Source organism: Felis catus, chromosome F1 (assembly GCF_018350175.1).
Source record: "Felis catus isolate Fca126 chromosome F1, F.catus_Fca126_mat1.0, whole genome shotgun sequence".
Taxonomy (NCBI): Eukaryota; Metazoa; Chordata; class Mammalia; order Carnivora; family Felidae; genus Felis; species Felis catus.
This window is the reverse complement of record NC_058384.1, coordinates 39,895,222-39,965,514: the sequence shown is the minus strand read 5'-3', so window position 1 is coordinate 39,965,514 and position 70,293 is coordinate 39,895,222. Positions and strand designations below refer to the sequence as shown.

At 52.8% G+C, this 70,293-nt stretch overlaps 1 protein-coding gene across 1 annotated transcript; it reads right to left on the bottom strand.

The window, feature by feature from the left end:
- Nucleotides 1–13,215: 13,215 nt before the first annotated feature.
- PKP1 (plakophilin 1) lies at nt 13,216–64,560 on the bottom strand. The gene is made up of 14 exons (XM_019821959.3): nt 64,259–64,560; nt 53,640–53,746; nt 32,767–33,161; nt 29,934–30,078; nt 28,755–28,962; nt 27,800–27,977; nt 26,273–26,387; nt 24,189–24,344; nt 23,155–23,331; nt 21,709–21,862; nt 21,168–21,354; nt 20,481–20,565; nt 17,334–17,440; nt 13,216–16,171 (listed from the first exon to the last, which is right to left on the bottom strand). The coding sequence occupies exons 1-13, from the start codon at nt 64,458–64,460 to the stop codon at nt 17,366–17,368; spliced, it is 2,184 nt and encodes a 727-aa protein (XP_019677518.2). The 5' UTR covers nt 64,461–64,560; the 3' UTR covers nt 13,216–16,171; nt 17,334–17,365.
- Nucleotides 64,561–70,293: the final 5,733 nt, after the last annotated feature.

The window sequence follows — 70,293 nt, the reverse complement described above, 5'->3', positions numbered from 1 at the left end:
CACAAATTTATTGAGTACACATCCTGGCAGGCGCCCTCCTGGAACATGGTAAGTGGCAAACCAGATGGGCGTGGCCTGGGAGAGACCCTCCCGGATGGTTCTGTTAGTCCCCCTTCTGGGTCCTTCTGAGTTAACAGACAACGGGGCAGAAGAGCTGAAGCCTCGACACAGGGCGATGGTGTGACGCCCATGGGAACCCAATACGAATAGGCTCCTTCCCTTTCCTTGGCCCCACCCCAGAGTGACAGGGATCCGTGTGGAAAGGGGTGTGTGAGAGAGCACAGCCCAGCCCTGCTCCCCCACATCTGGTCTGTGCTGGGCAGGCGGGGGATGGGCGGGGATGGGGATGGGGATGTGAACTGGATGTGAGGTTGGGATTTGAAGTGGATGGGGATGAAGGCTTAGTAACTACACAGGGCTGTTGAAAGAAACAAAAGTGGCTGGTAAGTTTTGGAATCTTTTTTTTTTTAATTAAAAAAATTTTTTAAAAATATTTATTTTTGAGAGACAGAGTGAGACAAAGTGAGAGTGGGGGAGGGGCAGAGAGAGAGGGAGACACAGGATCGGAAGCAGGCTCCAGGCTCTGAGCTGTCAGCACAGAGCCCGACGCGGGGCTCGAACCCACAGACCGTGAGATCATGAGCTGAGCCGAAGTCGGACGCTCAACCGACTGAGCCACCCAGGCGCCCCAAGTTTTGGAATCTTTACTGGAACCCACCCTCCAGCGGAAAGGGGCTTCCCTAGAGCACAGGTGGTAGCAGTTATTGAAAGAAAAATGATATTTCATAATCAAAACTCCCTTCCTGTAGGTCTTTACTCGTCCTCTGCAGAGGGGCCATCCCTGGCCATTAGAGCAAACTTTGTCGCAACCTCCCTTCCACCCTGCGCTTCTGGCCCCTTTTCCCCTTATCTTGTTTTTGGTCTGTCTCTTTCCTGTAAGCTCTGGGAAGACCTGCAGTTTGTTTTTTGTTCATTGCTGAATCCTCACCACCAAGGGTATGACTGGAATGTGGGGACACTCCATAACTGCTGAAAGAGTGAATGCATGACCATTTATCCCCAAGGAGTCAAGACTGACTCACAAAGGCCAGGTAACATACACGCGGTGTCCTAAAAAGGCCAGAGATAATCTTGCTGATTGGAAAGGTCAACAGAGAGATTTGGGGGTTCTGGGGCAGGGACATTTGGATATTTGACCCTGAAGAAATTGACACTCTGAAAAGTCACAGAAGTTTCAGCCGCTGGAGATGAAGAGTCCAGACTGTAGCGCCCTGAATGAATGAGTGGGGAAACCACCAGTTGGAAAGGAGTTTTCTTGAGAAAGATCTTAGGCTGCCTTCCACGCCTGAGTGGTACCGGTGTCCTGGCCATCAACAACCCATTCTGCATCTTTCTTGGCCAGAGGGTGGGGTGGGGGATGGTGGAGAGCAAGGAGAGGGAGGGAGAGGTCACAGGTGCCCTAGAACCTGTTGTCTTCTGGAAGGTGTGTAAAGGGCACAAACTCTGAAGCCAGACTCCCTGGATTACGTCCCCATTCTACCATGGACTCACGGTGTGACCCTGGCCAAGTCACTCTCTCAGTTTTTTTACCTGTAAAGTGCGGATGATATTGGCAACTGTCTCATTGGATTTTGGAGGATGAAATGGGCTTATATAAATATAAGAGCTCAGAATAGTGCTTATCACTTCGGCTTATCACAAGCCTGTGAGTGTTTGCTGTTGTCCCCGGGATATTGTGGAGACCTAAAGGCTCTCTTTTCCCCCAGTGCATCTCCCTGGTCTCTCCTGTCCCTGTGGTGTCCACCCCCCCTACTCCTTCCCCTCAGGTTCCCCGACTTTAGGTCCCTGGTCCCGAGGGTTAGGACAGGCCTTGGCCAACCCCTCTTTCCTGCCTTCTCCTTCCTTAAGCCGAGTCTGGGACCCACGGGTCATGGGAAGATGGGCCTGGCTGGGTGAGTCAGCCCATCCTGCCTCGCCTGCAGCCACCAGTGACGGGAGGCCAAGGGAAGGTGCTGATAACACTCCCATCTCCTGCCAGGACCTCAGAGGTCTCTTCTGTAGAGTGGGGAGACACGGAACCCATGTGGTCACGCTCCTCTTCTGACAAATTATCATGCTCACCCTGTGGTCCCTAGGCCCTGCACCAGAATTATTGTCAACCCCACTTGTGTGGCCCCAGGGGTGGGGGATGGGGGGAACTCGCTAGCTGCTCTACCTTGGTGTCTATCCTCCAACCCTGACGGTGCCTCTTGCCCCACACCGAACGTTGAAACCTGAGCCCCAGACTCCACTGGCTTCCTTTTCCCACCATCCTGTTCCGCTTTCAGCTTCTTCCCACTTTCTTAGTGCTCTTCAGCCCCAGCTCTGCTCTCTGGTAACTGTTCCCTTGAGTCTCCCCTCTCTTGTAGGGTCTACCCTTCCAGAAAGCCTTCCTGCCCTGGCTAGGACCTTGCTACTTACTCAAAGTGCGGTCCACAGACCAGAAACAACAGCATCCACCAGAATTTCAGAATCTGCGTTTTAACGGGATCCTTAGGGATCCGCATGCGCATTACTGTTTGAGAGTTACTGAGCTAGGTGCCCTTCTAACCCCTGGAAATATGGAGACTCTGGGAATCTGGGTCAGCTGGTATCAGGCTGGTTGGAGACAGGAGAGAGCATTTCATTCTGTAAATGATGACACAGGCCCTGCTCTCCTCTTCCATCCGGAATCCTATTTTTCTTTAAAAAAATTATTTTTAATGATTATTTATTTTTGAGAGCCAGAGAGAGCCAGAGAATGAGCAGGGGAGGGGTAGAGAGAGAGGGAGACACAGAATCCGAAGCAGGTTCCAGGCTCTGAGCTGCCAGCACAGAGCCCGATGCGGGGCTTGAACCCGTGAACTGTGAGATCGTGACCTGAGCTGAAGCTGGACGCTTAACCCACTGAGCCACCCAGGCGCCCCTGAATCCTACTTTTCTCATGATCTTCCCTCCAGCCTCTCCACTGGCTGAAGGCCAGCCATGGCAGAGTTACCCCTGGCCCTTGGCCGGCTGACACAGAGGTCTCTCCCAGGCCGTGTCCATCTGATTTGCCATTTACCACGCTCAAGACGGACCTCTGTCTGGGACTCCAGAATCTCCCTTCCAGAGTGAGCTTCGTCAGTCTGGGGTGTCACTCAGACTGGCTGTCCGGAACACAGGTGTTCTGTCCAGAAGTGTTTCTTCCATGAAACAAGTTTGGGAGGGGCTTCATGTCACCCCCACTTCCTCTCTTTGTCCTCTCTCTGCTGTGACACACATTAGCACATTGAAGCTTTGGGGAAATCTGTTTAGCTTCATGTAGCCCGGAGTTTCCGAAACTTAGACTTCTTTTGTCACTGAGCACCTACGAACATCCTGCGGGAAAGGAATCCCTTTGGGAAGTGCTAACCTAATTCCTTTCCACACACCTCACCCCCCCCCCCCCGAAGTTTTAACGTGAGGCTCTCTGGTGCTAAGGAGTCCTTTGCCCCCATTTTCTGAGGTGAGAAGCTGAGTCTGGTGGTCCCGTGGAGCTTCCTGCAGGGGGGTCGGGTGGAGCTCCTCTCTTAACGGCCCTCTGGGCAGTGGCCAAGTGGGTGTCACCTCACCCAGAGTCTATGTGGACAAGTTGTTCCCACCAGCTTTTGTTTTGAGTCTCAAATGTTAGTATTCTCCCCAGTCCACCAGCCTAGTCTGGAGCTGGTGTCCTGTCCCCGCCAGCAGGGAGAAGGCTGTTCCCACAGACCTGCTGGCCATTATAAAAGAAGGCGTGACTGCCACCTGAGGGAGAGAAGGGGCGGGAAGGGCTTTTGCAAATCCAGCAGCTGGCCTGGGCTTCTGCAAGAAAGCTCTATGCCTTGCCCACCTGGAGAATGTGTGACAGCAGCTGGAAGAGGTTTCTAGCCAAACCCTGGCCTGGGCTTTTGCTGACACTGTGATTCGATGGAACGTAGAACAGGCAGGGCCAGTTCTGACAGCCTGACTCACCAGCTTCGTGGGCCTCCTGCCTCCTGCCACCGGCACGGTGTGGCTGAGGAGGCTGAGGCGGGGAGGGTGTGGGAATCCGTGTAGGAATGCCAGAGTGTGGGCTCCCGTGCTCCCACCAGAAAGCTGGGGAAGGCAGGGGCCATGGTCTGGAGTTCATGGAGACCCTGGGGAACAGGGGACAAGGGGAAAGGAGTCTTGGAGAGCACTGATGCTCTGGGAGTCGCCACATATCAGCACAGGGTGGCAGAACTGCATGGGGCCCTGGACACCTCATTTTAGCAGAAAGGAAACGGGTGAGGAGGCTTTCCCAAGGCCATCCATTGGCTCCGTGTCGGAGCCGAGATTTCCTGACAGTTATACTGAGACATCACTTTCTGTGGCTTCTGACCACTTCTCCACCTAGAACTAAATGACCAAATTTGATACCAAATAAATTGATTGGGAATACATTGATACCAAAGCTGGATCTACCCACACTGGAGAATTCCATTTCCAAATACCAACAGGCGCACGCCCAGTGTTCTTGCTCCTTATGAGATCTAGATCCCTGGGGAAGCTCAGAGTAGGATCCACCACCAGCCTGGGTTCCCTGAAGTCAAAAAAGACCTCTGCATGAGTTTTCAAGGAATGGGGGATCAGAGAGGCCAGGAACCCAGTGATTTCCGGGCTGGATGGCAGAGTAGACTAGACACGTATGCCCCAAATTGGAGACGTCCCGATCCACTGGCCTCGATCCCACTCAGGCCACATTTGATGTCCTAGGTCCCATTCAGAGCCCCAGTTCTTAAGTGGGATGATGACAACCTGAGATATGTTCAAAGAAGGGTGAACGAGACAGCGAGGGGGATGCTAAATCACGCCCTAGAAGGAAAGTCTGAAGAATCCGAGAAGGGTTAGCCTGGATATGAGACAACTCAGATGCACAAGATGACTGCATTCAGATGTTGAGAGAACTGTCTCGAGGAAGAGAGATGGGATCCCTTCTCCATGGCCCCAGTGGGTGAAGACAAGGGCCGGTGAGCAGAAGCCAAGGGAGAGGTGCATCTAACAGCCAGGACAGCTTCCAGTGGTCTTTCCCTGGAGGTGCTCAGGGAGTGCTTGGTCATTTTGGAGGCTGAGGTTATGGACTTTAAGATCAGATAGTGGGAGGGAGGCCTGGGAGGCTACTAAGATCAGTACAACACAAGAGGAACCCATGTCCACGCATGCTGGAGCAAATGCTTTCTGCTGGGAGCTGTGCTCGGTCTTGAGAAAGGGCACAAAAACGAGTAAGTCGCTGTCCCTGCCCACAAGGAACTCCACGTTCCACAGAGGGTGAAAACAGAGCCGCGCAGAAGTCAAGACCCGATCGGGGCCTCCACGCAGGTGCAAACATGCAGGTCCCATGGAGAGAAGGCCATGAGAGTTGGGCCTCAAAGGATAAACAGGGTTTTGACGGGCAGAGCTAGGGGCAGGGCACACTGGGCAGAAGAAACAGCACAAAGACAGTGGGATTAAACAGGCACGTCATGTTTGGGGAGATGTCTCGCTTGGGTGGAGTACAGGGCGTAAGTGAATGGGAAGGAGCCAGAGACACACAGGGTGGGTTGGGGCCAGGTGGAGAAAGCCTTGGGTGACAGCCTAAGACTTCTAGCTGCAGAAAATTGGGAGCCGGCAGACGTTTTGACACAGGGGAAGGATTTCGTCAGCATCACTTCGGTGGTTGCGCTGGTGACGGCACACTCTGGTGGCTGGGAGGCAGGTGGGGGGAGCGAGAGGCGGAGAGGCCAGTTGGAGGCACTGGCATCTCGAAACGCTCAGGGCCAGGCTTGAAGGTGGCCCCGTTTAAGGCACAGGTAGTGGGTATGGAGATGAGGTGACATCTCAGAGCTGTCAGGACTTGGTGTCTGAATGAGAAAGGAAGTATTAGACACGTGGCCAGAGTTTCTTGCCTGGGTGGCTAGGTAGGTGGTGATTTCATTAACCTTTGTCCAAAGCAGGCAACCCAAAATATGTGTGGCTCAGGTTGGTTTTAAACTTTGTGGAGCTCGGAGCAGAGACGGCAAGGCCCAGGGAGGTGCTGGGAAGCTCTCAGGGCAGCCACAAGAGGTCTGAGGTTTGCTATGTGGGCTCTCCCCTCTTGGTGCCTCAGTTTCCTCTGAATGAGCAGCAGAGGCAGACACAATGTCCCCGCTTTATAGCCTTTATTTCAGTTTAGTTAAACCTGCCATATCGTGCAACTACTGCCGTGCAATGTTGCAGTCACCTAGAGACCCCCAGGCCATTCCCCTCATTTCCCTGAAGACTCTGGCTCCAGTCCGCCATCACTTCCTCAATATGAGTTCTGTGTTTTTTTTTTAAGTTGTATGTATATATTTTTATTTAGAGAGAGAGCAAGGGAGAGGGGGAGAGGGAGAGAGAGACAGACTCTTAAGCAGGCTCCATACTCAGCATGGAACCTGACGCGGGGTTCAATCCCATGACCTGATCATGACCTGAGCCAAAACAGAGAGTCAGATGCTCAACCCACTGGGCCACCCAGGTGCCCAGGATCACTATCCTTTAGATCAATGAAATAAGCAAGAGTAGAAAATTAGAAAATAAAAAGAAAATAGCTAGAAACGCCCAAATATTTGAAATTAAGGAACACATGGGTCAAAGAAATTTGCAAGAGAGTTTGGAAAATGTTTTTAATTAATGGATAATGAATCTACGGAACGTCAGAATTTACAGGATACGGGCTAAGAAGTTCTTAGAGGGCATTTTATTTTATTTTATTTTATTTTATTTATTTATTTTTTTTACCAATATATGAAATTTATTGTCAAATTGGTTTCCATACAACACCCAGTGCTCATCCCAAAAGGTGCCCTCCTCAATACCCATCCGCCACCCTCCCCTCCCTCCCACCCCCCATCAACCCTCAGTTTGTTCTCAGTTTTTAACAGTCTTAGAGGGCATTTTAAATGCTTGAAATGTCTAACATCAGTGACCTAAGGTTCCACTCTATGAATCTAGAAAAGTAAAGCAAACTAAATTCAAAGTAAGTGGAAGAAAGGAAACAACAAAGAACAGAAACGGATGAAATAGAAAAATGTTAAAGAAAGTTGAGAAAGTCACATGTTGGTTTTCTGACAAGCTGAACTCCTGGCTAGACGGTTCGAGAATACAAAAGCAGGTTACCAATATCAGAAATGAAAGAGGACAAAACGATTGATCCTACAGACATTAAATTTTTCTAAACAGGCAAAAGCAAACTACCATAACAAAAAGTCTTGGGGTCACCTGGGTGGCTCAGTTGGTTGAACATCCAGCTCTTGATTTTGGCTCAGGTTGTGATTCTTGGGTTGTGGGATTGAGCCCCACATCGGGCTCTGTGCTGCTCTGTGAGAGAGAGATTCTTTCTCTCTCTCTCTTTCTTTCTCTCCTCTCTCTCTCTCAAATTAAAAAAAAAAGTCTCAACAGTGGCTGCCTCTTCGGAGGAAGGGGGATTGCCAGGGAAAATGCGTAAGGAACTTTCTGAGGAGATGGTCATGTTCCATATTTGGTAGTGGTTGGGGCTGCACAGGTGGGCGTATTCGTCCAAATGGATGGAATGATACACTTAAGATCTGTGCATTGCACTGTATCTGAATTTCACCTAAAGGTGGGAGGGGGAGAAAAGAGAGGAAGGGGAGGGCAGGATGTGGAGGAGCTGGAGGAAGAGGAGGAGAAGAAGGTGAAAGAGAAGAAGGAACAGAAGGAAATAAAAGAACACAAAGCCAGGGTCTCATTCCTCATCTCTTGTGGCTCGTCAGCATCTTTTCACCCAGCTGGTCCCTCCCTGCATCCAGTCACACTCCCTTCACTCGGCTTCCAGACACCCCAGTCCCCTGGTTTGCCTCCCACCTCCCTGGCCGTTCTTTCTCTTTGGCTGATTTTCCACGGTCCTCGCACCTCTCCTCTTTTCTGTGTGTGCACTCACTCCCTTGGTCATCTCATCTAGCCTGACAGTTTAAAAGCTCGCACATCTTTGCTCAAAGACGTCTGGCGTCTGGCTCCAATTATTCTCGATCCTCTTTAGGACATGGGGCACTCGGCATCAATTCGTCCCCTGCCGAGTCCTGGCCACCAACGCTGGGGCTATGAGAAAGGTCCTACTTAATCACACCGTCGCGCTAACACTTACCAAAGACTCTGCTCTGTGCCCACATGGTGCCAGGTGCGGTCACAGATCCTTCGGGCAGCCATGTGGCCGTGTGTGCTCGTGAACGCGTGTGTAGGGTATCGAGCCTCTGCTCTGTGCCGGGTACTGAGGGGATCCCTGCCCTCCAGGAGCTCACAGTCTAGTGGGGGAAGAGAGGACGGACTACAACAATTACCCAGGACGGTGAGGGTTACGCTAGACTCCAGCAGAGCACTGTGGGAGCACCAGAAGGCAGACCTGGTCCAGGGGGGAGGTGAGGGCCGTGCAGGCCTGGACTGCAGTTCAAGAGAGCCGAGCTCTAGACCTAGTTCTGTACTGGAGCTGCTTTGTGACCCTGCCTGGGTCTCAGTTTCCTCACCTGCAAAGCAAGGGGGCTGGACTAGACCAGAGATTGTCCAACAGCTTCTCGGAGCCTGGGGTTCCGAGGACCCCCTCTCCCCCCAGGAATAAAGGGGGTGGGCGGTCGGAGGTCCTGCCCTCAACCTCTTTCACCCGGGCTGCGTTGATCTTACCTGTTTGGTGTTTCGACCTCCCACGTTAGATGTCTTTCACCTAAAGGATTCTGTGGCTGAAAACTGTGTGAAAATCACTTCAGGGAAACCCTGCAGACCCTTCCAGCTCTGACAGCCTGAGTCCCTGGTAGGGGCCAGTTCTAAAGGGTGGGTTCCGGATGCTGGATGGTGAGTCCAGGGTGCCGCCTCAGTCCCGCTCCCTGACAACCTGCCTCCCAGGGGGCCACGGCTTCCCCTCTCCGGTCCTGCCAGGTTTTCTAACCACCAATGAGCTCTGGTTTGTTGAGGTCAAGAATCAAGTCTCTGCCCCCAGGAGGGCCCCAACTCAGGCAGGCACGGGGGCCGGCCGTGGGCTGGCAAAAGAAAAAGAGAAGGAGGGTCTGGGCAAGAATCAGATTCAGAACGGGCCAGTTGTCTGGGAAATGGCTTTTATCAGCTTGAAGGAACTGGCAGGGAGGGGGCGGTTGTCTCCTAGTTTTGTCTTGAGAACCTTTTTGGAAGGCAAGACTTTTTTTTTAACCTAGATGTTTCTCGAATTAAAAAAAAGGGGGGGGGTTGGTGAGCAGTATGTGTCCAGGGCACAGGTGCTTGTTCCAGACGCAGACCCGGGTTACAGAAGGTTCAGAGGGGGCGCTATGGTCAAAGGATGGTCACTAGAGGGCAGTTGAGAAGTCAACCTAACTGTCGGAACGGGGGTCTATATGCAGTTATAGCGAAGGGGGAAGAGCAGGAGTCCCCGCCTCAGACTTGGTTCAAATTCCGAATCCATCACTTACTAGCTGTATGACCTTGAATGCATAACTGAGCCTCTCTGAACCATAGTTTCATGATCTGTTAAGTGCAAATGGTTAAACACGCTTTGTGGCATCGATATGATTAAACGTAATTAACACGTGGTCACTTCTCTCTAGGTCTGTACCTGTGCCCTATAGCCCAGCTGTCCTCCAGGAAAACTTGGGGCCCCAGAATGCAGGAATGTGAGCCTGGGAGGATCCAGAACTACACACATGGGTTCAAGTGTGGGCCCCATTGGCCTTGGATGTCTGATTGAAGCTTCCTTTCTCTTTCTCTCTCTTTTTTTTTTAACTTTTGTATTTTATTTTTTATTTTTTAAAAATACATTTATTTATTTTGAAAGAGACAGAGAGAGTGCTTGCGCGTGGGGGAGGGGCAGAGAGGAAGAGAGAAAATCCTCAGCAGGCTCTGTACTGTCAGCACAGAGCCAGATGTAGGGCTTGATCCCAGGAATTGTGAAATCATGACCCGAGCCGAGATCAAGAGTCAGACGCTTAATCAACGGAGCCACCCAGGCGTCCCTTGAAGCTTCCTTTCTGAGTGAGGTGTAGAGAGCAGGATTTAATGGCTTTGTGTAGAGGGGGTGTAAATGCAGCCCAGAGATTTAGAACCACTTGCTAAATACGGAAATTGTTTGAATTAATTCATCAGTCATGACACTTCTTAATGGTTGACTAATGGTTCTAGAACATGAAGTCCTTTCTTATATGGAATGTCTCTGCTGATCTGCCACTAGGGAGGCTCATCAGCTTTGACATGCTCCCCCAAGAGGGCTGACATGCTTCCCAGTGACTTGTACTCTGCTGAAGGAGGGGCAGGTGCCTGCAGGATGCCCAGTTGGGGTGGGGCATGCCTGTTGGGGTCATTGAGGCATTTGGGGGGTCATTAGCCTCATATTCTAACCCACCAAACCAGCTAGCTCCAGACTAGATGATCCTCACAATGGTTCCCGGTATCCAATAGTCCACAAATCAGAACTTTGTATTTATCAGCCTGTCTACACAGCCACCCCCCGCTCGTGAGAGGTGTCATCTTATCATGCCTCAAGGCAACGTCAGCTTCTGTGTCACTGGGTTGAATTGTGCACAGTATCACCTTTGTATCAGGGCTGTCTTATCACATTCTAAGGCCCGGACAGCTGAGAAGGTTCACCTGAGTCGACCAGAGTATACACGTGGGCGGGGACAGACACTAGGGTCTCAGCTGTGGTTCTGCACACACTCGTTGAGTGACTCCGGGACAGACATTTTCTCTCTCAATCTACACATTGGAATGTAACACCCTGAGTTCTGCTTGTCTCACTAGATCGAGGTAAAGTTCAGCACAGAAGATGGATACTCTAAGGCTTTGAAAGGTAACGAGGTTATTTGCGAACTCCTCAAGTAAAAAGACTATGGTTAGTACTCACAACTTCTGTTCACCCTTTCTCCAACTGTGCTGGACAACGCAGAACACCTGCATTGTCAGACGTGATGCGCAGAGACTGCTTTGTCCCTGGAGTAACTTGGGCTACTGGGGGGATCCGGGCCCTGGGCCAGGCCAACTGCAAAGGGACAGGAGAAAATGACTTCAAGGCTCAGGGACAGATAGATGGTGCAGCCTGGCTCCGCCCCCAAGACCCTCGGGGCGTTTCCCTCGGCACCAGCTGGGCTTCCAGCTTCTCCTGGTGTCTCCCAGGGTGGTCCTGCCCTCTGCTCCTGGACCCCCAAGGACTTCCCATTCTCACAGGCTAGTCCTCTGAGGGGCCAGAAAGGCCTGTCCCCCTCTTGTCCAGGGATCGCTGACCGAAGACCTTTGTAGCCCTTTGCCACTCCCACACATTAGATGCACCCACATCCCACATCAAGTCAATTTTCTTTGCCGTTATTTTTTAAATGTTCATTTTATTTTTGAGAAAGAGAGAAACAGAGTGCAAGCAGGGGAGGGGCAGGGAGAGAGGGAGACACGGGATCCGAAGCAGGCTCCAGGCTCTGAGCTGCCAGCACAGAGCCCGATGCGGGGCTCGAACCCACGAACCGCGGGATCATGACCTGAGCCGAAGTCAGAGGCTTAACTGACGGAGCTCCCCAGGCACCCCTCTTCACTGTTAGCTATGATTTCCCAGTGATCACACCACATGTGGGAACTTTCGGGAAGTGTGAAGGCTAATCCACACATTGCTTCCAAATGTTGATAACTCCTAGATGCAACCATGATGGTGATGTCATACTCCATTTTGCGCGGCAGCACTGTCCCGCGCTGGCCTACCACACAGCAGGGAACACGTTGCACAGTAGTAACGCATGAACCTCCTGTGCACGAGCTAGAGAAGCCGGACACAACGAGGGGCGTCCTGACTCCATTTGCACCAACTGCAAGACAGGCAAAATTACTGTATGGTGGTAAAAGTCGGGATGGGGGCGCCTGGGTGGCTCGGTTGGTTAAGCATCCGACCTTGGCTCAGGTCGTGATCTCACGGTTGGTGAGTTTGAGCCCCGCTTCGAGTAAGCATGAGCCCCGCTTCGGGTGAGCCCTGCTTCTCTCTCTCTAACCCTCCCCTCTCTCTCTCTCCGCCCCTTCCCTCTGCCCCTCCCTCACTTGTGCCCTCTCTTTCTCAAAAAATAAAAAAAAATAAATAAAAGTTAAGGGAGTGATTACCCTTGGGGAGTGGGATAGTTACAGGCAGGGGCCTGAGGGGCACTTGGGGTGCTGGTAACTGTCAGTTCTTGAGCTGGGTGCTGGTTGCATGGGGTGTTCAGGCCTGATGTGGGGCTTGAACTCACGAGCTGTGAGATCATGACCTGAGCTGACGTCAGAGGCTTAACTGACTGAGCCACCCAGGCACCCCCGTTGTGTGCCTTTCTGCATGTTTGCTCTACCGTAGTGAAAGCTGAACAATCAGACATTTCTTGACTTTGAACTTATAATCTGAGTTCACATTTTGGAGCCAACACATGTTTTTCAGGATTCAAGACATTTGCAGAGGCCCCAGACCTAGTATATTAACACCCTGGACCACAGACAGGCCACCTTCCTCCCCCTGGGCTGAGGCACAGCGTCTCCTCCCTGGCTGCCCTGACCATTTCCAAACTGAAAGATGACCCGGAAAGTCAGGGCCGTGGCTCTATAGAGAGGCCCCGCCAGTCACCACCCCCCCGAGGTGGGAACGAGGTCCTCTCCAGCACTTTCCTTCAGCTTTCCCAACCTTCTCCACCCAGACGGCCCTGACCCTCAGTGACGGGCCACGGCGGTTATGTCCGGACCACCACTTGGAATTTACCACCTGTGAACGTCCCGGGTGCTCATCTTGTCCCTTATGACCCTCTTGTGGCTGGGGCCCACCACATCCTCTGCTTTTGTGATGCTCCGAGCATCTCATACAGGACGCAGGTGGAATACACGTTCAGTAAACACGAGTTTCTCTTACATCCTTGAAGTTTGTTTTCCTACAGGTGCTCTGTCTGGGGGTGTTCACGGGTGGGGTGCCTTTCCCCTCTGTCAGCTCTGTGACATTGGGCATATTCGCTCCCTCCCTAAAGCCTCACTTTACTTATTCGCCAGATTACTGTAGCCATACTGGCGTCACGGAGCTCCTGTGAGGCTCAAATGCACCGACCTGGAGCAGGTGCCCACGAGTGGTGGCACCCATCACCCCTCCCGTGGTGCTCTCAGTCCTAGCCTGGCACAGGGTCAGTTAAGAGGAGACCCTGGAAGGGAGGGCGTGCCGCTTCCTGCCTCAACGGCACCCCCAAATGATCCACTGTTCAAAGAAGGTCAAAGAAATGCCAGCAATTTATTGATTTCCTATATTTCCAAAAAAGCAAACACATAGTGCACACACAGAGACACTGGGCTTGGCCAGCACAAGGTTCTTATACAAACATGGAGCAAAGGGAGACACGGGCTCCAGAGGGGTTCCAGGATACCTCCCAGAACGTCCCCTGGGCTTCCCTCTGCTCGTCAACCCCTGCCCATCCCCTTGTCCCAAGCTCCTCATCTTAGCCATCCCCCCCTCCCAGTCAGGCTCTGCGGTGGATGAGAGAGAACGTCACTGTCTCCACATGGCTGGAGAAAACCCTCCACGGCCTCACTAGGGGAAGCACGGGGGTCTGCGTTGCTGGTCTGGCCCCCGCTGGACAGGCTGTTGGTGGCCAATGACTGGATCTTAAGCACAAGAGATCCTGGGGTCAGGACAGGGACAGGGAGAGACTGGGTGGCCTATGTCCTCCCTCATTGCCCTCAAATTGGAATGTCTTGTTTGGGGCGTCAACCCTGATAGCATGAGGCCAACGTGGGCTTGAGCTACTGAGCCATGCCTGGGCCAACCCCTTACTCCTGTCTTTAGGAAATGCATCCTCAGGACCCTCTCGGTTTTGCCTCTTCCAAAGTGACAGGCATGGGTCAGAGGCCCAGGTCACAGGGCCAGCTGGCCGGCCTGAGAAAGCCCAAATCAGGCCTGGCCTAACTGTCCACCTCAGCCCACCATTCCCCAAGGCAGAGGGCTGGGCCCACCTGGATCTACCGCGCAGCTGGTGACAGAAAACCAGCAGCGGAATGGCAGGAGGTCAGGACACCGCTAAGGGAAGGGCCGTCTCCTAGAGGGCTGTCACAGACTCCCTGGTAGTGGGCTATTTCCTTCTTGTCCTGACTGTTCCGGACAGTCCTCTCACACGGGGGGATCCCCCAAGCCAAGAGCCCCGTGTCTCCTCCTTCCTCCCGGAGAATGTAAGGTACATGAGGACAGGGCTTGGTCTCTTTTGTTCGCCGATGCATCCCGAGTGCTCAGAACACGGCCTGGCACATACTGGTGCGCCATCCATATTTTTTTTAAGAAATGAATTCCTCTGAGCCCTGATGACTGGCAGAGGAGTCATCCTGGAACCTACACCCAGGACTGTCTGGTGGGACCGGGCTCCCTCGTGGCTCCTGAGAGAGAGGGGTGAGCCTGGAGGAGGCCTTCCATCATGAGCAAAAAAGAGGGAGGGCATCACGGACCTGGTTAAATGGCCTGTCATCAGACGTCTGGCCCCAGTCTCAGTTGTCACACCTCTTAATAGGCACATCCTTAGTTCGGAAAGGTACTTTTCAACTCTGACTGCTGGGGTAAGAAGTGGGGTTGGATTGGGGTGTAGTTCAGGGTGGGGGGGTCAGGCAGGGGACCTGGGAGGAGGAGGAGGAGGAGGAGGAGGAATGAAAGGTGAGGAGCACCTTCTATTCTTCTAGAGAAGGATATGAACCAGGCGGTTAATTCCTGTCGGACACCAACAGTTAGTATGGGTGGTGAAGGCAGAAATCAGGGAAGCCTTGGGAACCCTATGTTCTCTCTATCTTACAGTATATACTAAGGGTTATTTACAGCAAGCTTTTCCATGGGGCCCTCAGGGGGTCCTTCTACTACTTCTCATCTGAAATGCTCAAGAGTCTGGGGTCTTGAGTGTGGCCAGTGCCCCTGACAAGCCCCTTTTATCACATCCTCTGTGGTTTTCCCAAAGACAGAGTGAGGACCAGGATGCCCGGGGTTCAGGGGAAGGTGGGGACGGCTGCTGCTGGGTCTTGGGCTGGCTGGTGCCCTGATTCGACAGTTCTCCTTCCTGGTCGACCCAAATTCCTGTCTTCCAAGTCTTCTGGGACCCAAAACATTCTCTCACTTGAGTCTTATCAGGCACGCAGGGAAGTGTCCTCCTGGTTAGTTTCCAAATAGCCGCTGTCCCACCGGAGCCCGGAGCAGGTCCCTGTCCAACCCCAGCCTGTCCCCCTCACTGTTGGGAATACGAAGACCAAACAGCCATGTCCTGAACGGTTCTTTGGCTTTGGGCACCATTTTGCCTTCTTTCTCCTGAAACAGGTAGATGACAAGCCTCTGAAGGCAGGGGCTTTATAGGCTGAGCCTCCTTTGACCGGTACACAGCCCAGGAGAATGGCCAGCCCCATCTCTCTGGCTCCTACTCCCCCAGAACAGACTTCAGGCAGCAAAGCAAGTGTGGCTGTCCTCGCCTGTCCTCTAGAGCCCCAACCCTGTCCAGCCCCAGGCCTCGTGGCCAGTCCCTGTGGCCTTGCAGGAAGGGCAGCATTATCAGCCAACTAGATTTTCCCATGAGATACACTGAACTTCACAGCCCAGCCAGCCTCCCTTCCTGCAAAGCTGCCTCTTAAGGAGGGAGGTGGCCCCCGGGCCCAGGTACTCTCCCCCCCTTCCCCCTTACCTCCCCCCACTCCACGGTTCCCTCGCAAGACTTCTCATGGACGTGACCCCGGTGCGGGCCCCCTGTCCTGGCACGGCACAGTTTGGGAACTATGGGGAGCTAAACAAAAAGCACGGAAGTCCCTGCCTACGAGTAAGAAACTTTTCACCACCTCACGAGCTGCAGTAACAGCTTCGCTGTTTGCACTTTGTGGTCATACTCGCACACACACACACACTTACATTATACATACATATATATATGTGTATATGTAGATATAGATCTATATATACACCATTTCTCAGAGAAAGAAGTATTGACATGAAACATAAGCCCCTTTAACTCAAGAAAAGCCCCCCCCCACCCTTCCCAACCCTCCCTGCCTGCCAGTTCCCCCAAGGAAAAAAAAAAATCTAAAAATATTTCCATCATCCACAGCCTTCAGGTTTGCTTTCAATTGCATTTGAACCTTTCTAAACAATGCACAGGGTGGACAGAGTCACCCCTCCAGCAAGGCCTGAGTTCTTCTCAGCTGGGTCACATCATTTCTGGAAAAGGAGAAGTCGTCCAGTTAGCATTTACAGGAGACAGACCCACGTCATAGGTCTGGCCAATACTGCCACCCCTTTCTACCCACGTCGGCACGGACGTGTCCCCTGGCCCGAGGGGGGACTCAGAGTCGCCCTGACACATTGATAGGTTGTTCTTGTTGAGTGAGAAGCTTATGAGATTTGTGCCTCCACTGCCACGCCCACCCCGTTCTGCCCAGACTCAGCGCGTGCTGAGTGCCCAGACTTCGCTCATTAAGAATCTAGTGAATTTTGTCTTCTCTCTTTTTTCCATCCTCATGTTGTGGACGCTCACCTGCCAGGAGAAGGTATTGGATGTCTTATTTATTTTCATCTGGACCAAACTTACAGCCGTCTCCCCCACCAGGACCCTCCTGAGGTGTTGGGGTGCTGGCAGATAGCCAGGCTGCTAAGAAGTCGCCTTCAGTTCAGGAGACCCTGTCCTCATCCCTGGCTCTTTGCAGATGGCTCTGTACCAAGGCCATCTCTAGTGACCTTCTAGAGAAAGTTGATGATGTCATTTGCATCAGAAACACCTCGGATGCTTGTTTAATGATGCATTTTCCACTCCAGAGTTACTGAGTCAGAAGTGCTGGGTTTGAGACCAGGAGCGTGTGTTTTAGGAAGAACCTTAAGTGGTTCTAATGAAAGCTAAGGCTTGTATGCCTTTGTTATAGATACCGGTTCTGAGTTTTTGGTCTCTGGAGTCATCAGCTGGAAATAACCTTATCCACATTAGGCATGTGCAGACTGGGAAGTGAATTATAAAAAGGATAAGAAAGTGAGCTGTAGGTGTACAAACCCAGATGACATATTGTACAGCTGCATTCACACCATAGCCCATGTAAATGGCATCACCTAGGTTGTGCAGTGCACAGCCTACACAGCTGTATCTAGAAGCTCTGCTCAGACATTGCACATGCCTAATGTCCTGTGGTGGGAGAGCCCATGGCACCCTGCCCAAACAACCTATACAACTGTCTTCATAGCCCTTGTGTCAGCTACAGTTACGCTGTCTGCCAGATCAAAGGATGCTTCTGTGTCCCTGGGGAACACAGGCCTGGCCTTTCCCTCTGAGACTGGCTAAGGTTGCTGCAGGGGTCCTAGAGATGCCTCTGCCCAGGGGGGAGCCAATTCTTACCTGCGATCTGTACTTGCTTGAGCAGCCCCTTCTTAGAATCGGGAGGTGAAGTTCCTGAAGCTGTTTGGCCCAGTTAAGGATCCCAGCATGTTCCTATCCAAACCTTGCTGTAGAGGGGGCGAGAAACAGCATGAAACCGTATGAAACACCCTAGGCTGAAATAGAGTGGGACTTCCCACGGGGTCAGAAACTACCCTCCCAGAGTGTCCTTGGGCTTGAACCATAGCCCTCTGGGCTCATTATATATGTGTGTCAGGGCTAAAGCTGGCCTCATTTTTCAAAAGTGTATTTATTTATTTTGAGAGACAGAGAGAGAGAGAGAGAGAGAGAGACAACAAGCAGGGGAGGGACAGAGAGAGAGGGAGAGAGAGAATCCCAGGCAGGCTCTGTGTTGTCAGCACAGAGCCCAATGTGGGGCTCGAACTCATGAACCGTGAGATCACAACCTGAGCCGAAACCAAGAGTCGGACGCTTAACAGACTGAGCCACCCAGGCGTCCCAAAGCTAACCTCATTAGTGCAACCAAACATAAGGCCATTAATATCCACAAGTTAGTAAAATGTGTCTGGACTTCCACCAGCGCTTGTGAATTTCCTACGTGGATTTGCAGAAATCTGTATTAAGGCACAAGGACTTACGCTCATATTCATTACTCTTTAAATAAAACAACAACCAACATCAAATTAGAAAAGCTGTTTGTTGTTCTTCCTTCTGACTGTCCCTGTCTTTTTCTTTCTTTCTTCTCTGTTTTGTTTTTTTTTTTAATTTTGGCATGAGCTCTCTGCAGGGTGGGGGGGGGGGGACACATCCAGTGTTTCTCACACATACAGCAGGTGGTCAATAAATGCTCTGGAGTGAATGAAGATGGCAGAAGGGGCCCCTGGTGCCAGCCTTGAGCTCTGAGAACTTTGTCAGCTCTCACTGGCCTGTGGGAATGAGGGATCCAGACACCAGGTGGTTCAAAGCCCCAGGCCTACCTGGTCTGGGCACGAATCACATGATGCTGGGTTTTCCCCTGCGGATTTGCTTGCTTGCTCCTGTTGAACCTGGCTGGATTTGGTGGAAGGAGCCCAGGAGTGAGAATTCCTGGGTCTCAGCCCTGCCCCTGCCACGACTCACTGAATCAAGACAAACTCCTATTCTGCAGGATGGACATAAGCCACACGGCCTGCCTCTCTGTGGTGGTAACAACCTAACGAATGGGGGATGTGCAGATGCTTTGGGGGACAGAAGCACCGAGCTAGTCACATCAAAGCTGTTGACAACCACAGCTAGAGGGAGCAGTGGGGACCGCATGGCGAAGCTGGTTCCCATTGGGACTGTACAGAAGAATGTTAACAAGAAGAGTCGCCGTGTGCCTCAGGCTGGGCATGGCCTCAGTATTTCTGGGTGAGTTGAACCCTCTGGACCACGATCGAACAGCTTCAGGAAGGTCTCACCCCGTCCTCACCCACCTCCCTTCCACTGGGTCTCCCCGGCAGCTGCCATGTGGCCAAGCCTGCCCACGTTGCAGTGCTGTTGGGAAAGAGCACTGGATGGTCCAGCAGAGGACAGGGGCCACCGCCGGCCATGGCCTTCAGGCTTCCCAGCCGTCTCTGACTACAGTAGTTCATGGGCCTCCCTCCAGTCTCCCTGCTGCGCTGGAGGAGGAACTGTTTCTCCTTCTGCCCCAGGGCGGTTGTCTTCCAGTCTCCTCTTCTACACAGTCAGGCCCCTCCTGACCTTCCGCTCCCACCTGTTCCACAGTCTTCCTCAGCCTCCCACCCCCTCACTGTCCCTTGCTCTGCCACCAACTCCTCATCTCATGACAGAGACGCTCGGGTCCCCTCTGTCATTAAACAGAGACCTTTTTACCCCTCCCTCGGTCTCCCTCCTTTCTGGGCCAAACTGAGGGGAGCAGTTCTCCTCTCTGCCCCACTCCGTCCCTCCCCAGCCCGGCTCCCCTGGCTTTGCCGGAAGTGCTCTTGGAGGTGCCCTGGGACTCCTGAGTCACCACATCCAGGGTCCTCCCTGGCACCTCTGTGGCCCTGGGAACCGCTGCCTACCCTCTCCCGTGCTCTCCCCTCCCACTCGGGCTTTGGCCCCTCCTGGCCACCTTGCGCGGCTCCTCCTGGCTCCCCGGCCCTTCGCACTCCTCGGCCCCCAAGTCAGCGCCTTCCCCTTGCTTCTGCCCTTATTTTCCAAGACTCCTCCCCACACCTGTGCCCCGTGATGGTCCTGCCTGCTCTCATGGCTTCCACCTGCACAACGCTCCTATCTGTGTGGCAGCCTGGCCTCGCTCCTTGGGTCCCCCACCTGCAACCCAATCCAATTCCTTCAGACTCGACCTCTTCAAATCAGGACTGCCCTCGCTGTCCCCGCAAAGATTACTTGGCCTCTCCCCAACCGATCTGTTTGTGTTAACGCGGCCACAGTGTCTCCAGGCTACAACTCGAGCGTGGTCAGCCTGACCATTCCGTCTCTGTCCTTCTTCCGGCCTCACCGCTGTCTACATCTGGGTCTAAAGCATGGCAGCCGCAGGAGCGAGAAAGGTCAGTGTGAAGAGATTTTGGTAAAATAAGACCCCAGGTAGGACTTTGTGTTTGATGAGGTTGGGAGGTGTTGAGGACAGGGAGGAGCCAGGGTCACCACTGGACAAATACAGCCGCCCCAGCATCTCTCAGTCCCCTCTGCCCTGCCCCTGGGGAGGAGGGAGGCTGCCAAGTGTTGCTTTAATCACTCAAAACCCCTAGTGGCTCCCCTCTGCCAAGGGCAAACTCTCAAAGAAATTAGAGGGGTCTGTGCTGTAGCCCAAACCTTCCTTTCCAGCCACAGTGCACATCACGCCCTCGAGTGAATTCCTGGTTTTCAGTTTGCTCTTAGAAGATCCCGCCCCAGGCGTCTCACACATTTCCTTGATTTCCTCTCCCCTCCGTGCACTCAGCACCTCCCCCCGAGTCCGAGTCTAGAGATTTGTTCAGAGTGTGATCACTTTCACCATCATGCACATTTGTCTCTACTCCTTCCGTCCGTCTGTCTGTCTGCAGTGCGGCTCAGTCACGCCCACTGGGCAGGGCGGGCCATTCTGCTTCTCTTCTTGGCCCTCAGCGCTGCAAGGGGAGCTGCAAGACAGCCTCACTGGCCGGGGGTGACAGGGCGGGCCCTTACCTGTCTGAGGACACCCTGCAGCTCCTTGCTGGACCACATGTCAGACAGGAGGAGGCGGGCAGCTTCTGCGGCCTTGGGCGAGGTGCTGGGCAGGCAGGAAGTTCATTTGTGGGATGAGACTCGGGGAGGCATGAGAATGATCACCCTGCTCCCTCCCACCCTCACCTCCAGGTCTTAGCGATGTGGGGAGGCCCCAGGGGTGCATGAGAAAAGAGCCTTGTTGGGCTGGTCCCGCCGCACAGTGGGCACAACCTGGCACCCCTGCCCACTTAGAAGTAGCCTGGGATTCTCCTCGGGGGCTGTGGGGGGAAGTTCTCTCCCATTCTGGTTCCCCAGCCCTTGTCCTGGGAGGAGAAAGCCCCATGGGGCAGAATACAGTTCCCACATGGTGGGGTCTGTGCCTCCATGCCTCCTGTTGGTCCTCTAAGGACTCCGCGTCCCCTGGTGACCCCCAGCTGAGAATGCGCTGCCTCTGTCCCCTTTGTGCAGCCCCGAGGCTTGGCAGCTGGGCTCAGCTCCACAGCGCTCTTGGCTTCTGGAACTTCTCTGCTTTCAAACCTCCCCTGCCCAGGTTCCCGCCCTGCACTGGGTCCTGCTCTCGCTGCACATCTGAGCCTTCTCAGAGGGTTGTGGGGCTGCCTGCTTTGCAGTGTGTGGGGGGTGGAGACCACTGCCCTCCCCGCCCACCTGCTGCGGCACAGGTTGATGATGTTGTTGACCATGCTGCTGGAGAAGTACTGCTTGGCCATCTGCGGCTGGGAGGCCATCAGGTTCCTCACAGTGTAGCAGGCTGAAGACAGGATGTCTTCCGAGTTGCTGGTGTTCCCAGTGTGACTGGTGAGGAGCCTGGTCACCTCTGGGAATACTTGGTTCCCTGAGAGAGAAAGGAGTGGAGGGCGCGGGGTCAGATGACCGGAGGAGAGAGGGGCTGAGGGGCTCCCTCTGGGACCACAGTCCTGCGCTGACCTCAGCCAGGTTTCTAGCAAGGTGGCCCTTGAAGGTTCCATTCTAGCTCCAACTCAGGGCTGAGGACCCGGATGGGATCTCTGCACCCCTGCCCTTTCCTACCTCCAAGCCTCTCTTGGGCCAGCTTCCCCTCTTGGAACGCTCACTCTAGGGAAAGTTCAGAGGGTGACCTTCCAGCAGGCTCTGGAAAGTGAGGGCTCTGCTGAGTCCTAGCTGGAGGGTGGGGGGAGAGGGGTGGTCTGACGCTGTGGTGGGCACTTACCCATCACTCTGTGCAGCACAGGGTGGCGGGACATGTTGCTCAGGAGGGAGGCTCCGGACCGCACCACATCAGAGTTGCCAGATTGCAGGAGGCGAGCAATCTGGGGCAAGCCCTTTTCCTTGAGCCCAATCAACTGGCTCATACCACTGGACATCTGAGAAAGAAGGACGGGGTGAGGACCTAGCCTGTGGTTTCCCGGGCACCATGGTGGAAGAGGGCCATGTAATCCCAAACAAAAAAAACCCTGGAACCTTTTCCCTCTCTTGTTAGAAGCACAGGCAAAGAGGGACACCAATTCGCTCACACACTGGCAACTACAGAGCACCCAGGCAAAAATGTGCCCCCATCTTTCCTGACCTTGCTCTCTTCTCCCAGCTCAGCCTGGAGCCAAGATGGGTGATGGGAGGGACGTCTCAGACCCCTGGCTCATGGAGGCCCCGACTCGACTCCCAGTCTAACAAAACTGTCAGATGCCACTGCTCACCTGTTTGTCTCAGCTCTGTCCCCCCACCACCCCCACATTTCCCAGCAGTATCTGCTCACCCAAAAGCACACGGTCAATGATATTTGTCAATTACCGAGGCACTGACCACCTTCCAACTTCCATACCTCCGTAGAATTCCATACATATTTGTCGAGTACTTTCCCAGGGCAAAAAGGGAGAAGAGAGGGTCTGTGCCCACATGGAGGTACAATCCAGGGCCCCCTGGAGGTGGGTCAGCTCATCTGTGCCTCTAGCCACAAGGCCAGCCCGTCTGTAATCTGGTCCCAGGCTGGTTTGGAGTTCTTGAAGACCCCCAGCCCCATCCTCTCATAGACTTCAATTCGCCCCGGTCCTGCTTTCACCTGATTCTCTTTTGTCCTCAGTAGAGATGAGCGATTGTTGACTGTCTCCCCAACTAAATACTTGTTGGCTGCTACAGGCCTCCTATGGCTCAATGTCATTCCATCATGTCCTCCTAACTCTATGTGGCCTCAAAATCTCTACTGATTCTGCACCGTCTTCCTTTAGATCTGCCCAGCCCCAAACCGTCTATTTTTCCCTCTGTCAGTTCAACACACAGGATACTCCTCCTACCACAAACGTACCCTTCATCCCTGTCCCCCAACCCAGGCAGGGGCCAACACCGAGCCAGGAATCATGAGGCAAAGGGGACTCTGTGGGCACAGACAGAATCCAACGGGAGTGGATTCACCCGCTAGACACCGCCTGGGAGTTCCCAGAAGGCCGGGCCATTTCTACTGCCTCATCGTTTCCCCAGAGGCCTGGCTAGAGCCTAGCATATGACATTCCCTCTGTTTGCTTCTGTAGAGCCAAGCTCTGAGGGCCATATGTGTTTGGCATGACTCAGTGCACACGCCTGTGGGAGAGCAGGGAAGGGAGCAGAAGTTGGAGAAATGGGGTTGGGGATGGGGGTGGGTGCAAGGGCGGACACCGCTCCTCACCAGCCCCTTGCTGGCGGTCAAGTTCTGCAGGGCACCAGCACAGGCCTCCAAGGTGGCGTCTTTCTTGCTCTTGCCCATGAGGTTCAGGTAGGTGCGGATAGCATCCGAGTGGTACAACCAGCTGCTGCCCTTGGGATTGGTCTCTTCCTCCGGAAGGGGGCAGTCGTAGTTGTTGTTCTGAGGACACAGGACGGGTCAGCAGGGAGCCTTGCGAAGGGAGGGAGCCCAGCATTCTGTGTGCCCTCCCCCAACTCTAGGGGCCTGGTTCCTGAGGGAAGGGGCCTAGGAAGCACCTGCCCCGGTGCCCCTTGCCTCACGGCGGCAGCAGCTCCGCAGAATGAGTAAGGCAAGGGGCCACGGTCCTGCGGGCTGGCTCTGAGGGAGGCAGAGAACAATCTAGAGATCGCAGGAAGTGTGCTGCAGGCCAGCCTCTGCCCCAACCTCCCAGCTGCGTCGGGCTGCTTTGGGGTCTCACACCAGGATGCTTCCTCTCCTCCCAGAGTCAGACTCCAAGGCTGACCCACCCTGGGTCAAACAGGGGTGGTCCAGGGGCCCAGCAGCCACAGTCGTGCCCAGTGTGGGGAGCCTGACCCTCCCTCCAGAGCACCCTTCTGCTTCTGGTGGCACCTGGGGGACTCGGGGGTTGGCGGGAACCAGGCCAGAGAGGGCTTAGAGCCCTGGCTGCCCCCAAACCTTCCACAGTAATGGAGAAGATGAGGCAGGGTTTACCAATTACACGGTAAGCGAGAATGAGCTGTGAAAACAGAGGACCGGAGCTTCTGAGCTCGGGGCGGTCTGAGCTCCCACCGTCAAGAACACAGATCCCGTCTGCATGCAAGACAGAATGCCCTCTACTCAGCTCCCAGGGTGCAGCACAATCCTAAGGCCAAGGCTCTGGCATGGGCTTGTCTCCTACGGCTGGTTTCAGGCTTCGGGGGGACGGGGGCAGGGAGGAAGGGGTGGGCCAGGCAGCTGAGCCCAGCGGGGTGCTTGGCGGGCAGCAGGCCCCGGTTCTGTGAACCGACTGTGCTCACCATCATCTTATCGCTCTTGTTGCTGAAGCAGCCGGTGGAGGACTTCTCCGTGTAGGCATTGCGGGCGTTGTACTCCAGCTGGCGGTAGCGGGTGGGCACCTCGGCGTCCAGGCGGTAGGAGAGGTTGTGCAGGATACACATGCAGTTCTCCACAGACTAGGGGCCAAGCAGAAGCAAGGCGCCTGAGCCTGTGCCCTTCCCTGATGGCGTCCTGGGCTCACTCCCTGCCCTAACTAATGGGAGAGAGGCAGGCACCTCAGGCTGCCCCAGGAGAGAGGAACACAGCCACCCACCGCAGTCTGAAAAAAGCTCCCAGTAACGCTCCCCAGAATCTGGATTTGAATCCAGTTCTGTCATTTCCTAGCTGTGTGAAACGTCATGGCTTTCTTCAACTTCTGGGCCCGTTTCCTCAGTGGTAAACGTCGCCTACTTCATCGGGCTATTGGGAAGATTATACATGGAAGTGCCTATCATGGGGCCTAGCACATGGTAGGACACAACAGACAGTGGCTACTATTTCTTTTCTTTAGTTTATTTATTTTGAGAGAGAGAGAGAGCAACTGGGGCAGAGAGAGAGAGAGAGAGAGAGAGAGAGAGAGAATCTCAAGCAGGCTCCGTGCTGTTAGCACAGAGCCTGATGCGGGGCTCGATCTCATAAACCGTGAGATCATGACCTGAGCCGAAATCAAGAGTCAGACGCTTAAGGGACTGAGCCACCCAGGTGCCCCGACAGTGGCTACTGTTTCTCTTGCTACAGCCATTGTGCCAATGGTCAGATTGGGCTATTAAAGAACATGCCCTCTGTCCTGGCACAGACAGGAGCAGCCTTGACATATTTAGGTTCAAAAGCCATTGAGTCCCCATGTCCCTGTTATTCCCTCCTTTCATGGCTAGTCCTCAGCTTCCAATACCAAAGGTGCTGACCCATCCCAAATCTACACGAGCAGTGGGACCTGGGACCCAGTACTTTGCAATGGCAGCTGCTCCTAGGTCTTTGCCATCTGTCCTCAGTGGACAGGCTGGGCTTTGAGACAGAAGACTTACCTTCCTAACGATGTTCGGCCCTGCCAGGGTTTGAGGGAATCAGACTTGCACGGTCTGGGTTCCACAGGTAGAGGGGATGTTGCATCCAGAGTTGAAAAACATGATGTCTACTGGGACCCGGCTGAACATTCGAGTGACTGTCTCTCTCTCTGTCTCTCTGTCTCTCTGTCTCTGTCTCTCTCTCTCTCTCTCTCCTGAGGCCCTGTTGTCACTTCCAGTGGATGAGCAGGAGACAAAATCTCTCCACAGGGAAACTGTGCAAGACCCAGTGGCCGTGATGCCCAGAGAGTCCCCTGGTCATCTAGGGACTCTGGGAACTCACTATTCTCCTGAGTGTCTGTCCTGTCATGGTAGAAATATCTCAGCCTTCAGTTTCTCTTTCCTCTGTGATTTTTCCTTTCTGTCTGTTTGTGCTAGTGTGTCCAAACGTCCAGAGGGGACAAGAGGGTGGCTTTGCCAATGGTCTCTTTGGCAGGTGGTGGGAAACTGTGGTAGAAGGAGCCTTGGTGCAGGCAGGTTCCCTGGGGGCATCAGTGGGGTTCCTTAGGGCTGCAGGCAGGGCTCAGCACTGCCAATGCCAGCGGGGGCAAATGCTCACAGAGAGCTCCCTCTGTGTCCGGCCCTCTTCACGCTTTGCTTATTAACTAATTGAGCCCTTCAACCAGCCCATGACATAGATATGACTGTGATTATCTCCGAATGAGCACAGTGCAAACCGGGAAACAGACATCGTGGAAGCGTCTGCATTCACAAAGCCTATAAGCGAGGAAGAGGGGATTCTGCCCCTGTAGCACTGCCCCAGGCCAGCAGAGCTCTCTGCATCCAGCCATCCCCTTCACTGGCCTTCTGTCCTGTCACCAGACCATGCCTTCAGGGCCCCCCTCAAGTGCAGACCTGCCTCGTGGAGCCTGGGAAAGAAAAATGTCAGGACCTGGAGGCCAAGGAGCTGCCCTCACTGATCCTGGGGAGCTCCTGGGCCTTGGAGCTCCGGACAGAGAGGAGGACTGGGGGCCGGGGCCAGAGCGGGGTGGGACGCTCACCTTGTCATCACAGCGGCTGGCGGCCACGCAGTTCTGGACATAGGCCATGAGGGAATCAATGAGCCCCGTGTAGTTTCGCATGGTCTGGCGGCCTGCATCGGCAGAGCTCAGGTTCCTGAGGGAGAGAACAGAGAGGCTGTGAGGATGCAGGGGAGGAGGGAAGCGGGTAGAGAAGAGTGTGGTTGGGGGGCACGCGGGGGAGAGAGCAGGTGGGGGAAGTAGGGGCAGAGGAGATGGGGATGAGTTTGGAGGTGTGGCAGGAGGAGAACAAGGCAAAAAAAAAAAACCCCAAAAAAACAAGGAAGAAGGAAAGAAAGAAAAACCATTAAGCGGATTCTGCCCGGTCCTGGTTGAGGTTGGATGGGGTCTCCTTGAACTCAGTTCTTTTCACCCTTCCTTCTGCCCCCCTGGGCTCCAGGCCTGTAACTTTCACGACTGTCCATGGCTCTAGTGCAGCTGGCAGGCCGAGGCACGCTCCCTACCACTACTGGGCACCTGTTGAACAGGGGCTGGAAGCTTCTACCTGCCCAGTTTATTTCTGTGGAGGAGGAGAAGCTCTGTAGGGTGCTGGGGCCAAGGGCTGGATCTGGGAAAGAAGCCCAGGGGTGCTCCGCTGGGGGCCAGATGCCCCCTCCACAAGGAAGCTGTGTTCTGCCTCAGCAGTGAGCTCCTTTCCAAGCAGTCTGGGCCCATTTTCCTCTGCAGGCGGGTTGTGGCTGCTGTTGCTATTAATAGCCTTGCAGCCCCTTGAAGTCCTTAATACCCTGACTTTGCTCACTGGAGGCCACTAATGGAGGCTGACAGGGAGGAGCATAAGCTGAGAACACAGAAGCACCCCCCAACTGCACCCCTCATTCCGGGGCTCCTAGGAGTTGGGAAAGATGAACCCCATCAGAGCAAGGTGTGACCCTAACGGGGATCTGTTTCACTGTTCCACCTCTACCCTAGCACCCATGACCCCACTTGTAAACCTCTCCTCTGGAATGAGCACACCAAGGTCCCTCCTCCAACAGCCCCCAGGGGCCTTGCCTCACCCTGGTATGAGACTCAGGAGACTCTGGAAAGAGCAGTGCCACCTTTATGCCAATGAATATGGCCGTTGGTCTTAGCACCACAGCTGGGAAGTGACTCATTTAGGAGCCAATCAGCAGACTTTTGTCTAAAAGAACACTCTTCAAGAGAGTACAAGAAATGCATTTTTGGGGGGCGGGAGAGGGGGGAATGGTTGAGCCAGTTTGGATATTCAGATCTGGCATTTCTACTCTTAGATTTCTAACTAAGTCTGCTGAGGTCCCTTACAGGGGGTCATGGAGTCCTGAGCCTTATCCAGATCCAGGGAAGTTAGGGATGCTGGATGTTAGGGATCCAGCATGGAGTTAGGGATGCTCCATTTCTTGGAGTCTGCCCTTGAAGACCAGTGCCAGACTGCACTTTACGTCCCCTGCCCTAGGCTGGCCGAGATGGGGCTGCCTGGAGAAAGGCCCAGGGCTGGGGCAAAAGGACCCCAGGGGCACGCTCTTCTCTCACCTTAAGCAGCCTGTGGCATTGAAGAAGACCTCAGGGTCCACTATTTCCCGGGTCATGTTGCTGTTGCCATCACACCAGCCGGAGAAGGGAATGATGACCCGGTCAGCCAGCACAGGCAGGGCGTCGGCGATGAGTTCCACCTTCAGCTCATCAGTGGAAGACAGGTTCCAGAGCAGCCCTGGAGGTTGGGGATGGTCAACTCAACACATGGCAGGCTCAGGAAGACCCCAGGTGCCGAGGTGCCACCCCCAGCCTGCTCTGGCAAGGGAGCCCGACTGAAACATTGTCTTCCAAGTAGGCCTGGTCTATCAAATCTAGTGTCTGATTATTTCCTGAGCTCATTTTCCAATGTCTCCACAAGACTTCAGGTTCTTTGAGGGCAGGGAGCATCTAGAGTTCTTTATTGAGGTCAAAATTATGAATGTGCAAGGTCATCCAGAAACGTTTGATTGATCAGTAGTTTCTAATATAAATGTTAGCGCTAGAGTCTTCTAATGTTCTCTATTTTCCACCTGAAGGTCATTCCAGAAACACTTATCACGGTTACTCTGTACGTGGGCTCATCTCCCAGTCCAGTCTGAGGGCTTCCTAGTTCCTTCTAACCCTTGCGCCCGGGGCCTGAGTGCTTAGCATATTGTTTGGACACAAGAGGGCGCTTAAGACCTGAAGTTCCAACTTCACGTCCTCCTCCTCATCTGGAAATCCCAGGGTCTGTTGAATATGGATCCTGCCTGGACACCAGCCTTCTACCCCTTGCCTTCTATCTTCAACAAGGTTGACACCTTGTGGGTAGGCACCATGTGGACGCCACTAACCTGGCCACAGTCAGTACCATGGGGCTCCCAAGACATTAGCCAGAGGTCAAATGTGCACCTGTGCTTGGGCCCAGACTGGAGGGAATGCCCTATATAACACCCACCCCCAACCCTAGCTCTCCATGGCTGGGGATCCCTACCAGTCAGTTGTTTCTGGATCTCAGTGCTCCCGGTTCTCCTCAGGAGGTTGACAGCCTCTCGGATCCCATTCTGCCTCCGGGTCTCCAGCTTGTTGGTGATGCTCCGGAACACCAGGTTACGCAGGGCCCCAGCCGCAGCCTGCTGGACGTTCTGGTTGGGGCTCCGGAGGAGGTCCACCAGCTTGCAGATGCCTCCCAACTGATAGACCTGTTGACATACAGGTGTCACATGGGCCAGTCAAGGAGGTGAGGCTGATCTGATGACACTACTCGAAGTGATTTTTCTCAGACCCCAAAGTCTACTGTCAGCTCAGAAATATTCAAGCCAGCCAAAAAAAAAAAAAAAAAAAAAAAAAAAAAAAAAACAGTGTGGAGTAAAAAAACCAAGATGTAATCAGAAAACCAAGATGTAATCAGACCAGAAACCAAGATGGATTCCAATGCCAGCGCCCTCACATCCTTGGCAGGAGACCCTCAGCAAAGCAGTCCTCTGTTCTGAGCCTCACTTTTCTCCTCTGAAATACGGTGGTGAGGACAAGAGGACATGGTTATAAATATACTTCAAAAGTCCTAAAGCAGGACAGACATAAAGGAGACCCTCCCATGGGAACTTTCTCCTGTGACAGGAACTCTGATTCGGATGGATCTAGAATCTCTAGGAAACACATTTCAGGCACCGTTCCCTGGGGCTGAGCTGCAGAACCCTATAGGCATCTTTCCTGCCAGCCAAGCTCAGGGGGGGCATGACCAAGCCCCAGTTTCCAGCACACATGCCTGGGGAGAGAGAGGATCAAGCTCTGGAAAGGGAGAGAGAGATGGAGACAGAGAGGCAAAGAGACAGAGACAGAGAGACAGATAGAGGGAAGCGGGGGGAGGGAGTTGAAGGGTGGAAAGTAGTCATACTCTTTAGTGGAATTTGAGAAAGGGGATTTCTGTTGAACTCACAGCTGTCTCTTTCATGATCAGTGGAGGAAATACCTGACTAATGTCCACTCACCTGGAGGGTTAAGATGCCCAGCTGTGATCTCAGGCAATGCCAAGCACACTGCTCACCCAAGGCAGCTGGGCAGGGTGAGAAGGAGCAAGTGCAGATGTCCCCACCCATGCCTAAATGGGGTCAGGCTGACACACCCAGTCCCTGCCCAGGTCTATAGGGGAGGAGGGTGTGTGGTCAGTTACCTGCTGCTTGGCCGATTCATCCTGGAAGCAGGTGTGCTGGATGTAATAGGCCCCGATGGCCTGGTACTTCTCATCCTGGGAGCTCAGGTACTGCACGGCCTTGGGGATGGTCAGCCCACTGCACTCAATATCCTCACTGCAGATCCTGTGGGCAACAGGCAGTGGGGGGGGGTGGTGGTGGTTACCGGGTAGGCTGGGAGAATTTCCCCTTGTATGCCCAAGCTGCCACAGCCTCATCTGCAATCTGGAAAGCCAGAACAAGGCAGCCCTAGGCCCACTTGGAGAGCATTCCTGTGGAACAGCTCTTCCAGAGGAGGGAAAAGGCTCATCCACGACGAACACTCACTGTGATGAAGTCCAGGTCATGGGTCAATATCCAAACAGGTAAATTACCTCTGCACCAAGACAAAACTCTGCCCTATTCCCAAGAGGAAGCTTCCCACCCCTCTGCCATCTTTCTTGTTTGTGCCTGGTATTGGGAAAATGGAAGAGAATGGCTGTGAGCCTGTCCAACTGTCCATCCATCCATCCATCCATCTTCCTTCCCTCCTGTCTCTATCCATCCATCCATCCATCCATCCACCCATCAATGCAGCCATCTGCCCCTCACTCCCTTTGTTCCAAAGTCCAGCTAATTCTTCTTACAAAGATCCTCATACCTGCTTCTTCTTCCCAACCTCATGGTCACTGCCTTCCTTCTGACCATGATCACTCTCATTGGGACTACAGCAAGAGACCCTCACAACTGGCTCTCTTCTCCAAGCTCCGTCATCCAAAATTTGACTCTCCTTTTCCACACTCACAGTCCTAAAATGTGGTTCACTGTGTTGTTCCCATAGGCAGGTTCAAGTGCAGACTGCTTAGACTAATATCCAAGGGCACATGTTAAGTTGAACCATGTGAAAGGGTTGATAGTCACCCTTTTTGAGCCATTAAACTAAAAATTTCATGTTTTAACCTAATAGCTTGGCTCTCTGCTAAGCCCTCTTGCACACTCTCCAGCCCCTAACAAGGTCTGCTCCAGCCTGACTCTTCTCTTCACTGACCCCTCATCAGGGCTCAGGTGTACCCCTTTCCCTTCCCCTCACGGTGCATGTGACCTGCTGAGGTCCTGCTGCTGTGAACATTCCAGGGGAAGGAAGCCTCTCTCCTAGGAATCCTTCCAGCTTCTGTGATGTTGAGTCTCAGGCTGCCTTTCCACCTGTCTGTGTCCTGGTTGCCAACAGAGATGGAAAGTTCTTGAGGGCAGGGACAGCCCCTTCTATGGCACCCAGCCCTACCCTCCTGGAAATCTCCCCAGCGTTTCTAGAGGAAGCCCTCTTCTCACTTTTACTAGCCTCAGTCTTGCCACAGTAAATGCTCAGTAAGAATTCATAGTTTTAGTGTGGCATCCTAACTCCATTTCTGGAAAAATTGCCCAAGGGGTGAAGCTCTCCTGTCTTGTATCAGCAGCACCCTGGCCCTGCACTGAGAAAATGTCACATCTGCCAGTCAGACATCATCTCTAAATGGCTTGACATTCATCCCCTCCCATGTCTTACCTAGACCTTGACCTCTCAGGGCCTCTGGTTTGGGGCAATAAGCTAGGGCTAGACGCTGCCCTGTTCCCTGCTCCAAGGGAGAGGGTTTCTTAGTCCTTCTCCGAATCATCCTAAATATACCTTATGGCCTTTGAGTAGTTAGGAGAGGTCCAGCTCTACGACGGGATTCAGCTTAGTATTAAAACAGTGGTGAGTGGGGGAGAGTGTGGGAATGTTTTAGCAGCTGTGTAGCCTTGGGCAAGCATCTCTGTGCCTTGTTTCCTCCTCGGGAATTCTAGCACCTGCCTAGAGGGGCTATGAGGACTCGAGGTCAAGAATGCAAGCTCCTGGGGCTCTGGGAAAAGCAGTTTATCAGTTAATTGTGTAGCTCTGGGACAGCTCTAGGCCGCTCTGTTCCTAGCTGTGTCCCTACACTTACCACACTTCCCCAGCACAGGAGATGCTTAGTGAATGTTTGTCAAATAAATGAATAAACGATCATTAAGCGGTGATAAGGAACAGTTTGGAGGTTCATGGGGCTCTGAGCCCTGGAGGGCAGGCTCAGTGTCCCCGGAGACACTGTGGCCGTCCGCAAGCCCCCCTGTGCCCGTGGCTCTTGACGGGACACCCGCCTTCGTTTCCTTCATTCTCACTGGGTGACGGGCCTTCAGTGTTGAGGGACAAGGGTTGTACTCTGTTCCTCAGCACTAGCTCCGGTTCCTCAACTTTTATGTCTGTTTGTCCTGGCCGTCTTTTGTCCTATAAGGTGGAACAGGGCCCCCTTTCCCACCGTCTACATCAGGGCACACTCGTTGGCTCTTCCAGAACACGGATAGAGATGTGCATGGCTAAGATCACAGATTCCCCGTCCCCTGGAGGGCTTGTTAAAACACACACTGCTGGGTCTCTCCCTGAGTTCCTGAGTCGGTAGGTCTGGGTGCAACCTGAAAATTAGCATTTCTCACAAGTTCCGGGAGATGCTGCTGCTGCTGTTGGGAGGCATACGCTTTGAGAACCATGAGCCTAGCTAACCTTCTCTAATTAGCCTTGCTCTGTTCATAACCCGTGACCCTTTAGAACCTATATACTCAATGCATTTGTTTGAATGTCTGGGTTCTGTCTTCCCCTTCATACTTCCTGAGGCCAGGAAGCGCCCGCCTCCCCACCGCTGCCCCCGCAGGGACAACGAGCCCCTTGGGGACAAGAGGCCGTCTTTCCTATCATCAGCAACAACCTTGTGTGGTGTAGCCAGGCGAACTCCGTCTCCTACCTGGTCCCCACCCCGGCCCCCAGCACAGCCTGGCAGCACTCACTTGGAGCTGGCCCTCGAGTGACCGAAGGACAGGTCCTTGTTGCAGGAGATGGGCGGGATGTACACCGGGTCCTGCTTGGAGGTGCAGGAGGGCGGGCGCACAGGGCACTTCTTGACCGCCTTCTGGCCACTGCAGGTGCTGTAGAAGCTATAGCGGTTCTGGGTGGTCTTTTGGCCCTTGTTGCTCAGTGTGCCCTTGCGCAGGGTGCCCCGAGGGTCACAGTAGAGGTCGGGCTCGCTGCGGCTCGCCTTGATTTTCTGCATGAAGCAGATGTCGCTGCCGGCGCCCGTTGCGTTACAGCTGCCCCGTTGGTAGTGCCGGCCCCAGTTCTCCATCTGGCTGTAGGAGCTGAAACGTCTGTTGTCATTCTCCCGCTTGAGGGTCCCGTTGTAGATCTGGTCAGAGAAAGGGAGAGAGGCTCAGTCAAGGTTCCTGACCGGGGATTCTGGCTCCAGCTGGCCATGGGGCGGAGTCCGCCCCCCGCCCCCGTGATAATGTTCGTGGAATCCCAGAATGTTTGGAGTGGAAGGAATCCCAGCCATCATCTGATATATTACTTTTCAAACAGCAGATTGCGACCCATTATGGATTGGGAAATCAATTTAGCCGATTGTGACTATCATTTAAAAAAATGGAATAGACTAGTATATACTGGAATGTAAGCTCTCCGAGTGCAATGCCGGGAGTAGAGACACGCGTGGTGGTGTGACACAGCACGTGGGTGCTGGGCTGCGATGTAAGATGTACGTCCTACCGTGGGTTGTAGCCACCGACCCAGCCCTCCACGGCCTTGTCCAGGTGGGGAGTCGGAGGCACAGAAGAACTCAGTGAGGGAAGGGCAACCCTGGACTGAAGCCCAGTCCCTACACCCTCGCCCTGTCACCTCGTGCCATTCCCAGACACCGGCAGCTTCCAACACAGCCAGCCTTGCTTGGCCACTTGCACTCAGGGTGGGGAAATCTCTCCTATTCTGGCCAGGGCTGTTTTCCACTGTTATTTCTCTGTTGAACTTCTCACGTTGCCTCCCCTCTGCCAGGGCAAGAAGCAAATGGTAACGGGCCCTCCAGGGGAACCCCTCACAGGCCAAAGAGAGAAAATACTTCTGCTGCTGCGCCACCTTTTACGAGAGTGCCTGTGCACAGGGAGGCAGGCCAGGGGCTTAGGGTGGGGCGCAAGGGGACCTCCTGGGCTTCGTTGTCCGGCTTGCAGTGGGGAGAGGCTGGGCAGAGGCTCAATCCAACAGGAAAACTTATGGTAATGAAGCGACCCCCAGGGCTCTGTGTGAGCTTGCTCAGGGATGCAGCTTCCCTGGGAAGAGCCTGCAAAGCTGAAGGTCTGGTGGGAATGAGCTCGGAGCAGATCTGTTCGAGGGGGACTTTCCCAGGAGCTCACAGGCCAGTGGGCCTGCCTGCTCTGACTTGTTCTCAGACTAGAGGATAACACCGAGCCTGATAAAATGTCTCCACACAGGTGCTGACTTGGATCTCACCTTTGCTGGGATGAGCCAAGGCCAAGTCTAGCAGCCCGGAGCCTGCCTGCCCCACCCCATGAGTGTGAGTGTGTGTGTGTGTGTGTGTGTGTGTGTGTGTGTGTGTGTGGCAGAGGTGGTTGGGCAACTGGGTTATTCTTCTCCACACCACGTCTAGCCACACAAGGCTGGGGAGGGGACTTCTCTTGGCCAGTGCCCTTTCGTCTCTGCAGGGAGACTCTCAGCAGGAAGCCACCCATGGGTTGAGGTCCCAGTAAGGGGTGGCATCCAAAAGTCACAAGCTGGGGGGTGGGAGGGAGGGGAGGGGAGGGGATGGGTATTGAAGAGGGCATCTTTTGGGATGAGCACTGGGTGTTGTATGGAAACCAATTTGACAATAAATTTCATATATTTAAATTAAAAAAAACCCACAAAAGTCACAAGCCACAAACTTTTAACCTTCACAATGGTGCTCTCATCAGGTCCACCCACATGCTCAGCTGGGCACTCCGGTGGGCACAATTTTCCTCCTCAAACTGGGTCAAACCAACCTACCCCAAAGGGAACAGGTGCCGGGGAGGCATAAATGAACAAAAACAGGCAGAGGGAAGAGAAATGATGAGCATTTTTGACGGGAACTCGGAACTCGCATTTTGTAGCACCTTGTAGACTTTACCTGCCAAATATGCAATTAGGCCTCCCCTGCTTTAGGCCAATGGCCACACCCCTCTCAACTTCATTCTCCCAGGATGCGGGGAGGTGATGATGGCACTTTGGAGGCAGGCTAAGCCTTAAATGGAAATGCAACAAGGAACTCTCTTGTTCTCAGTAAATGACACCCCTGGACGTCATCTCAGATACCTGAGGAATCCAAACACTCATCCTGGACCAAACCCAGCAGAAATGTGATCACGCCGATGAAGCCTGACAGAGGCTTTGGGCTTTGCTCTCCCGGGCTGGGAAAAGGAGGAGCAGGCAGCCCTGCCAAGTCTTGGTGAGGGTGGGCTGCCCACGGGGAGTGGGGTTGGATGTGCCCGCAGGGGTCAGGTGTGGTGGAGAAGGCAGGGCTGTCCCCGTGGGACCGAATTTCCTGCCCCGCCCCCCGCAGCTACATCCCAGTGGCGTCACCCATTCCTGGGAGCCCCACCCCAGCTCTTGTATCATGGCTGCTGGCTGCTGTGCTATCTGCTGGTGGCTGAGGATAGCTGTGGGTGACTCTCCCGTCATCATCACTTTGACAGGTGGGAGCCAAGCTTCCTCTCAGCCAGGCCCTTTTCTGCCCTAGCGCCACAGGGAGTCTGCATTTACCCCTCTGGGCTCAGACAAGGCCGGCTATCACCAGTCTTCTGGGCACAGATGGCCTGTGACCTTTCCCTTTTCTGCCTATCAGGACGAGACCTTGGGACTCCAGGTGCATTCCTCTAGCTCACTGGGCAGAGGGGGACTCGGTGGTCAAGAACACAGAGTCTGGAGCCACACTGCCTGGGCCGAGTCCTGGCCATGTCAATTGCTCGATGGGTGGCCTCGGCCAAGTTACTTAAACCCACCATGCCTCAGTTTTTTTTACATCTGTCAAAATGGGATCATAATTGTACCCAGTGTTGGGAGAATTCAGTGAATGGGCGTTTCTGAAGTGCTTAGGACAGTGCATGACATAAATGTTTGTTTAGTAGGGCCATCTGTATCCCTCTGATGCTCAGACTAGACACAGACTGGTGGCATGTATGACCTGGTTGAGTGTTTACATCACCCAAGCCATACTTAAAGGAGCGACCAGGTTGGCACATGAGGGGGATGAACCCAGGCCAGCTCCAGCCCCGGGTAGGGGTACCCACTAGTATTTAGAACCCATGCTAGTCTCACCCAATGGCCACAGAATAGGCCTCAATAGGTTTCAGAAAAACAAAGGAGTGTGGTCTGCCTGTATGACTTTATGTAGGGATGACGTAGTGTTTCTTTACGTGGGTGCTGTCGGCATTTGGGGCAGGACAATTCTTCATTGTGCAGGTTGTCCCAAGTATTACAGGTGTTTAGCTGCCTCTGGCCCCCAGGCCCTAAATGTCAGTACGCCTTGCAGCCATTGTCACTAGCAAGAATGCCCCCACACGTTTCCAAACCCACCCTTTCAGATCCTGAGCAAGCACCTGCAGCCGGAATGGAATACGAGGGCAGTGTGCACACACGTGCCCACGGCAGGTGGGAGAGCTTCCCTACCAGTGCCGGGTCTCCCGGGCACACCCCACACTCAGATAGCGATCTTCTGGCAGCGTCCTCTGCTTTGAATACAAAGGACAGTGAGACACACACACACACACACACACACACACACACACACACTCCTTGTCTGGTTATCTCATGCTTCCTTGGGAAACTCCAGCCTCAGGTGGGATGGTCCATGCATCAGAACATTCCAGTGGCTAGTAACTTGACTTTCTGGGGGCAGAGCTGACCCTCAACCAGAGAACAGGCTGGGCTGGACAGCCAGGGGGAAGTCCAGGCTGTGTCCAGACAGATATGCTTCTCCACCTGGAAGATCAATGGAGCTCTGGGGAGGTCAACTCGTGGAACCACCTTCCAGGTGGGCTAGAGAGAGCTGCTCTTCGCAAGGAGCCTCTCCTAGCCAAGTCCTGCTCTGCTCCCCCTTGTGCTAATGACTTAGGTCTTGTAACTAACCCACCTTTCTTTTCTTCTCCCCTTCCTTCTTGGAGAAGAGTGGAATTCTATGTCCTGCCGAATGCTCCCCAGCCCCTCTTCCTGTTCCCCCTTATACCAGGAAGTGTTCAGAAGCCAACCCCTTCATTTTTCAGGCAATGAAACTGAGTCCTAGAAGATGACTAGACTAATAGAGCCCAAGATCCAAGGTCTCAAAGAACTGAATATAGTCAGCTTTCCCTTGAGAGTTCCATTCAGTCTGAAGAGGCCCCTGAACTGAAAGAGCTCCTGTTGGCCCAAGATCATTGGACATGAGAGTGACTAACCATTCAGGAAGAGATGGCATCATTTTGTCCTTCCAACTGAGAATCATTTCTGACTCCTCCCTTTCCACTCCCACTGCCCAGACTGTGGCCCTGACAAGCTTCAGCTCACAAACGGACAATTCTAGCGCCTCCTGCCAGCCCCTAATCCAGCCCCTGGGGTTCTGGTGCCTTCCTGGTGGTGCCATCCACTTGACCTTCCTCAGACAAAGCTTTCCTTGCTTGACAAGCCCACAGTGTCTCTCTGCTTCTTGCAAGACAAAATCACCAGCCTGGCCCTTGTCTCTTTGGTCACCTCTTCCCCTCCCCAACACACCCCCTTACACTGTCTGGTGACATTGACCACATCCTGCTTCTGCTCAACCTCTTCTCCATCCTGCATAGCTTCCTTGCCCCTCCACCCAAATCCTATGTTTCTCCAAGGCCTTGTCTCCAAACTGTCATCTGCACACCCTGTTGACTGTGACCTTGTGTTTTCTCTAGTTGCTAATGGTCTCTGTCATTTCCCCCAAATTACTGTGCCTAGAACAGGGCTGGGCTCACTGCAAGTGTCCAGAGGAGTTGTGACTTGCCATGGGACTTTGTGCTGGGGATGGAAATTTGGGCTGTTGTACTGGAATTCCCGCACTCCCGTGGGTGCAGGAGAGCCTCAACAACTAAATGAGCTGCTAGGAAGGCAGGAAGGTTCCAGATGAGGCAAGCCAGTCTGTGAGGGTGGCCCCGCATGGGTTCAGGCTGAAGGGGTCCAGGATTCTTCCCTTTACCTTGTGACCTGGGCGATATTAGCTGGTGGGTTGAGCCTAGAGAGTTCTATTCCAGCTCAGGCTGATCAGACAGAAGCTGCTGACTCCTTGGGAGCCAGGCATGTGCTGGGCAGACCAAGATGAAAAGAGTGTCTGTGTCCCCAGCTATTAGCCCATTTTGAAACCACGCTTCTGCTAGCAAGGTGGGACCGGCCAAACCGGCTCTCCAGCAGGACGCACCCTGCTCTTCCCTGCCCAGTCACGCACCCAGCAGAGTGCCCAGCAGGGCCACCTTCGGCAACGTGATCTCCAACGCCCTTCTCATGAGAGTGAGCGCACGCACACGGTTTCATGGGGTCTCCATGCCTCTTGGGCTTGGCGAAGCCCTCCTGGGAAAGATCTTCATTGGAAATGCCTTGAGGACAGATCCCATTCGCCACTTCCCTTGTACCTACTACCCCCCCCCCCCCCCAGTGCCTGTTTGAGGGCCCTGGTGTAGAAGACATGTCATAGCTCTCTTTCGTCTTCCCGGGAGATAAAACGGTACTGGCGTGGCTGGCCTGTCGCAGGGTGGCCGGAGGGGCCTTCACACGCTGTGTGGTAGCTCTGCTCTACTTTTTCTGGGGGTCTGGAAGGCGCAGGTCCTCTCCCATCATGGGCTGCCCAGGAGGGGACAATCAGGGCCCCAGGGCATGGGGAGTTCCCCCCATGCAGGGGGTAGAGGTGGCTGCTTACTCAGCAGTTTGAGTCACTGAGAGCCACTGGGCCTGAGTCACCAAAGGTGGGACTCCAGCAGGAGGAGTGCCAGTCCCTGTCTCCCCCTGGGCTCCGCTCCCTCTCTGGCGAGGAGCAGACGGTCCCACCCCGGGCTGGTCTTCCTTCCTTTCTGGGGCACGTGACTTTGTGTGGCACGTGGAGAGCAGAGCAGACCCCCCACCCCCCTTCACTCAGCAGCCCTGACGTCTGGGCAAAGAGCGAACTCATTCTGTTTGGAGGAGGCTGTGGTGGGCGGGCCCCTGTTGTGGGGTCTTCAAGGGCAGGGAAGAGCTGCTCCACGATTCCATCCGCAGCACCCTGAGACCAGAAGTGCCTACTCAGGAGGGAACCCCAGTTTGCAAACTGAAGGGCAGAGCCTGACGGATGCCCAGCTCCCTGTCTACCCAGTCAGGGGAGGCACAACAGGAATCTGAGACGGCCTGATGTCACGCGTTGGCCATCTTCTATCGCCTGAATTTTTTAAGTGTAAAAACAAAACAAAACAAAACAACCCACGAAAGTTTTGACGCCCATCCCATGAGGACAGAGTTCATCAGAGAGCTGGCTAATAACGGTTAGTGTCCCTTGTCACCTTTAACAGGTGGAAACTCTGAGCCCGCATCAATCTGGGCAGTAGTGGGAAATGTGGGTAATTCAGAACACGTTTTCTGGACAACTGCAGCCCAGCTAGAAAAGATCCTATGAAACTCCAGGCTGTGGCTTGTGGGTCTTTCAAGATGGTGCTGCTCTCTCTCTCCCGGGAGCTCACAACTCCGGTGAAAGAAGCACCTGCCCTCTTGGGCTCCATGCTCCAAGTCTGTGTCTCGGGCTGTGGGGAGGGGAGGCCCACCGCAGCTCCTGGTGCTACTGGGCAGCGGGAGGCCCAAACACACTTGTGTACCCCAGCACCTCGCTGAGAGCTGGCCCTCAGTACCATCCGCCGTCGGAACAGACAACCGTGTCAGCTCCGGCACCCAGCTCCGTTTCCACATCCCGCTCCTGGCTGAACGGCTCGACTGTGGGAAAAAGCGGATTTTCTGCAAATCTTCTCTGGCGCCTCTCCCCCTTCACGTCTGAGCAGTGGTTTTTGTTTCTTGTTTTTTGTTTTTTTAGCTCCTGGAACTCCCAGGATGGGTTTGGGGAGCAAGGACCTAAAGTTTCCCATGTTAGATTTGGGAAAGGAAATCCCCGGTAGGTGATTGCCACCTGAGACACAGGTCTCACAGGCCCGGGGGCCAGGGACCCCTGAATCTTGCCACCTCTCTTACATGGGCTCGGACAAGTCTGAGGCATGACTATTCTGCCCTCCAGGAGTCCCATGTTCTGTGGTCACAGCTTCTGCCTTTTGAGCCCAGAGGCTGATTCCATTGTCCCAGTAACTGTTCATCCTGGGAAGGAGCCTTATAAAGTTCGAACTTGAACTAACTCCTGGAATCTCAGAGGATACACCAGTTCCTGGATGAGCATACTTGAGGGTCAGGAAGATCCTACCAAGCCGCCCACCCCCAACACTGTGCTGGGAAGTCTGGGGGGAGGCTCGGTGGCCCCCTTAACGATCCCATACATACACCGGGCCTGGAGGTGCTTCCAGACATAAGAAGAGGGCCAGAGGCCATGAGGTGGGAACATCCTCAGGGACAGATGCTTACTTTGCCCAGAGCAGAGCTCCCCGGAAACATCAACAGTGGAAGGAAACTACTCCCACTGATGAGATAGTCAAGAATTTCACCTGAAAGGAGGGACAGAATTTCACCTGAAAAGGGGCTGGATCCCCCAGGGCTTGTGTCTCACTTTGGAAGGGGAGCCCGTGTGCATGTATGCACACATATTCCCATATGCACACCTGCCTACCTGGGACACACATCACTCTGCTGGCAGGGGACCCAGGGAGGGAGGGTCTTTGGAAGTTCCTTGAACATAATGTAAAAACACCTTAGCAGGCATGGTGCTTTACAGTGTGGAAAGACCTTCCCCATTCAGCATCTTGTTGGAGACTCCTGTTGGACAGCGTTCTGGTCTCCTGCTTTGCCAGTGAAATGTCAGGGCAGACGGCCGCATCCTTGTGCTCTCTGTGAGCCTGTAGGAAGCTCACAGAACTCGAGGCTTGGCTAAGACCACACAACTAAGCTGGGAACCCGGACTCAGGTCTCCAACCTCCCTCCTGGTGTTTGTCCTCCAACCACTCTGCCACCAGAGTCTGGTGACACAAAGGAAGTCTAAATGGCAAGGAGCCCCTGCAGCTCGGGGGTGCTCTGCAGAAACTCTACCTGCCTCTCTGGCTAGTTGCTGGCTCCTAGAAAACTCCTTCCCCAGGGGTTGCAAACATAGGAAATACCCGCCCCCAGCTTTTGGCCCATTGTGAGCGATGCTTAGAGACATTTAGGGAGGGTAGCTGCTCAGCTGTGTGACACAACCTTACTGCCCAAAGACTTGGGCCACAAGACCTTCTGTTCCAAGGGACACCTGTGGGCAAGGAGACCCCATGGTCATGACAACTGGTCTGTTTTGACTGGGACACAAGTGTGAAGGTGAAGAACAGTGACTGTTTGGTACCCTTGCAACCACACCTTGCTCCAAATGCATCGCTGAGCACACACAAATTGGGCTGGGAAAGCAGGGAGTCATGTCAAGACTGGTGACTGAGGCTGGGCCTGGAGTTCCTGGAATTAGCCAAGGGTTGCTGAACTTCTTCATGCTCAGGGAATTGGGCCACCATGCTCCAAGCCTCGGGGGCAGTCAAGAGGGAAGAGAAGAGAGGGCTGGGTCACTAGCTAGCCCTGAGCTCCCCAACTCTCCCCAGGCTTCCTCCCACAGCATCTCCACTTTGCCCCCAGCATCGTGGGGCCTCTAAGAGCTGATGAGGGCTGCAGGCAGGTGTGGAAGAGGCCCAGGATTTCATGTGGACACTTCCCAGGTTAGCCCCAGAGAGCAACCCCACAGGACTCAGCACTCAGCAGGCCATCAATTAGGTCAGAGAGCTGTAGACAGTCAGAAACATCATGTTTCCCTGAAATCATAAGACTCCTAGAAGAAAACATTGTCAGTAAGCTCCTTGACTTGGTGAGGGTTTTTTGAATCCGACATCAAAGCAAACAAAGCAAAGAAGGGGACTACATCATACTAAGCCCTTCTGCGCAGCACAGGAAACCATCAACAAGATAAAAAGGCAACCCACCAAATGGGAGAAAATACTTGCAAATCATATATCTGATAAAGGGTTAATACCCAAAATATATAAAGAAGTCATACCACTCAATAGCAGCATAACAAAACAAAAAAACAATCTGATTTAAAGATGGGCAGACCCGAAGAGACATTTTCCCAAAAGAAGACATACGAATGGTGAACAGGTACGTGAAACGGTGCTCAACATCATTAGTTGTCAGGGAAAATTAAATCAAAACCACAATGAGATAACACCTCCCACCTGCCAGAATGGCTAGAAAAACGTGAAATAACAAGTGTTGGTGACGGCCCAAAGAAAAAGGGGGCCCTCGTGCCCCGTTGGTGGGAACGCAAACTGGTGCAGCCACCGTGGAAAACAAGATGGGGTTTCCTTCAATATTTAACAACAGAACTAGTGTATCTACTTTGGGGCATTTTCCCAAAGAAAATGAAAACACTAACTTGAAAAGATACCTGCACTCCTAGGTTCGCTGTCGAATTCTTCACGACAGCCAAGACATGGGAACAACCGAAGGGTCCACCAATGGATGAATGGATAAAGAAATAGTGGTGTGTATATGCACACCCTGGAACATTATTTTTTTTTTGATTATTTTTTTTTTAACGTTTACTCATTTTTGAGACAGAGAGAGAGACAGACCATGAATGGGGGAAGGTCAGAGAGAGAGGGAGACACAGAATCCGAAACAGGCTCTAGGCTCTGAGCTGTCAGCACAGAGCCCGATGCGGGGCTCGAACCCACAGACCGCGAGATCATGACCTGAGCCGAAGTTGGATGCCCAACCGACTGAGCCACCCAGGCGCCTCACCCTGGAACATTATTAAACCATAAAAAGAATCAAATCTTATGATTCGTGACACTATGGATGGACCTTAGGGGTATTATGCTAAGATAAATAAGTCAGAGAAAGACAAGTATCATATGATCTCTCTTCTATGTGGAATCTAAATCCCCCCTCCCCTGCCAAACCCATAAACCCAAAAACAAAAACACAAAAACCAGGCTTATTAGATACAGAGAGCAGGCTAGTGGCTGAAGAGGGGGTGGGGGGGGCTGGAGAAATGGATGAGTGGCGGGGGGGGGGTTCAAAAGGTTAAAAAAATTATCTTTAAACGCTCTGTTAAAAAAAAAAACAGGGGTGCCTGAGTGGCTCAGTCGGTTGGGCGTCCAACTTCGGCTCAGGTCATGATCTCTCGGTCCGTGAGTTCGAGCCCCGCGTCGGGCTCTGTGCTGACAGCTCAGAGCCTGGAGCCTGTTTCGGATTCTGTGTCTCCCTCTCTCTCTGACCTTCCCCCGTTCATGCTCTGTCTCTCTCTGGAATAAATGTTAAAAAAAAATTAAAAAAAAAAACAACTATTCGGTCATGCATCTTGGGGAGGGGCTCCACTTAGTTGTTTTTCTTCTTGGCTTTCAGCTTTACCTGACCTGCTGGACCAGCTTTAGGAAAATTATCCTGAATGATGAGTTTGTGACCCAGAATCTCCCCTAGGGTAGGTCACACACCACTGGTGATAAGGCACAGTAGTAACTAACACTGAAGCATATAGAAAGCTCTTCCTTTTTCCATTTGGTTACCATGAGGAGAAAGTCTAGGTTGGTGCCAGTATGTTTCTTTCTTTTTTTTTTTTTTAACATTGATTTATTTTTGAGACAGAGAGAGGCAGAGCATGAACAGGGGAGGGTCAGAGAGAGGGAGACACAGAATCCAAAACAGGCTCCAGGCTCTGAGCTGTCAGCACAGAGCCCGACGCAGGGCTCGAACTCACGGACCGCGAGATCATGACCTGAGCCGAAGTCGGATGCTTAACTGACTGAGCCACCCAGGCGCCCCCAGTATGTTTCTTTAATACTTGCCAGCCTCCCTTTCTGAGCAGAAAGAAAAAAAGAGAGAGAGACAGAGAGAGAGAGAGAGAGAGAACAAAAGCTTCATCTGGCTAGAATTAAATGATGATTTGTTTTAATTCTTTTTATTATTATTGGTTTTAAGTTATGGTTAGCCTTCATCTATGGAAAAGAATACTGGTTTTTTTTTTTTTTTTTTTTACTTTTGAGTTAGCGATATAAATTCTCCCTTCAAAATTCCTTTTGAAAATTAAAGGTAAGTACATTAAAAATAAGTAAATAAGAGTTGGTTGATAATTTCATAGAAATTGTGAGAGCAGACTGCAAGTGACTGAGGTTTGGGACACATTGTTGCACACAGTGACAAGGGTATCCAGATGTAACAGTGTGACAAGGTGCTCTGGGCAAGGAGTTGGGAGATTGGGACTCCGGTCCTGGTTCTTCTCTGTTTAGCTGTGCAGCCTTGGGGAGTCACCTCACGTCTCTGATCCTATTTCCTCCGCTACGGTGTGCCCTATAAGGCTTCTTCGGACTTTGGCATTCTAGGATTCAGCCCTCACTGAAGTCACAAGCGGCCTCCTTCCCAGTCTCGCTCAGGGCTTGGGAACGGACAAACCCCACCAATCCCACCTTCACCCCTTTCAGGCCGCACCCTTGTGTGCCCTGCCGATGAGTAGGAGGGGAGGGGCTGGGGGTCTAGGGCCCCAAAGCTGCTTCTCTCCCTGGCTGTGTCTCTACCTCCCACCTCCACCCCCCACCTGATTGGATTGTGTTTTTTAGCTGAGTTTGCTCTCCTGGGGCAGGAAGGCCTCCGTAGAGACTTGCCAGGGCCCTGGGGGAGAATGCTGAGCCTCACCCTCATGAAGGGTGGGGACGGCTCTTCCACCCACTTGGGAAATGCTGCTGCATTTGTCTCCTGAGCTCTGTGACAAAAAGAAAACTCTCAAACCAGAAAAGAGGTATCAGAATATCTACCCAGGGCTTTGTTTTCATGGCCCTCCATCATGTCCCTGCCGCTTCCTGGCTCGGGCGCATTTGCAGAGCTCACCTAGCAGGAGAGATCCTGACTCACTCCGGCCCATTGGGCCCTGGACTCAGTTCTGCCAAGTCTACCTGTGAGGTACCGGGCAAGTCCCTGCACTTTTCTGCAGCTTGATTTCCCTGCACATAAATCAGAATAATAATACCCGGTTCACCTACTGATCTCACAAAGACTGAAGGATCAAGTGGGGAAATAAAAACATGAGCCTTTTGTGTAAATTCAAAATGCTGCACTAATTCAAGGGATTGTTAAATGGCAGGGGTGCTGAGGACCGAGTTATTCCCCCCGTAAGAGAGGACTGTGGGTGAAGGGGCGGGGCAGTGGTGGCCTCGCAAGCTCTCTCCCCTGCCTGCTAACCCCATGGGAGGCCCGTGCCCAAACCTCTGTCTCCTCCTGGGAACTGGGTCTGGAGCTGGGGAAGGAGGCTCGTAGATCACCTGGTCCCCCCCTGCCACTTACAGATAAGGAAACTGAGGCCTGGAGAGGTTTAAGTTGGCTTGTGCTGTACACAATAGCACTTAATTACATCCTCTCTTATGCTGTTGTTTCCTCCTTTAGTTGTTTTTAACTACAGTGTTTGGACTTTAAAGACTTGGTGGTTGAGTAGATTAGTTCTTGTCAGGACCAAAGAACAAAACAAAACAAACAAAACAAAAAAAACCAAAAAACAAAACCAAGAGAAACAAAACCCCCAGAAACCCCACAAAACAAAACCCAGGCCCCGAACTCCACTCATTTTCTTCTGGAGCAAAATAAAAAAGTGTATAATTATCCTTGACTCTTCCAATCTTCCCTCTAGAGTCTCAGAGGCTCTACCTTGAATTTGTGCGTGAGACGGAAGGTGAGAATAGCGACCAACTCAGGCCATCTTCCTTCTTGGAAGAAGGCATAATTCCACTCTATGTGGTCAGGGGATAACCGCCTCCCCCGTCTGTCAGGCTGGAAGAAATGGAGCCCCAGAGGCACCCAGCAGAGATTAAGCTGAAGGAAGATGCAAAATGGCGCCGCTGTCTCTCGTGAGGGGAGGGGATTCCCTCTAGCGCACTGTCTGAGAAGCGCCAGCTGCTGACGGTGTCCTGGGCTGCTGCCCGCCGCTCTATCGCTGCCCCAGGGAGTCCCTCGGCAGTGGGCAGTGACATCTCTCCCTGAGTGTTCTGACCAAACTGCCGGCCTTCCCTCCCCCATGAGGGCCCTCACTGCCTTCTCCTGGGTCTGGTGCTCCTCAGGGGCAGAAGGAAGGTGTGGGCAGCACGCTTGCTCAGCTCAGACAGGCACCATGGGTCCTGTGTCCCCAGGAATTGGTTACCGGAGGCCAGGGAAGCCTCGTGAGAACTCTGGGGCTGGCAATATGCAAATAGCCACCCTCCTTGGGGGTGATCAGTCAGGAAAAAGGGCCCAAGGGCTACTGTCAGGCCAAGCCCCAGGCCCAGGAGCGTTTCTCCTCTGCCCACATCCTCTCTGCTGAGGGCAGCCCTCCTCTCCTTTCACATCTCATTCCAAGCTCAGCTCCTCCGGCAGCCTGGCCTGCTTTTCTCTGCTTGAAGCCCGCCGTCGGAACCTACTTGCGTGTGCTCGCTGGAACCACGTTCTTATCCCTTTGCAAGTCCATGGTGTGGACATGGGAGCCATTCCCTGACTCCTCTCCCCTGAGGGAGGCCCAGGATCTGGAATATCAGAGCTTCAGGGATGGCTTCAAGATGGAGCCACTGTCTACTCCTGCTGCTGATAAACCCGAGGCCCCGCCAGGAAGGGGGGTCCCAGCAACAGCCACATGGGCAGTGATGGAGAACCCCACGTCCAGGCCGGTGCTTCCTCCTTTTCTCTACCTTATCTTTGGCCTCTGGGGAGTCCTCTCTGGCTCACCCAAACCTTGGCCAGGAGGAGGGGCCTCAGGTTTCCCTAAGAGGCTGAAATCAGCTGCGCAGGGAAATCGAGCCCTAAAGCAAGCTCCTCACTGAGCACCCAACTCAAAGGCAGCGGGAACTTCTCACACGAAAAGCAGAGCCCCTCCAGAGGACTGCAGCTTGCGAAGGAGGGCCCATCCCTCAGGGACACCCCAGATATAGGCGTTTGCCACATGCTTCTTCTCCACGGTTTAAATATAGGAGCGTCTCTGGCCCCAGCAAGGTGTCTGTGGAAACATACCACAAGCCAAGCTACTGCTCTCCACAGGGAGGGGTCCCCTGGGAGCCGGCCCTGCCAGCTCTCGCTCCCTCGCCTTATTCTCTCGGGCACATTCTGTCCCTCGGCAAGTAGGATCATTGTCTCTTCTTGTTGGGTGAGAGCCTGGGGCCCTTGTGGGACCCTCCTATCTCCCAGGGCTGAGTGGGGGTGAGTCACAGGCTGGCAGTAGGGACACTGAGTTGGCAAACACATCAATCACTCCCTCTTAGAGCAGGAGCCAGGCCTACTTGGGAGGAGGAGTCTATATCCCCTCTATCTTCCCTTCCCCTGGACTTTTCAAGAACAGAGGCCCAGCAGGCACTGCCAGAGGAGCCCGGCTGGCGTATCTGGAAAGTGGCATTCATAGTTGAGAAATGGGAGCAGGGGAGGGGGTCTAGCCTGACTTTTTAAGTCAGGGCAGTTACTAGGTGGAGCCATTGCTGTGCCCGTTTCCTCTCTGTAAAGCTCAGGTAAATGAAGTCCTACCACCTTTCCATCCTGTTGCAAGGGTTAATTAACTGCTGTTTTCCTGGTGCTTGGAGATGCTCAGATGAAAGCAGGGAGGAAGCACAGAAGCCATTATCCATCCATTGGTGGAAGTGGAGGTCTCAGCGGAAGATCTGCCCCTGCCCCCACCCCTGCTTCCAGGAAAACCATCATGTAGGCTTTGGTTATGGAGGCCTGCAGCTACTCAGACTCAGCTCTCGAGTCACACAGAACCTGAGAAGTTGGAGCTCAATGGGTCCCTGGCTAGGATCTAATCCAACTGCCTTGCCCCACGGGTGGGACAACCAAGGCCTGGAGAGGTGAAGACCGCCCCAGACCCCTCAGCGTGTCGCAGCCCAGCTGAGACTGGAATCCAGGCCTCCCCACTAGGAATCTGACATGCCATATTCACAACCCTTACTGCCTTTTGAAATAGGAATTCTCACCCACTTCAGAGATGGGCAAGCTGAGGTTCAGTCAGGTTAAGAACTTGCCTGGGTCACACAGCCAGGTAAGGGGCAGAGCCAGGATTTGTTTCCAAAGTTCATGGCCAGAGTGTAAGGATTTTCCTTCATACCTGGCTGTTTTTGGGAACGGACTGCGTTAACTGTGGATTGGTAGAGATGATCTCTTTCTCTGCGTCAAGGGCAAGGATCCTATCCTGTTTCTTTCTGGCAGGTCCTCTGTAGTACCTGGCCCAGAGCCCTGCCTTGGCCCAGCCACATGGCTAACTGGGGAATACTGTGTTTGAGTTTCTCATGCCCTGTGGAAGCTTCATACAACCCCAGCCCTCTCACCTGTAAAAGAGGGCCACCCAGGGGGCTTCGGGCTTGAGGTGGGCAGGGTCAGTTCTTCTCAGGGTGAGGGTCCCTAGCGTGTTGCCCATAAAACTCTGTCATGGATAGATTATCAACTACTGACATGTCAGTTAGGCAAATTCAGCTGAGAAAGACTTGCTAGTGAATATTGGATTAATTTTCCCTGGTTGTACTCCGGGGGATTCTCACTCTCAGGAGCACTGGCCTCGATTTAACTGAGCACAGTTGAGTGATTCAATATGGCGGTCCTCAAGGCATCTCTAGCCCAGACCTCCTGGCTGATGATGCTTGGCACGGCTTCTCTCTTCTGCGAATCAGCTCCTGGGCAGGATGGTCTAGTTCAACCCACAACCAAAGAACATTTCACTTGATGTGACTCCCAGAACACTTGAAGCTAAAGATGCGCTTCCTGATTTATAAGCAGGAAAACGTCTTCAAGTTGGAGCTGATAGAGAAGGATCAGAGAAGGAGATTGTTGTCTTAATCCAGAAACATTCTCTGGAAATCAAAATTGTGCACTTGCCTCAGCTTCATCTAGGACAAACCCCATTTACAGCTTGGGAATGGAAGGGCTGGGCCTTCCAGTGCCTCAAGCTCTCTGCCCCTCTTCATTCTGGTCTCAGCTGACCCAGAGGAAGGTATTCAAGGGACCCATTCTGAGGACCCCTCACAGGAGTCAAACAGCTTCCATGTTCTCACCAGAGGCGGCTATGGCCTGACATAATTATGTTTGGGCCCTGGCCTAGGAGAGGAGCCCTTTAAGTGAGGCTTGTTTTTATTACAAGGAGTGTGTGGGAAGATACCCTGACCCAGGGTTGCCAGATTTGGCAAATAAAAGTACAAGATCTGAATTTCAGGTAAACAACAAATAATCTTTTAGTATAAATATGTCCCAACTATTGTATTTCATTGCATTTTATTTGGTATCCCTGCCCTGACCCTATTAACCCTTACAGCTGAGTGAATTCTGCTTGAGTTTAGGAAGGGAAAAAATGGCCGCTCTCCTGCTTCTTTTGAGCTAGGCTGACTCCTCAAGGAAAGAGCAGGTTTGGTTGGAGGACAGGAGGAGGGAGGAAATTAAGGGATCCAAACTCACAGATCTCTTGCAGGTCCCTACAACATGGTCGTGGTGTTAAAATATTGAGATGCAAAACCAAACGAAACCAAACAAAAACCCCATATAAAAAGACCATCCAAAGTCTGAAGTAATGAAAACAAAACGGCATTAGATTAGGAGTTAGGAGGCCAGGGGTCTAGTCTGCTGTTGCATCAACCAGCTGTGTGACCCTCGATGAGTCTTATATCCTCTCCGGGCCTGGGTATCCTCAGTTGTAAAGCGTAAACCTCATTGGGGCCCTAATATTTCACTAGTCTGGTTCTGAGAACTGGAGCAGAATAGCAGAGCCTGTTTACCTGAGAAACTGAGCAGTAAGGATAAGAACTGCCCCATCCTTTGGCCCATCTCACCCAGCTCCTCCTTCTCCCTGAGGTTGCGACCCTGGGGCTCCTGCTGTCCTCTGGAAGGTACATGTCTCTGAAGGAGGAAGAGGTTGGAGTGGCCAGCAGAGTATTGTCTGGACCAACGACTTTCTTTGGATCAATCTTTTTCTTTTCCTTGATGCTTTTTGTGCGTCTCACTAACTTAATGTTTTAAGTCCTATTTTATTATAAGACTCCCTCTGTTCAATGTTCTTAATTTGCAATATCAGCGACCCTAGATTCCAAGTGGTACAACTATATATTATATATAAATTATAATTTACATATATACTTAAATTAGAAGGCTATGGCTGATATAGGGGCGCCTGGGTGGCTCAGTCGGTGAAAGCGTCCGACTTCTGCTCAGGTCATGATCTCACTGTTAGTGGGTTCGAGCCCCGTGTCGGGCTCTGTGCTGACAGCTTGGAGCCTGGGGCCTGCTTCGGATTTTGTGCCTCCCTCTCTCTGCCCCTCCCCTGCTCGTGCTCTGTCTCTGTCTCTCTCTCTCTCAAAAAGAAATAAACATTAAAATAAATTTTCTTAAATAAAAAATAAAGAAGGCCATGGCTGATAAAGAATATAAGGTAAATCAGAGGGTAACACCACTGTTTTTTAAATATTTTTAGAACTTTCATTTTGGAATGGGCTGCAGATCCTTTGCATATTTAAATAAAATACATGCTTCATGGGGACAGGTCTTTGTTAACTGAAGTTCATGTGGTATTTGTAATTGGAACACCCGACTCATAAACCCTCTCCCTTGCCTGGGGCCCTGATACTCAGGGTAAGCAGCGCAGCCTCAAAGCAAATGGCACAAAACCTGGAACTCCAAGAAGACGGTGCCCCCAGATTCCCGTGGAAAAGCAGCCTCCAGCCCTCTCTGCATAAGGAGTGAGGAGTGAGGTGCTCAAAGTGGTTAATACTGTTTCCGGTCAAACCCAGGCCATGCATGACAAGAAAGAAACGAGACTGGTTTTCTCATATGGCTCCTAAAAGGACACTGACAGTTGTATTTTCTTTTTAAATCTAGAAAAATCTAAAACAGGTATCTGGGGATCTTTTGAGCAATGGCAGAACTGCCGCAATATTCCGGGATATTCCAGGATTCAACTTGTCTTTTGACCTCCATGCTTCTCCCAACTCGACTGCAAGTTCACTGAGGCCGAAGGCAGATGAATCTCTTCGTCTGTGTGTCCGCAGCGCGCCCAGCTCCCTGCCCCGCCCTGGAGTTGCTCAATACGAGTTGGCTGACGGAGGGAACGTGAAGTATATGCAGGGAACAGTCCTTCGGCAGCTTTCAGAAACTGCCAAAACCCGCTGACGAGGCTTGTACCGACCCACCGCACCTCACCCTGCTCCCCTCACTCCCTGCTTTCTGCCACCATATTGGTTTCACCAAAAGAAAGGAGAGGAAATCGTGGTGAGATTATCTCACCACCACAGACCTGTATTACCTTTTGTCCCTCTCTCCTTCTTAAGTCCTGGCCCTGTTTGGTTTTGCCCAGTCCTTGGCTGATTATATGCCTGGCTCCAATATCAATTATTCCATTTCCTCCCTTCCTCACCCCCTCCTTCTGCCAAATCCTCATGTGTGCTCAGCTCTTCGCCGTTCCCATAGCCCCTCCTGAACTGAGAGGAGACAGGACGTGCCTCAGCAGCTGCCCTGACATGAGTCATGTCTGAAGTACCGCCAGCGAAGACGGAGCGAGAAGGGTTGGGCCTTAGGGTGCGGGAAAGGGAAGGAATTTTAATGGATTGTCAGAAAATAGGTGCGGGGAGGGGCGGGGCTGGTTTGGGAGCATCAGGAGCTGCTGAGATTGCTGAAGATTGAGTTGATTAGCCAGAAGAAATGCCCAACATGGGCCGTGTGGAGAATTCTTTTTTTTTTTTTTTTAAAGAAACACCTCTGAAAGAGTTCCTTTGCGGTTCTTGGTGACAAATTTCCATGTGTAATGACCCCACACTGCCCATCTGATAACACTTCCCCGTTACTGTAACACCAACCTGTGGGTGAAGTACACACACAGATAGCTTTGTTCCCACTTTACAGATGAGAAAACTGATACTCAGAGAAGTTAAGAGGTTTATCCAAAGTCACAGAGCCACGGGAGTAGCAGAAGCCAGGCTAGAAGCTAAGCTTTCTAGGCTCTGAGGTGTAACAAAATATACGTGACGATGTGTAACATCTATCCTGTCAGCATGATTATTCATTCTGACTACTAGTCTCCTCCAGTGATCTGCCTTCCCTGGGTCTCATATAATCCTTTATACTGCATTACTAAGTCATTTTCTCTAAGTCAGATTCTGTCTGGTCATCACTCTTGGTGTCAGAGCACTTGATTCACATCTGAGCCTTGATCTGCCGGCTTATGGGCTCAGTCAACTGTCCATATGTTGCTCTGAGGGTATCAATTGACATCAAAAACTCAGGAAAAAAATGGGAGGGAAATACATTTGCAGGAAACCTAGTTAACGCCTCCCTTTAGTCCCTAACCTGTAACATGCAAGAAAGACAAATACTCCACAATTAGCCCCAGCAAGAACTTAGGAAGGGAGGATCACACTGACAATAAAAAGAACACCCAACTCGTAAACCCTCTTCCTTGCCCGGGACCCTGACACTCAGGGGTGACATCTGTAAGCAATGTGACCTCAAAGCAAATAGCACTGAAACCTGGAGCTCCAAGAAGACAGTGAGTGCCCCAGATTCCCATGGAAAGGCAGTCTTTAGCCCCATCTGCATAATGCCTCACAAAAGAATTCCCAAGAACCATACAGGCTAATGTTAAAATTAGCAAAAATAAATGAAAGTCATAGAATTTGGAAACAGGGAGAAAACTTGGGTGTCACTTAGCCCAATACCCCTGATTTGGGAGTTGAAGAGAGCGCCAACGTTGGTTTGTATGGTTGAACCAGAGCATTTACCACAGACCTTGGTGCAGAGGTAGGGCTAAATAAATATTTGTTCAGTGATGGATGGATGGATGGGCATAGTGATTTCTTTGAAATCACAAAGAAAGACAGTGACAGGGCCAAGATTAGAGGATCTAGAATAATCTCTACCTGTGTTCGTTTTAAAACTGACCTGAAGACTAATTATCATCAGTTTTTTTTTTTCCACGCACATTATTTCATTGAATCCTGATGATAACCTCACGAGGACGACTTTGTTATATCCATTTTATATGTGAAGAAACTGAGGCCCAGAGGTAGAATTATCTTGCCCAGGGCCACATGTTCAGTGAGTAGCAGAGCTCCGATTTGAATCCAGATGTATCCAACTTATCCAATCCAGACACTCCACACCCAACTTAGGGCTCGAACTCATGACCCTGAGATCAAGAGTTGCATGCTCCACCAACTGAGCCGGCCAGGCGCCCCTGTCCAACTTATAAACTCAAGCAATGCTCCATTCCAGCATGTGCCCTCTTATCCAAGAGTCACTGCAGGGGACATGCTCTCCTAGCCCCAGGAGACTTCTAGAGCATTCTCCTTGGCCATCAGCACATATTGAGCAGAGAGGTCCCTTCAGGAGTTTCCTAGCAACATTTAAGTTAATCCACAAATGGACCTCAAGAATTCAAACTTCTCTCAAATCCATGATCATATCAGACATTTTGAAAAACGGACTTAAAAATATGCTGTTCTCTTTATGCTTTTTCTACAATGTTCTCATGTGGGACATTTGGAAATATCCAATCAGCCCAAACAGGAGCCTGCACTAACAGCCATCTATGAAATAATGACCAAGCAAATGGACCTGGTCCTGGTTGGCGGGCCTCACCTCATGGACCAAAGCAGCCCCCTTCCACCCTGTATCACTCTTCTCGGCAACCAATGCAGGTTTGCTCCGCCATAAACCCTAAACCACTCCCCAGCACCCCAGGTCTTTTTGAACGCACGCAGCTCCTTACCGGATAACCCCATGAGCCATTCCCCGCCTGGAACTTGGAATAGTAGCTGCTCCGGCTGGTGGTCCCATAGTTGTTGTAATTGTCGGCCAAGCCATCATACATGGAACCTTGAGGACAAAGGCAGGGCGTTAGGACAGTGATGGCCACGCTCTTCACTCGCCTCTCCTCCCCACAGCGTCGCCTCTGTATCCAGGTACACCATACCCCATGGAGGAGACCAGGTGTGAGCTCTTGAAGGAGCAGGATAGGAAATGTATCATCTACTTGCCTTCTCCGTCTCTCCACTCTACCTCCTCCACAGCCAGGGCCGAGGAAGGGCCCAGGCAGACTGCGGCGGGGACAGCTCTGCAAACCAGCTGAGCCCTTCCTGGGCTGACTAAATGTCTCCCTGGGCTTGGGGTGACTTGACACCTACAGGTCAGGAGTTGGCCCGGAGGGCCTCGGAGCACCGCCATTCCATTCAAGGGAATCACGACTCCGTGTTCCACAAGGATAAGCTTCCCACTGGGGGAAGCCTGGCACGATCTCAGCATTCCAGGTCCAGAGTCCCAAGGTCAGGGCCACAGAGCCGTGAGGGCTGATTAGAGGCCAATTCAGGGCAGGACTCTTGTTTCAAACGTCAGCCCGGCCCCCAAGAGTGACGAGGTGATCTTTTGTCCTTTCCTTCATCCTCTAGGTGCTCCAGATGGTGAAGTGGGGAGGGTGGCCATCAACCTCAAAGGCCCCAGTGAGGATTAATTAATGTTTTCGGAGTGCTTGGAGACCCACAAATGATAGGCTCCACGAGAGGATAGAGTGTCATTAGGGTTATTAGCGGCAAAATGGCTTTGAATCACAGAAATCGGAACTGGGTTTTGGGCTGCTGGTAGGGCTACCTTCCCTTCTCCCCTTCACCAGATGGCAAGTGGCCTCCAAAGGATCGTCCCAACACTGCAAAAGCTAGTCTGTCCGCTGTCTCACTGTCCTTGAAACACGGCTGACCATGACATGGCCATGACTTTGCTCATACCGTGTCCCTTGCGGAGTCTGCCTTCCCCTATCAGTCACAACATTCAGATCTCACCTATTTTTCAAGGCCAAGCTCACGACCTCACCCTTTTGCGGAAGCCTCTTCTGACCAACCCTGCCCGAGGCAATCTCTTCTATCTCTAAACACACAGGGCCCTGCTGTCTGTACCCTGACTCACATTACTGTCCCATTCCCTACACTGGGACCTGCATGAGGGAAAAGTCATGGCGGTATGGTCTGGACATCCAGAGCAAGGCTTGCCCCACACTCTTATTAGATGATGAGCCCTCTGGGAAAAAAGGAAGGTGGGATCCAGTGACAGCCTCCTAAGGGGGAGGGCCACTTCTTTTCTCTGAAGTGATGGTCAGACTCCAGCATCTGAAACCTTGTCTAGGGGGAAGGGTTTGACAGTGATCTTCCCCAGCCAGATTAGCTCCTTCCCCATCCACCATACCCACTCAGACTCCCAAATCTTTTGGGGATGGTGGGGGGACTGGAGTATCTGGGCTGAGGGCAGATGGAAGAGCAGAGGGGCAGCTTTGGAATGTGGCAGGCATCTCTGCGTGGTGCCACCTCCTCTGTCGAAAGCCAGCCAGATGACCACCCCATAGCACACAGAAGGGGCACTGCCCCTGATTACCACTCCCCCATCATGGAGGACCAATAGGCCATTAAGGTTACTGGCTGTGGCAGAGACAGTTTGCCCTGGGAGCCTACAGGTGTTGACCTTGGTATTGGCTCTGACATTTGGGCAAGTCACTAGCTCTCCCTGGACCTCAGCTTCTTCTGTAAAAAGAAGGGGTTGGCTTCTATACACCCTAAAGGCCGCATACAGCTCCAGTGTTCCATGACTGTATGATTATAGTAACCCATGCCCCATGGCATTCAGAGAAGCTTGTAAGGAAGATGGGGAGACATCAAAGGCTACACCAGCACCTCCTTTGCTGCCTGCCTCAGGTCCTCCCAGAGGTGTCCTGCAGGCCCAGGCCTGACTCCTGACGGGGACTCTCCCTGAGCCTCTGACCTACTGTAAGCTCCTCTATTGAGCATACACAGCTTGTTCCTCTCCCTTTCTCAGGAAGCTGCACCCCCTGCCCCCCGAAAGGCTGCCTTTGTTAGGAGGAGTCTGGAAGCAATCTCATGGGCTCAGACGCCCAGAAGCAGCTTACACCAGGGAAGAGGGTGCAGCCAGGACCCTAGGCATGCATGGTCAGGCCCCAGGGCAGCTGACAGCAGGTCTCGTCTGACTCTCCTCCATACGGCCTACTTCTATCATCCCTTCCAGGGTTTGGCAGGCCAGCGTTCACTTGGCTGTTGCCCCATGAGCAGGGATCTCTCATCCAAGGGCAGGTGTGGGTCAGCCAGCTGCTGTCAGATGGAAAATTTGGGGTGGCGATGGAGAGTTCTATGGAGCCCCAGGGAGGCCTTCTGCTAGGGAAGGCATCCCCGGGAGGCTCAGTGGAGGCCAGGCTCCCATGGGGCCTCTACTCTTTCTCAAAAGGGAATCTGTCAGCAGTGACATCACTCACCCTCTCGGTCATCAGATGAAGCATCTTTTCCCTCTATGCCCTGCACCTGCCTGCCTCCCTCTCACATAAACTTCTCCATGTGGGAGGTAGGGAGTTCTCTGTCATGGAGGCAGGGGTGAATAGGACCTCTGGAATGTCCTATAACTCCAAAGCCAGTCCCTGTGTCCTAGTGGTGACTTTAGTGATGGCAGGTGTGGGCTATAGCACTCCCTACTGGTGGGGCCAAGGTCTCCAGGTCCTTCCAGGTGGCTCCTGAAGGCACCCCCTAAGATCTGTCTGCAACTGGGGGTCAGATCACTTGACTCCCACCTTAAGATGCTTTGCTTGGCTTCCTTGTGAGAACGAGGCTGCCATCACAACAGCCAGTGCTGCTTCTCTGGCAGAAAGGTAGCTGCACTTGGGGGCCAAGGTTCTGACGTAAAGGAGGAGTCCAGAGAACTTGCCTACCTGAAGTCACACTCTGTATTGTGCCCGATGACCAATGAGGTGCAGGAAGGAGGTGAGCTCTGTTCGTAAGAGCGCTGCTCCCCTCTCCTGACCCTAGGGTGTCTGGCTGGTACACACTGCCTTTGGAAAGTCAGGCTCAACACCAAGAACATGGGGGTTCTCAATGACAGTAACAGTAATAGCTCTGAAAGCTTTCCCTTCTCCATCTAGTCCTCTGACTTCTCCAGAACTCATTTCTAAGAAGCCTTTCCTGATTAACTCTACCTGGTCCCATGACCCTGGTTGACTGCCTCCTTGGAATAAGGGCACGGAAAGGTGTAATCAGTTCTCCATCTCATGACTGTGCCAGTGTCCATCGTCATGTACTTTGGGCACTCACTGAGGCAAGAATTGGGTCTCTTCTTTCCCTGGGATCTTGGGCACAGGGCGTGGCTCTGGGCGGGGCTGGGCCGAACCTGGACTGAGCTGGCCCTTTTTGTCAACCAGTTCTCCTTACCCACCCCTCATGGTGGAGGTGCTTAGATTTCTGGTGCCTAGAGGCTCCACATCCCCCAAATTGCAGCATGGGATCAGGGTCCTTGAAGGCTTACCCAACCAGGCCCTCCTCCCACCCAAAGAGGTCCCTGGGGGCAGTGGGGGGGTGGGGTTTGCTCGCTAATCCAGGAAGACAGAGGGTCTGAGAACAGCTTTAGAACAGGCACAGCCACCTCCTTGAGGAGGATTCTTGGTGTCAGGAGTGGTATGGGGAGGTGATCCCAGCACCCAGCTCACCCCACAGAATCACCCCTACTCTTGTATCTGAGTGCTTGCATTCCCACTGTTTTCTCTAGAAGGGCACACACGCCGTAAACAAAGATGGTGGCTTCTCAGTAAAGCCAGCTGCCGGCTCAACTTGTGCATTGTCCCCAGGAGACAACCCACCCACAGAACCCCAAGGTCAAAGAGCAGATGTCTCAGAGAATGTATCGCTTTCTTCGGCATACGAGCAATTCCAGCGGCTCTGTCCACACAGCTTGTCTCAGCTTGTGTCAGTGTTTCAGGGCGTAAAGCCCTCTCAGAAAACCTACCACTCACACCATCAGCGTCCCTGGATGCTGCTTCCCTTTGGTGCCTGAGATGATTATCTGATTCTGTCTTGTGTCATAGGGGCAACCCAAGCTTTCTCGCCTACCGAAGCTTTGAAAAGAGAGGCAGCTTCTTTGTTAGGATATATGGACTTCTCTCTCCAATGAGGACAGGCAAACCTTTGCAGGGATGACTCATCCTTTTCCACCTCCAAGCTTTCAAATAGGTCACACCCACCGCACCTGAAACATTCTTTCTCTTCTTCTCAGCCAAACCCTCTCCCTGCGTTCAAAACCTTGCACCAAAATCAACTTCTCCTACAGGTGACCCCACCCAGTGCTCTGGGCACTCCAAAGTGCACTCGGCTCATGGCACTCTGGCGTAACCATGCCAGCTTTCTGTCCAACTGTTCTACTCACTCCGCACTGGTTTGTGTGTTCCTTGGAGTGTGGCTTCTGTACATTGTGTGGGTATGTGGGTACGTGGGCGTGTGTGTGTGTGTGTGTGTGTGTGTGCACGCGTGGGCACCTATGGGCCCTTCTCCCAGAAAGCAGGCTCTAGATGTCCCCAGTTAGGCTGGGAACTCCCTGAAGTGAGAGATCTCCTGCTTGTACTAGATCACCACCCCACTCCTGACCCCAGGACCAGGGTCTACCTGGAGAAGGCACTCATGATCAACAGGCTGCCCTTAGGGACAGAGGTCATCTGAAACCTCTCTCCTCCACCCCTCCACGCCCCCCCCCGCCCCAGATCCCTCTCCCTTGCTAGTCAGGAAGGTTTGTCCCACAGCACACAGCCCTAGATGTAGATCTACGGTTCGATTTGTGTCCCTTAAGGTCGGTCGATGTCTCTTCTGGCTTCTACCCTGTAAAGTCCATCTGTTCCTCAGCACAGAACCCTTGAGAAAGGAAGCAGCTCCTTACCTTCCAGCCCTGACAACGTCTTTCTCTCACCCCCTGAAGTCTCTTCCACCGGTGGTGCTCCGTCAGGCTAGGCCCATAGCAAGAGGAATTTAAATGAGAGAATAAGAAATGCCAGAAGATACTTCTAGCACGATCTCCCCCAGAGATGTTCAAGATTGGGCAGTTTGGACTGTGCCCATGTGAACGTTCAGGTGCCCAAGGGAGGGGAATGGCCAGACACCCTCCCATTTCTTTCTGCCAGGGCCAGCTGGGAGCACTCTGGATGTACATCTCCTATCTGGATGCTTTCACGAGCCTGAGGTGGGCAGAGAGTTCAGCACAACTGCACCAGGCACTTTGGCATGGTTCTTACTCTTCTTCTGGGCATGTGTACAGAGCAGAGATGCTGCTACAGCCTGTGTCTGCTCCTCTCTCTCACTAGCACATCTGCTTCTCTTTCTGATCATCTGTTCCTGGCCACCACTAAACCCAAGGATAGGGCAGAGAGTGGGAGCATCTTGTAGGGACAGGACTGGCACAGAGGGCAGGACAGTGGTCTAGTGTGGGCAAAGGTCAGAACAGGACTCAGCCGCCTGGCTGGGGATCCAGACTAAAAACTTGTCTTCAGCCATTACCATGTTAGGTGTCTAGGTGTCTATCCATCCGTGTGTGTGTGTGTGTGTGTGTGTGTGTGTGTGTGTGTGCATCCCATGGGGCTGATCTTCATGCTGAATCTAAGTGTGAGTGAACGATGGGGACCGGAACAATCATTCCGTAACTTTGTTGCCCATCAGAATTGCCGGGGAACCTTTCAGAGTCCTGATGCCCACACTGTCCCCCATGCTCACTAAATCAGAATCTCTGAGGGTGGGACTCAAACATTTGCATTTTTTAAAATCCCCAGGTGATTTCGATGCAGAGGCAGGTTTGAGAGCAGCGGACTGGATGGCTTTTGGTATGTCAGGGTGTTTACAAGAGGGAAACCGTGAGTGACACACGGTGAGGAGAGGAGCCTTTTTGCAGGACAGCTGCAGCTGGTTTGGGGGGATGGCCTGCAGAGGTAGGGAGTGACACCACCTATTTCCAAAGACTGTTACCCATCATGGCACATGTTGGAAATGATCTAATCCAATCTCTTACAGTTGCAGAGACCCAGAGAGAGGCAGTGACTTGCCCGAGATCACACAGCAGTCGGCAATCCATCCAAGTAGAACTCAGATCTCCTGACACCAGGCTGGACTCTTGCCCTAGCACGAACTGCAAGGTGGTGTGTGCGTGTGTGCATGTGTGTGTGTGTGTGTGTGTGTGCATGTACACACATGTGTATGTGCATGGGTGTGGGGTATTCGTGGGTATATGTGTATGCACACATGTGTGGTGTGTGCCTACAGAGAACTTCACATGAAGATATCTAACATTCTGCCATCTTACTTTGTCCAAACGTCACACACCTTCTAGCGGTCATACCTCATGGCAGGGGTAGTTGCCAGATTTTTAGGTCCGGAACAATTGGCTTCTTGATATTTACAATTTGGTGTGTGGGGAGAAACACTGATTTCTATATTTTTTTAACCTCTGCCAACGAGCTTCGCAAAGGAGCAGGCTCCAGGGAAACCACATTTGCCATGAAACATTCTGGAATACTTGGCATTTTTGCATGTGTTGTAACAGGCAAACGGAAAGTCTGGTAAAACCTGAGCTTCAAGCCAAGATACGTTGTAAAGGAACAGGAATTGGTCCATTTGAAGTTTAATTAGGATGTTTCGCGGCTGGAATAAGCTGAAGCCCAGACACCCTTCACTCGCTCCCGTGCCAGCTTCAGTCCCAAGAAAACAACCCCAGCAGTGATGCCTGTTTATGGTCTGCGGTCAGGAACAGACAACTTTCAAGAGGGTAGAATGAGCAGACCCTCCCCCAGGCAGAGGCTTATGCTGAGACACAGCCAAATGCAAATACAGAAGTGCCAACAAACCTCCACCTGGACACCCCACGGCCACCAAGCCAGCACAAGCCTGCCCCCTGGGAGCTCCTCGAGTAGCAACTGCCCAGTGAGGGGTAGATGCAGGATGATGAAGGAGCGGGGTGGACAGACACCTCCCCTAGCCTAAGGTCGCCCCAACCCTATCTCTGATCAGGGAGAAATTCAGGTTTGGCCATGTTAAATAGGAAATGGTACTTGGGAGAAGAAAGGAGAAAATTGAAAGTAAAAATCACAGATGTCTAAGCAGGTAGTGAGACACACAAGAATGACCGGCTAGTCTTGGGACTTGCCTGGAAGGAGAAGGGATGTGGAACAGAAAGGTAGTGTCATTAAACTTGGTGTGTGATGAGTATTCATGGCAGAGGCAGTGGTGTGTGTGTGTGTGTGTGTGTGTGTGTGTGTGTGTGTGTGTTGAAGTTGGATCAAATGAGATGTGGGTTAAGTTTTAGGAAGAGATACCAAGTGAAGTTCTAAAGAACCTGAATGTAGGGGGGCGCCTGGGTGGCTTAGTCGGTAAGCGTCTGACTTCAGCTCAGGTCATGATCTCACGGTTCGTGAGTTCGAGCCCCGCATCGGGCTCTGGGCTGATAGCTCAGAGCCTGGAGCCTGCTTCTGATTCTGTGTCTCCCTCTCTCTCTGCTCCTCCCCCACTCACACTCTCTCTCTCAAAAATAAATAAACATTAAAAAAATTTTTTTAAAGAACCTGAATGTGGAAAAGTTTCCCTCCAAGCTGCCTAACCAGTGCAATAGCCCTTGACCCCCAGACAGGGCAGTTCATGATCAGCACCTGCAAGGCCTTTCCCACCTCAGGCAGGTCAAGTTTCCCTAGCAGACATCCTTGGCTGAGCAGCCCCATCCCCTGGGTTTCCTCCCGCTTCCCACACAGTCTGAGAAGACACCCTGATGCATTCAAGCACGCTCTGGAAGCACAGGAGAGTAATACTTAGTGGCCAGTTCACACGAAGACCCACACTGGCAGGCAGGTTCAGAGCAGTCTCCTTCTGCAGGGTCTCATGACACCAGGGCCCTCGCCTCCCTCCCTGGGGACCACAACGAGGCATCTGTCTCATCTGCTGTGTTTGGGGGACGGCATGGGTGGAAATGGGTATTGTGTGGCAGGCTCCTTCCACAGGACTCCTTTTTCATGGGTGGCTCAATTTCCCCCTCACCGACAAGACAGAAGAGAACCCTAGTGGGGAGGACTCTGGGGAAAAGCTGGCTCTATTACCAGAAACACCACTGGCCGATTCCTGGCTGTCCCTCATGGCATACAAGGGGTGGCGGCTCCCCGCCAGGCAACCTGTGAGGTGTGGCTGGCCTTCCTTGGAGCGGCTGTTCTTAACCAGAGGAGCCCCGGTGGGATTCAGGGGTCCTAACAGAACCAAACACCCTAGAGAATTCGACTCTTCTCTCTTGAAGAGTGTCCAGTGTGTCCAGCAGGGTGAAGGCAAGGCCCTGGGGTATGGTCCTTCTACAACTGCCAACTTGCCCCTCCCAGCAGTCACAGCAGGTGCAGGGGATATAAACCAACACAAAAGGAGGGAGCAAAGGTAGTAGGAATGGCCACTGGGCACATAGGGAACGCTTGGGCGGTTCTGATGACGAGAAGGGGGAAATCTGATGAAAACAAAGCCAGATAAACCAGAAACACCAGCTCCAAGTGATCTAACCGCCTCTTCCACCTAGGATGCTGCTGGGGAAACTAGCCCTTGTGGGAACCTCGCCAGAGATGAGGGTAGAGGGGACACACCTTCTGGGTCAGTCCTTAGAGAGGCCTATTTCTGGAAAGATACGCATTAGCCAAGGAAGTCAACTGTCACCTGGCTGAAGCCCCCTGGAGGACCTCGGGATGGAGAGAATGAGATCCCACTGGATAGATGTTACCCACAAAGGTCAAGGCCAGAAACAGAGCACTGCATGATGACAGACACTCGCTGGCATCCCTGCAGGTGGGAAGAAGAACGGGTGTTTAGAGCACCTGGCATTTTTGCGATTTTCTTGGGATGGCGTGGGAGTGGAAAGGGATAGGTGACTCTTATGCAGAGAAGAGAGTAGGTTGCCTTGAGCTGTGACTGGACCGTGGCCAGAAATGGGGACACTTTTTTGTTTTTTTAATCTCGAACCTACTTCCAAAAAAGGCTAGTATGCAGCTATCAAACCATAAATGAAAGAGACGGAGGCAAATGCTCTGGAGTCTGCATGACCTTGAGTGGAAGTCTGGCAGGAGAGGAACCAGGAGTCCAGGCCAGGGCAAAGGGCACACTGAGCAGCAAAGACCTTTAGGTTCGGGGTACAGGGAAGTCCTCAGCCAGCCATTTTCTCTCCCTCAGCTCTACACGGGGGCCACTCAGGAATGAGAGAGACAGGCAGAGAGAAAAAGCTAGAGGTAGGAAATGTGAGCTGGTGCGTGCGTGTGTGCGTGTGTGTGTGGTGGGAGGTGGGCAGGGGTCTGTCTCCTTTGCCTCCTTCCTCTTTACTACCCCCACACCCTGTACACTCTCTTAGGGGCCACACTGCATAAATAAGTCTTGGTTGACCTGTACTGGTTTGCAGTCTGTGGAATCTTTGTCGGCACTTGTGAAATTTAGCTAAACAAATAAATAAACAGAACGATTGCTGGTTGGTGTGTAATTCTTACTGCGAACGCTTTGTATTAAAGTATCTGGCCTAAAAACTCTCCACAAATGGCCCTGTCAGATATCGTACCTTCCTTCTTGAGTTGCAGGGGGCCGATCACTTTTGCCTAGCCTCCCAGGCTTGGGGGACCTCAGCACAGGGTGAAGGGGTGGGGTCGATGGCTGGTCAGGTCCCGCACCTAAACTAAACAAGTGCTCACCCTGAGGGCTCAGCCCTGGGGGCCTTCTGGGATTCCCAGCCTTGCCAACCTCAATTCCTGCACAAGCGTCCCCCTGACACTTGTTCCTTCCTACTTAAGCCAAGTGAGGTAGGGAGAATCTGGTGGGAAAGGGAGTTTCTGCATTAGCTACTGAGGAAACAGGGCATCCCCAGAACTCCTTCCTGGTCCTCAGGGAGCCTCAGGGAGCGCGCTGGTCCTGGGGTGACCTTCCAACCAGACTTGCCTCTTCCAGGTGTGAGGCTCCCGCTAGCGTGCTGCGGCACACCACGGGCTTGTCCCTGTTCCCCGCGGCACCTCCCCGTCCCGCAGAGCCTCTCCTGAGCACCTACTGAGGTCACAGTGACTCCCTTGCCCGCCGGCAGCCACACACTGGGGAACCTGCCGGCCTGGGCGCCGGCTACCTGCCGCTGGCGCAGTGAAAAGCAAAGCCTCAAGGACAGGACGGGGAGTGAGGGGGGCACACAGCCCTGGGGAGCCCTGTGGGGCCGAGGCAGAACAAGAGAGAGGCGGGGACTGTTCCCGAGCAGTTGGGGGAAGAAAGCCTTCCCCGCTCTGGGCCTGGACAAGGGCCCGCGGGCGATCCTCAGCCTCTGCGAGCTGGCGAGACGCCCGTGGCGGTGTCCCCCGCCGCGGGAGCCCGCCTTCGCGCTCCCCAGCTTCTGGGGAGCTCGCCAGCCGGTCGCCGGCCGCCGCTCCACCTGGTCGGACGGGCCGCGCAGACCCCGCCCCCCCGCCGCCCCGGGGCGCGCGCCACCTCCTGTCCCCGCAGCCCGGACGAGGCGCGCGGGGCAGGGGCACACGGGCCGCGCCGGGCGCCGAGTCTTTACCTCGGTTGGAGTGGCTCAGGGTGGACGACTGGGAAGACTTGGACTTCTGCCGCTTGACGGTCATCATCACCTGCTCCTGCACGCGCTGCCTGCCCGACGTGCCGGTCTTCATCTTTTGGTCCGACGGCAAAGCCAGCGTCGAGTTGTCCTGGTCGGGGAAGCATTCGTAGGCCAAGGCGGTCTTGAGCGGCGAGTGGTTCATGGCGGCGGGAGGCGCGGGCCGGGCGTGCGAGAGCCGAGAGGGGCGGCGAGGTGCGGCGGGGCGGGCGGGCGGGCGGCTGCGGCTCTGCTGGCGCTCAGCGGCTCCCGAGGGCCATAGAGTGAGAGGTCCGCGTGAGGCTCCCGGCGGCGGCTCCTGGCGCCTCCACCCCGGCTCGGCTCGTCCCTCTGCTGGCACTGGCGGGGCCCGCCCTCGGTCAGACTGGATATACCACCCCTGCCCTGCACCACCCACTCCACTGGCTGCGCGCCCCCGCCAGGTGCCGAGCTGCAGGGCGCTGCCGCTGCGGGAGCGAGCGCTCTTGGGGGGGGGGGGTGGGGGGGCAGGGCCGCGAGCCCGGAGTGTGGGGCCTCGGCGTCTTCTTGCTCTCTGCTCCTTGCTCTCGCTTCCCTCCCTCGTGACGTGCGGGAGGTGAGGCCCCAGGGAGACGCCCCTCCGTCCTGTTCCTGCTCGCTCATGGAGAAAGTATGTGCTCAGCTCAGGAACCCAGGGAGACTTCTCTCGAGGAAAAAAGAGTCTTTCTTGATAAGTTCACCCCCCCCCCCCCATTCCGAGAGAGCCTGAAATCCACCTCCTGTTCTGAGGTCAGGGCAGAGACCAGCCCCTTGGGTGGTGGTCAGCTCCCAGGCTGAGGGCTGAAGCACAGCCCCTGTCTAAAGGGAGTGCTCAATCCTGTGGGAACAACCCACTCTACTCGAAAGGAAGCCAGTCGACCTGAAGGGACTGGGGTGGGGGCATGAAGCCTCAAGGACCAGACAGACTTGAGATACAAAACCACAGAATAGTACACCTGTCATGTGCGGCACGCCAGAGGAACACGCCTTGTGAACAGTGGATTCTCTCTGCAACTGAGACTTGGCCCGTAAAATGGTGCTGGCACATATTAGGGGCTCAATAAAAAATATTTTTGAATGGATGCATGAATGAAAGCTAGCCAGTTTAAGGTAAATTAAGTCTTCTTGTATCCTACCCAGAGCCTTCCTGGAAACCTGGAAAGCTGTCTGTCTCATAAAACTACCCTACTGTGGACTTACTATTCTGGGACTTCTGTGACATTCTCCTATACACCCAACTCCCTGGGACACACGCAGAGTGATGTTTCCTTCGTGTAGCCTGGTCCCAGAGACGAAGGTAGCTCATACCAGGGGAATTTGGTGTGTAACAGAAGCCGAGTATTTTAAAAACTACGTTGACAGAAATCTTTCTAAAAGGCATCACACCCTGCCTGTTCTCTGTAAGTAAAAGATGAGCATATAATTTATGCATTTCTTGATGACTCAGGATTCTCATTGTGGGCACCGATTCTGAACTCTCTAGGTGTGAAGTCCCATCAGCTGCTTGGTTTTGGGGTGTCCTTCAGCTGTGTTATGCTATCACAGCTGTCCCTTTAGACGTCCTCTGTATTTGCCACCCACAGCTCACATACTTCATTTTTAGTTTTCCCTTCTAATTTGCCACGGAAGGGGCCATCAGAGTCCAGGCTTGTTGGGAATTATATGAGAAAGGATGGCAAAGCTTGAGTGACAATCTCAGGGACGACATGAGGGTCATTTGCTCATTTCCTGAGAAGTGGGTGTGACATGCCCCTACAATTCCCCATAATGCATTCCTGGTAGTTATGTACAGAGCAGAATATCGTGAAGCAGATTACAATTTCCAGTAGAAATAGTTTTATAATTGAAGGTTGTATTCCTAAGCACTTAGCATCAAAAAAACCAGAGGTGTGACCAACAATATGTCATAGATACACGAAAGTTCAACACTCATAGACCTCTATCATCTCTTAAAATTTTTAGATTCTGCTTTGAGCCACAGACTGTCAGGGTTGGATTGATCCTTGGACATCATCCAGCCCAGGCTCCAAATTTTTCTGATGAGGAGAAGCGGTAGCTTGCCCTCAGTCACCCAGTTAATATGTGGCAAAGCTTTTGTTCCTATCAGGCCTGGTGACTCTTGGGCCACTGCTCTTCCCTCCACACTATCCAACCTCCTTTATAAAAGTCCTATAAAATGGGCATTAAAGTACAGTGCTCACCGATTATATAAGGGCCCCCAATGCATCATAAAGTGCACATGACAGCACATAAAAATACAACTCCATTGTATCATGCTTTTGGCCTATCTAAAACCTAACATGCTAGATATAATAAGTGTTAATTATGTCTTTAAATAATGATAATTTTGCTCCCTCTAAGTTGTGGAAGAGCCCTGAGGAGGTGATTGGTGCACCCTATATTGCTGTGAAAGGCCATACTTATCCCTCTGGAAGCTGAAACTGATCATCTTTAAAATTGTTTCCAGATACGAAGTTCAGTTTTTCTAGATACTTCTCTATTATTTTGATACTGACATTATTTTGATATATTGAGAGCAATACCCAACACTTGCTGTGCTCCTACAAGCAAGCACCAGGCCTATAAACCAGGCACGGTTCTGGGCCCTTTACGTGGATCATCTCGTTTGAATCCTTACAGTGACCCTAAAAGTATCAGGATCGGTGCCATCATCTTTCCTTTTCAGACGACAAAACTGAGACTCAGTGAGGTCACCAAGCTGGCAAGTGGCAGAGACAAGGCCACACACAGGCACCCTGAATCCAGAGTCTGGGCGCCCCACGGCAGCGCCCCCTGATTTCCCTGTGACAAGCATCTGGCTCAAAAGCCCTCCATGGATCAATCTTTTATCAGCATCTATTTCCATCATGTGGCGTGAAAGTCAGGCCAGTTGTGTCACTAACTAGCTTCGTGATGCCAGACAAGTCCCTTCCTCTGTCCTGGAACCAAATCTGTAAAGAGTGGAGGTAGATTTGATAGCTCACCAAGTCTGCCCTCACCCTACCTAACAGTATGGAATTCTGATGTCAATCATGGGGATATGTAGGGCAGGAGAACCTTGAACCAGCTCTCCTGGACAATATTTTCTTTGTCTCTCCTACCCCACACAAGCGCGAAGGGAAGCCTGGCAGTGGACAGAGGGAGTGCTAGGATCTGCAGGACCAATAACAGGCCCACTTGGTATATATTATTTGATATAATCTTTCCAATAGCCCTTGAGGAAGTATTATTTTGCAGAAGCGGAAACACATCAATGGTGAAGCCTTGATTTGGAACAAGATCTGACTTCTCCCTGGGAGAAGGAAAGAAAGGGGATCAGTCACACATTCTGACCCAAAGTGAGCGAGGTATATTCAGGCTAGAAAGGTAGGTTTGGGGTTCAAGTGTATGGTTTGGAGTGAGCGGGCCAGGGTTTTTCCCATCACCTCTCTCTTCCCATCCCTCCTGGGATCCTGCCTCAGAAACAGGCCAGAGAAGAGGGTAGCCCTCCTAAGGGGAAGGATAAATGTCAGTGAGACTCTGTCATGTGAGCTGAGCTCTGAAATGCTTTCAGGTGACTTTTAGAATGTATTTGTAGATGGTTTAAAAAATGCTAACAAATATGGGTTAATTTGAGTTTAGAGGGTGTGGGATGGTTTGGGAAAAGCATCTCGAAAGAAGTTAATTTTGATTTGATTCTGGAACAAAGTGAGTCAACCGTCATCCTAATAGGAGTTAGCATAAGTGAGTGTGGACGGGGTTCTGCTTCTCTCTGCTGCCTTTCCCACAGCGCTGCCTGTGACTCACACGTCACCTGCAGTGTGCTCTTAGAAGCGAAACGTCCTGTGACCTCAAGTTTCATTCATTAACATGTAGAATATGGACTTATTTAGTCGGCAAGTATTTATTGAGCCTCTACTACGGGACAGGCCTTATCCTAGGCATTGGGGATACAATGGTAAAGAAGACAAAGTCCTGCCTTTATAGAACTTACAGTCTAGAGATGGGAGGAGCGGGGGCTGGGCCAGGTGGGAGGACTGGCCCAGGTGAAGAAGACTGAGAGGAGGCCTCTGGGGCTCTTGCTGCTTCTAAGAGTGATTGGGCTGAAGCTTCTTCTTGCCTAGTTTCCAGCCCCTCGGGTGACCGGAGCACTTTCCCCTCTACCCCAAACTGATGCAGATACCCCTAGAGAGTTGGATAACCTTCTTTTGTGGACCCCTAAGCTTGCCAGCACAGCCTCACCTTACTTAGCTCTATTTTTCTGTTCCAGGCAACTTCAGACTTCGTGGACAGCGACAGTGGCCAAGGAGCCAATTCCCTACTTTCCAGCCTTTTCTAGCGAGTTCTTTTGGTCAGCTAGCAGGCTCTTCAGTGGCCACCTAACTCAGGCACCTTATGACCTTCCCTGGTGAGCCACACTGCCACCTCCCCAGTGTTTAAATAGCCCCCTTTATCATTTATTTGGTTTCTCTACCAGCCCTCAACCCATGCAGATGTCTGCCTCTGGGCCTTTGCACACACACTATTTCCTCTGTGTGGAGCAGTCCCAGACAGTCACGTACGTATGCACTGAGTGTCTAGATGGGCTCTGTGCCACGCCAGTCCCTGGGAACATGACCCAGAAAAAAGTCCAGGCCCTGCTCTCTCTGGGCTTACATTCTAAGAGGGTAGACAAAAAGTAAACTAATACATATGCCGACAAAATGATTACAGACTATATTAAGTGCTGTGAAGGACGTGAACGAGAGGCTGGGACAGAGTGCAGGTTGCGCTCTGAAGCATGAGAGGAGCTGCCCGTCTCAAGAGTGGGGGGAAGAGATGAGCTGCCTTTCTCACTTCCTGAGAAAAGTCAGAGTTTGCTCACCCCTTTGACCTGACTTGGTCATCTTGGGAGAAACGAAGCCAGGAAGCCATCTTCCCAAGGATAGGAATGGATGAAACTGGGTAGTGAACTCTTTCAGAATCCTGGATCCTTGCTGCCCTCGGGGTACGGGGGCAGGAATGGACCAGATTCTCCACCTGACTCCCGGCGTGACCTTATGACACCCTAGTTGTGGGTGCCCGCAGCAGGTCTGTTGTATAGCACCGTTGTGCCCGGAGGGTACAGAGGGTGCACCGAGAGGCCCCCAGCCATGGACAGGGAAACAGGCAAACTGGAAGGGATGGGAACGGCAGAGGCCGCTCCCCACCTCGATTGGAAGATTGGAGCTCGTGACCCTGGATCTTCCCATTCATGAAGGCCTGGACAGGAGGGATGGCCTGTGCCCAGTGCTGCTCTGCCCCGGAGGAAGATGAGGAGGAAGCATTGGCTGCGGGAGAAGAGAGAGAACAGGGGCCTGGTGCGGAGGCTGGGAGAGCAAGGCCTGGACGGCCAGCTAAGGGGCGAGGCCAGGGTGTGCACCCAGGGCCCCCAGCAGCCAGAACTCACGCTCTCATAGCTGCCATTCTGGTCTCTCTGGGCGGGGTGGGTGGAGCCGAGGCCAGAGAAGGAGGGAAGGTGATGAATAATAACACAGCAGTGTCCCAACTGCCTGCTGTCAGCACTGGAGTGGCTCTGCAGCCCACCCCTCTGCCAGCCCAGAATTTCACTTTTGTGCTCCCGGGGCTAGCGTCCCCTGGACTGTCTTTCCATGTGCACTACCTGCCACCCCCACCCCACCCCGGCCAGCAGTGCTGTTCTGCGAACTCTCGGCCGGACTAGGGCTCTGGGCTTGAGCCCCACCTTCAGGACCCTGGGAGGCCCTCAGCTTTCCAGACTCCAGAGCCTTCCCTGGGAGGCACCCTGGGAAAACCAGAATGGGGCTTGGGAGTGAAGAGACCAAATTGTGCACCCCAGCATTGCTACGGCTAGCTGTGTGACAGTGAACAAGCCGCTTAACCTCTCCCTGTACCTCAGTTTCCTCATTTGTCAACGTTTTTTTTTGTTTGTTTGTTTTTTGTTTTAATTTATTTTTGGGACAGAGAGAGACAGAGCATGAACGGGGGAGGGGCAGAGAGAGAGG

What these genes read in the sequence shown, in the direction of transcription:
- PKP1 (XM_019821959.3), bottom strand. Translation starts at nt 64,460, where the DNA reads ATGAACCACTCGCCGCTCAAGACCGCCTTGGCCTACGAATGCTTCCCC. An exon ending in GATCCAGAAACAACTGACTG is followed by an intron (nt 27,978 to 28,754) that starts GTAGGGATCCCC and finishes CCCAACCTCCAG; the next exon opens with GGCTGCTCTGGAACCTGTCT. An exon ending in TGCAGGGTGTCCTCAGACAG is followed by an intron (nt 17,441 to 20,480) that starts GTAAGGGCCCGC and finishes CCCCCTCTACAG; the next exon opens with CAAGGTTTGGATAGGAACAT.